The following is a 71710-nucleotide window of genomic DNA, read 5'->3' as shown; positions in this document are numbered from 1 at the left end:
AAAGAGCAACACAGGAATGCTTTAACGTCACATTTATGTTTTGTATCTCGTGTGATTTAGAAAAAGGTCGTCAGAGTAGAAAACAAACGCACCTTTCTCAGACGTGCAGCTGGAAGGTTTGTGTTGATATCTGAGGAGGAGAAAATCAATAAAGTCATTTATTAATAGAAACACACGAAGGAGCATCAAACACAGAAAACCTTTAACAAGCAGCCTCCTGAGTTTTAGTTCTTGTTTTTTTAATTTATATTTTTGGATGAAAGTAAGAAAGTGTCAAATATTAAAATGTAAAATAGATTTTTCAGAATGAAAACTCAAACAGGGATATAAATAATCCCACACTACCTCATATTTCTAATGCAGCAGCGCCTCCTTATGGACGACGTCCTGCATCACAGTTTTTCCTTCCCTGGAGACAATCAGCTGCTTTTTAATGTAGCTTTTAATGCACAGGAATATTTTGATATTCAAAGTGAGCATCCAGGAAAGAGCTGTGTAATTTGGCACCACTTATAAAAAAAAAGGTATTCATTTGGTTTCCTTTCACTTCATTCATTTCTAAATGTTTAAGTGTCTTAACGAGAAAACAACCGATTAAATAAACATGTGAAAATTTAAAATGTCTACAGATGAGCATTCAGATCAACTTATATACAATTACGTTTCTAATATTAAATAATAATCAATAAAAAGTCATTAAGGAAAAAAAAAATGTGTTGTACTTTTAAGGAATTTCAAACAAAAGACAGACTCTGAGAATTTATTCTTATAAAGAAAAACAAACCTGACAAAGAAATATGTACTTTATGTTTTCATATTTGTTTAGTTGTGATCAAATCCGATGTTTGCTGAATTGTACTGCACAAGTATATAAATGAAGCCAAAAAAAAAAAGAATTACGCCAGAAGAACATTTTATATTAATAACAGTTTCTTATTTATTCAGTCGTTCTTCAGGATTATAAAAAAAATATTTTGTTGCGTCTGTTTATTTTTTTTCCAATTTTTGTCTCAGACTGTTTAGGTTTTCAGATCAACAAAAAAAAATATGCTTCAAAATTGGGAAACTACTGACTGATTGACATGTTATTTACATGTTGTTGTTTACATGTTAGTCATGGCCTGGTGGACTTGACCCCTGTTGACCCCATCACACCTCTCCTCCTTTAAATGTGCTGAGCTGCAGTTCCTATGTCGGACAGCAGGGGGCAGTCTGAGCTCAGGATTGAGCAGAACTGACAGTTGAATAAATTCAATTCATTTAAAACTGCAAGAAGGAAATTGAAGGAAGTGCAGCCTCTAAAATGTTAAATTTAAACGTTTGTATTAAGAGTGCAGCTCAGACTTGTGAATTATTTTTGTGTTTTTAAGATTAAAGAACATGATTTGGTCTCGAGCTGCATGAAGTCACTTTTTTTTAAAGGTTTGTTCCCTCATGAATCCAATAAAAAAGAAATGTTGGCTCTTCAGTTTACTGTCTGTTCCTAAATGTGACTATTGAGAAAACTTTGAATACAATTTTTTAAAAACAAAAACTATAAAACAGAAATAAAGTTCTTGTTTTTTTCTTCAGTAAATCAGGTGAATCAGAGAGTTCAGGTTTGGTGGAAAATAACAGCAGAAAACAGGATTTTAAATCAAGTTAGCGGCTGTAGTTATGCACATCACGATTAAAATGTTTTTCTAGTTAGAAGTCGTGAACACGACAGAAGAGAAAGAAAAAGGAAATCTGATCCTCAATAAAGCTTTTTTGTTTCTTATTCCTATTCTGTTTGTATTTATATTCATATTATGTATTTTTCCCTTTAACTTAATATTTTCTTTATATAATGAATGACATTTTTGGTATAATTTATGCTTTTAAATTTTTACGAACTTCTTTGTTTTTTTCACATTTTATCAAATTGTTCTCAACTTTTTATTTGAGTAATATCTTTATTTCTTTTTATTTTATTTGTATTCAAAGTTTCTTGGTCATTTTTAATACAATATTTATGTTTTCATTCTGTTTTGTATTTTTTTTGTGTGTTTGTGTTTTTCACTGTATTTTATTGTGTTGGTAATTGTTAGTTTCACTTTTATGTATTCTATTCGTAAATTATTCAAATGTAATTTTTCACTTTATTTGAATGTATGTTCGAAATAAATTCCTTTATAATTATTTTCATTGTTGTTATATTTACCCAAAGTTTGGTTTCAAGTTTTACTGCAAAACACTGTAATTACTTTTTTTTAACAAATATTTTACTGCTTTAGGTTTAAATAAACTGAAGATAATTGTACATTCAGAGCTAAACTGCTGTGTGTGTGTGTGTGTGTGTGTGTGTGTGTGTGTGTGTGTGTGTGTGTGTGTGTGTGTGTGTGTGTGTGTGTGTGTGTGTGTGTGTGTGTGTGTGTGTGTGTGTCATGAATATAGAGGATGTTCTATTGAAGGCAGCAGGCTGAAAACCATGACAACTCCCAGCAGCCTCACATGTATTCCAAGTTGTGTGTGTGTGTGTGTGTGTGTGTGTGTGTGTGTGTGTGTGTGTGTGTGTGTGTGTGTGTGTGTGTGTGTGTGTGTGTGTGTCCATTATAAAGTGTTCAGGGGGAATAAATGGGATAAATGTGGAGGCTGTGCAGTCTTTGTGGCCGTCGTCTCGTCATGTGTTTGTTTGCAGAGTCCGACCACCCAGCAGGATCCAACACACACACACACACACACACACACACACACACACACACACACACACACACACACACACACACACACACACACACACACACACACACACACTTCTAAAAACAGGAATTATTCTCATGGAGTTTGGTTGGGAAGGCCCGTTTATAAACTTTTCGTTGTGGAACATTTAAAGACGTATCTCAGTTTGAAACAGGAATAATAAAACGTGTCATCTCTATTTAATGTTCCTCCGTTTTTAAATATTGACCAGGTCTTTCCTTATTCATATTTTTGCCCCCAAAAAAATGACATGCTCAACTTTGAGACGGTCGGACTCAGTTTTGAAAATTTATCAAAATCGATGCAGCAGAAACAGACATATTTGTTTTATTTGTTTAAACCTCTTGCTTACATTACCCATAATGCAACTCAACCACCAGACCCAATCTGACTGTTGTGAGATGAATGAAAAGCTGGTTATCATCACACATATGACCTAAATATATCTTGACCTGTCGGTTCTACTGAAGCTGCTAGCAGGTCAGACGGGGACAGTAAATGCGACCTCTAGTGGACGTAGTAATTATGACGGGATAAAAGGAGGAAGTTTGGTCACAATGTCCATATAAGGAAGGTCAGCTGGTGGTTGGACAGATCCCCTCTAAAAAAAACAATAACAAACTTTGATGTTTTATAAAGTTTCTTATGTGGCTTAAAGTAAAAATGTGAAGTCACGTAAAGTGGTCAGTGTTTTCTGATGTAGGTTCACAGATGGAACGTATGAATGGAACGTAAAAATGGAACGTAATAATGGAACGTCTTAATGGAACGTATTAATGGAACGTAATAATGGAACGTATGAATGGAACGTAAAAATGGAACGTATTAATGGAACGTAATAATGGAACGTATTAATGGAACGTAATAATGGAACGTAATAATGGAACGTCTTAATGGAACGTATTAATGGAACGTAATAATGGAACGTAATAATGGAACGTATGAATGGAACGTAATAATGGAACGTAATAATGGAACGTAATAATGGAACGTGGAACGTAATAATGGAACGTAATAATGGAACGTAATAATGGAACGTATTAATGGAACGTAATAATGGAACGTAATAATGGAACGTATGAATGGAACGTAAAAATGGAACGTAATAATGGAACGTCTTAATGGAACGTAATAATGGAACGTAATAATGGAACGTAATAATGGAACGTAATAATGGAATGGAACGTATAATGGAACGTAATAATGGAACGTCTTAATGGAATATTAATGGAACGTAATAATGGAACGTAATGGAACGTAAAAATGGAACGTAATAATGGAACGTAACGTAAATGGAACGTAATAATGGAACGTAATAATGGAACGTAATAATGGAACGTATTAATGGAACGTAATAATGGAACGTATTAATGGAACGTAATAATGGAACGTAATAATGGAACGTATTAATGGAACGTAATAATGGAACGTATTAATGGAACGTATTAATGGAACGTAATAATGGAACGTAATAATGGAACGTAATAATGGAACGTATTAATGGAACGTAATAATGGAACGTATTAATGGAACGTAATAATGGAACGTAATAATGGAACGTATTAATGGAACGTAATAATGGAACATATTAATGGAACGTATTAATGGAACGTAATAATGGAACGTAATAATGGAACGTATGAATGGAACGTATTCATGGAACGTATTAATAATGAACGTATTAATGGAACGTATTCATGGAACGTATTCATGGAACGTAATAATGGAACGTATGAATGGAACGTATTCATGGAACGTATTCATGGAACGTAATAATGGAACGTATTCATGGAACGTAATAATGGAACGTATGAATGGAACGTAATAATGGAACGTAATAATGGAACGTATTCATGGAACGTATGAATGGAACGTATGAATGGAACGTATGAATGGAACGTAATAATGGAACGTATTAATGGAACGTATGAATGGAACGTATGAATGGAACGTATTAATGGAACGTAATAATGGAAGGTAATAATGGAAGGTATTAATGGAACGTATTAATGGAACGTAATAATGGAACGTATTAATGGAACGTAATAATGGAACGTATGAATGGAACGTAATAATGGAACGTATTCATGGAACGTATGAATGGAACGTATGAATGGAACGTATTAATGGAACGTATGAATGGAACGTATGAATGGAACGTAATAATGGAACGTAATAATGGAACGTATTAATGGAACGTATGAATGGAACGTAATAATGGAACGTATGAATGGAACGTATGAATGGAACGTATGAATGGAACGTAATAATGGAACGTATGAATGGAACGTATGAATGGAACGTATGAATGGAACGTATGAATGGAACGTATGAATGGAACGTATGAATGGAACGTATTAATGGAACGTATGAATGGAACGTAATAATGGAACGTAATAATGGAACGTATTAATGGAACGTATGAATGGAACGTAATAATGGAACGTATTAATGGAACGTATGAATGGAACGTATTAATGGAACGTATGAATGGAACGTAATAATGGAACGTATTAATGGAACGTATGAATGGAACGTAATAATGGAACGTAATAATGGAACGTATTAATGGAACGTATGAATGGAACGTAATAATGGAACGTATTAATGGAACGTATGAATGGAACGTATGAATGGAACGTATGAATGGAACGTATTAATGGAACGTAATAATGGAACGTATTAATGGAACGTATGAATGGAACGTCTTAATGGAACGTATGAATGGAACGTATGAATGGAACGTATGAATGGAACGTATGAATGGAACGTATTAATGGAACGTATTAATGGAACGTATGAATGGAACGTATGAATGGAACGTATGAATGGAACGTCTTAATGGAACGTATTAATGGAACGTATTAATGGAACGTATTAATGGAACGTATGAATGGAACATATTAATGGAACGTATTAATGGAACGTATGAATGGAACGTATTAATGGAACGTATGAATGGAACGTATTAATGGAACGTATGAATGGAACGTATTAATGGAACGTATTCATGGAACGTATGAATGGAACATATTAATGGAACGTATTAATGGAACGTAATAATGGAACGTATGAATGGAACGTATTAATGGAACGTATGAATGGAACGTATTAATGGAACGTATGAATGGAACGTATTAATGGAACGTATTCATGGAACGTATGAATGGAACATATTAATGGAACGTATGAATGGAACGTATTAATGGAACGTATTAATGGAACGTATGAATGGAACATATTAATGGAACGTATGAATGGAACGTATGAATGGAACGTATTAATGGAACGTATGAATGGAACGTATGAATGGAACGTATTAATGGAATAACTGTCGAGCACAGAAACTAAAGGAAACCTGTGGAGATAAAAAGAGATTGTGACGTTAAATGAAGGATTACAAAGATTAAAACGATGTGATGAGTGTTTGTGTCCATCGGTTGATCAGCTGCTGAGTCAACACGGAAACTCTTCATCTGCTGCTGCTTCAACCACAAACACTGGAAACACACCTCCTCCTCCTCCTCCTCCTCCATTACCTTCTCCTCCTCCTCCACCTCCTCCTCCTAATAATTTGATCACTTTTACGACGACAACAAAAATAATAAATAAACGTTTCAGAACTTATTCTCCACAATTTTATTCCCGGTAAAAAAAATTGGGGACATTTTGCTAAAAAGTAAAATTTACAAAAAACATCAACTGAAATAAGGGAAATATTAAAATGAGAAATAACATAAAAAGAAAAACCTTAAAGACCCCATTTTTGTTTTGTTTCTGTGAATCTGCTGGAGTCACAATGAAAGTTATTTGAACTAAACTCTTGATAATCTATATAAATGTCACTAAATCTGAGAAATTGTTTATATTGAAAATTCATTTCGTTTTCATGTTAAATATATTTTTTAACTTTGAGTGAAACTTTTTGATTTACATTTTATAAAACTATATTAAAATGTGTTTCAGCTCTTATAATTTAACATAAATTTGTCTTGAATTTCATGTTTTAATGTCTGTGCTCCACAGAAAGATCTCGTCTTGTATTAAAACTTAAGAAATAGCATTAAAAGGACATTTATGGCTGCAGGCTTCACATGTTTGGAGCTCATGAGGTATTTTATTTCGGAAACACTGCAGGTTTTCTATCTTTAAACAGGAAGCTGTAATAAATGTAAATCTTTCTAATCCTGCACCATTAAACATTCATCTCCTCCCTGAAGCTCCGACGTCTCTCTTCATGCTCCGTGTTCCCGTTTGGGGTTTTCACACCCTCCACCACTTGACTCCCGGACCCGCCTCCGGTCTTTTCACCGCCTCACACCGGCCCGTTAAAAGGACGCAGGACTTCCTCTGGATGTCTTCCCTCGTGTTCTTCATGCCGGTGAACCGTCTCCGGTCGGCCCGTGCAGCTCCGGGCTCCCGCTCCCTTTTAACGGCTTTAATGGACCGGAATCCTGCTCGGTCTGCAGCTCAGTAACGACCCACCGGAACTTCCTCTTCCTCCGTCCCGGCTCTCATCATGTCATTCGGCACCAACGCAAAAACGGGGTTCTCCGTGCGGGACATCCTGGATCTCCCCGACCCCACCGGGAGATGCGGTTCCGGGACCGAGGAGACCGAGGAAGACGACGCCGAGGAGGCCTCCGTTGAGGTTTCAGGCGCGGAGAGCGCGCGGGATCTGACATTTGGTGGCCGGAGTGCGTGCGCGCGCGGCGGGGAGAGTTTGGGCAGGTGGAGCCGCGCGGCCGGAAACCTGCATTTCTCACGTGAGGACATGTTTTAAACGGGGAAATGAAATGTTGATGGATTTACCATCATGCATCGCTTCATGGTCATCTCATTTCTGACAATAACATGTTGAATCGGACTCGCGCGTAATCACCAAACCACAAATATATATTGGAATAATCTGCTAAAATATCAATATGTGCTTCAAATATTTCAGAAATACTGACTCAGTTTGAACAATAACCTCAATAACTTCGTGAAGCTGTTGTTCCACCGAAGCAACAAGTCGGACAGGCGCGTCAGTGGATTCAGGTTCAACTCATTTTATGGCCATAATTTACCCGGAAATCTGATTTCTTAACAATCAAATAATCCCTTTAATATGAATCTCATCTGATAAAACTCAGTCATGTCATCCACAGTGATGCTGGTGTTTGGTTCCTGTCTGTTTTAATGAGGACAGCAGAGAGATGTTCATCATTTAAAATGAGTTTAAAAATCGGATTTTGTTAATAGAGTTCAACGTGAGGAAATATATTCTAATATATATATATAAATATATATTATACAGAAATCTGAGCTGGAATGACTCCGACATTCAAAATGTGACATTATCTGATTTCTGCAGGAGAGAAAATGAATTCTTTGTCTTTTTGGAAGAACTTAGTTGTTGGTTAAATTTCTTCGAGCTCTCCTGTTGGTTTCAGAGTAATCCGAGTCCTGAGAGTAATCCGATTACTCTGTTTCCCCCTGCAGTACACGGTCTGTCCTTAGAGTCCCGTCTCGACCTGAAGTCCCCCGAGCTCTCCACGGATGAGTCCCGGGACGCGGAGCGCGAGCCGCCGCGCGTTGAGGCGCAGAAGAGCCGCAGCCGGAAGCGGCGCGTGCTCTTCTCCAAGGCGCAGACCTTCGAGCTGGAGCGCCGCTTCCGGCAGCAGCGCTACCTGTCCGCCCCGGAGAGGGAGCACCTGGCCGGGCTGGTCCGTCTCACCCCGAACCAGGTGAAGATCTGGTTCCAGAACCACCGGTACAAGATGAAGCGAGCCCGGGCCGAGCGCAGCCCGGAGGCGCTGCAGCTGCTGCCGGCCCGCCGGGTCGCCATCCCGGTCCTGGTGCGGGACGGGAAGTCCTGCAGCCGGATCACAGCGCAGGACCTGGAGGCAACCCTGCGGTCCGGGCTCGGCCTGCCTCTGTGTGCCTACTCCCCACTGCTGCAGCCCGCGCTCGGCCCGGAGCAGCCCGGCCTGCCGCAGCAGCTGGCACACGTGTACCACTGGAGCTGGTGAAGCCCAAAACTTTGACTCAGGGAGACACGTCACGTGATCTTACCATGATTGGTGTTCTGCTCAGAGTACAGAGGAGAAAATTCCATCTTTTTTGAATGGACTCTGGTCCATTCAGGACAGTGTTCTGCAGAGAGAGTGAGTCTGGACAGAATCAGAACAAAACCAGAAAGTTCAAGTTCACTTCACGCTCCTCATTGAAGACTCTGACTGACCGTTTCTGGGACATTTATTCCTGTAAAGGTGAAATTCTCTCAAACTCCAAGCAGCTTGGAAAATGTCTTGATTTTCATTTTCATCCTTTATCACAGAGAACAAAAGCCTTTTGTCCTCATTCAGACTCGCAACACCTCTAAAACTTCTCTGCTTCTGTTAAATAGAAAAACTTGAAGTTGAACTGATTTAAAAAAAAAAAAACCAAAATGTTTTTTGTTTTTTTGCCACTTTGTGAGATTCATTTTGTTGTGTTTGCTGCAGAAATGTCACTTTTACTGGCAGATTTCTCTCGTTGTGTTTTCTAGATCTATTTATAATGTTGGTGAGTTGATTTGTAATAAACTGGATATTTATGACGGTAAATAAAAGTTGGAGGAGAGGTTTCATTCCTGCGGTCGCTCTGAGAGGAACATGAGGATTTTCTTCTTCTTTATCAACTATTTTTAATTCCTGAGATGCACAACACGCATTTTATGAATAGTTTGCTGCATGTTAAGAGCGTGACTTACGCCTGATCTTGTAAATACATGAATGAGTCAAAATGAATTAAAGATTTGGACTGTTCGGTTCCTGAACTTTCTTGTTTGCTTTGATATTTGTGTCTAAAAGTTGTATTGAGCCATTTGGTGTCTTCTTCCTGAGGAGTTCTGCTGAAAGCTGAATAATTGTTTTAATATTTTGCTATGACGTGAATAAAACAGATCAAATCTCACTTTAAAGAGAAGTCAAGTCATCAGAAGGAACATGTTTGTTCGTTAGAGGTTTATTTATAATCTTCCTAAAAAAGTACAAATGTAAATTTCTTGAATGGAGTTTGGTGCGTTTGAGAAAAGATGCTGTGATGTGACCAACGTCTAACGTGTGTTAATTGGTGGTTTATAATGATCCGTGTTTCTGTCCTCCGGATCAGAAACATCAGAGCAGCTTGAGGATCATACGGTTCCCAAACTCAGGATTAGGACCCCCCGAGGAGCCGCGAGGAAAAATCTGATGGACCACATCATGATTAAAAGGAAGAGGAGAGTTTTATCTATTTTTAATGGGAAAAACGGATATTTATGTTTCTAACAATCTGCAAAGGAGAAAATATCGATCACGACAACATGAACTGCAACATGATGCTTTGGGGTTGTTAATGAGTGATTTAGTTGTTTTAGTCCTTTCAAATTAAAGCTATATTGACAGCTAGCTAACAATATAGCTAGGGAGAACATCTACATTTCCCCGGACGCTTTATTTAAATTACAAAGAAAAACTCTACACGACTAAAATCAGAATATATCAGCTTAACATCTAAGAACAAGCTTTCACGGTCTCTTCAAACGTCAGCAAAAACATCACAACCGGTGAACTGGAGGCTCCTTCAGAGGGCCGGCATGGTGAGTACCAGAAGAGGGCGCTGTTCAGACGGACTCTGCTCATAAACAGTGAACACGATCTCCTCTAGTGGACTGACGTGTGCATTACACGCGCTCGTGCAATACCGGGTTGCTGAAGTAGCTGGTTAGCTTAGCTTAGCATAACGACTGGAAACCAGGCGTCTCGGTCTAAAGGTGAGAAACTCAGTCGGACCAGCTACTCCACGCAAAACCACAAACGTCCAGGAATTTGATCAAAATTAAACAAGTACGATTCTGTTTCACGCCTTTATGCTAAGCTAACTAGCTCCGATGTCAAGTATGTAAAGTGGTGAGTTTCAGAGACAAATAATGTCCGTGATATTTTCAGGGGTTCGTGGGTCAAAGGTCACACTTCCTCTTTAGAGCTAAACTGAGTTTGTCAGGAGGAAAATGTCACAAAAAAAACAACCTCTTTTCTGGTTTTAGCCTCTTTCAGCGGAACATCTTTGTTTTGACCGGATTACTGAAACAGACGACTTCATTCAGGAGCTTTTTACTGAGTCTGACAAAGAAAAAAAGACCTCCCCCCCCCCACCCCCACATGTGTGTGTGTTTAGGGGGGGGGGGTCAGAGGTCAGCTCATCTCGGTGGGATGGGGGGGTTAAAGCTTTGAGACAAACATTATGTGTCACCTGCTGCCATACAAGGGAAGAAGAGACAGAGGAGGGGGAGGAGCCAACCTCGGAGTTTAAAGGACCAGTCTGGTGGTTTTTCTTGTTTTGAGCTCATTAAACATTTTTCTTCTTTTCACGATATTTACTGAAAAGATCAAAACCAACAATGAACATAAGAAGTCAGAGTTATGGATTTATCTGATTCCTCACAGACTTATTAAACTTCAACCAGATGTTGTTTAACATGTTAGTGACGTCACATTTGCAGCAACAAAGTGGATTATCTGTTATTTATTTCACATTTATGGATCATAATAATGACTGAAATCAAAGTGTGTTGTTTCAGTGTGAAACCAGTTCGTCTGCGTTCGGTTTGAACAGCTGATGATTGTTAAGGTGTTTATATGAGAACTAATCTAGAACTCGTAAAGCTGCTCCTTTCTGTCCGTTAACCATCTCAACATTTTATACTACATGAAGAGGACGAAGAGGAATTAAAAGAATATAAAAATATTGTGACTCATTCAGACACTTTTTTCATCTCATGTTTACATTTTTTATCAAAGGTTTATTGAATTTATTTTCAGTCATATTTTATTGATTCGTTATTCTGATCTCAGATTAGTGTTTTCTTCTTTTTCCTGTTTATTTCTTTTCCTCTCAGTGACTCCATTGAGTCTCATTTAATTTAGTCTATTTAAAAAATATATTCTATAATCTCTAATCCCAGGTCCAGTTCAATTTTTAAATGTTGCCACATGTTTGAGGTTCACCATAATCTATCGATGTCTGTTTATATTTCTTCTGATTAGAGTTCAAATTATTTGAACAAAATAAAAGAACTACAGCTGACATCAGCCTTGCTGTTCTCCGTGCAGCCAGCAGGTGGCAGCAGAAGCTTGATCAAATCACGCTTTTGCAGAGTTTTCTTCTTATCTCGAAGTGAAACCTCTGAACATCACAACAGATGATATCACGAGTCATAAATAACATTTCATGTTGTTTAAATCTTAAAAACTTAAATCATCAGCATTTTAAAAAAAATAACTGAAATTGTGCCAAATCAAACTTGTAAAAGTGATAACTTTAAATGTTTATCTGAAAGAAAACCAGATTTTAGTTTAATTTTTTCTTCGTTCTTTCTTTCTCATATTAATTTATATTTAATTATTCAACTGCCATTAAACAGTAGAACATAATACTGTAAGATGTAAAACACTCACCTGCATCTGTGTGGAGGACGTTCAGCGCTGCACACCTGATCTGAGGACACTTTTAGTTGCGTGAACCTCCTGCCATCAAAAAACACACTTAGGAGGATCTTATTAAGTAACAATCACGACAACTGCTCATCGCCCCCTGCTGGCCTGGAGTGTAGCTCACACTGGTTTGATTCTCCAAGTAATATTATAGACAGATAGATAGATGGATGGATAGTGACATTATCCTGTCTGCAGCGCCCCCTGGTGGTGGACTCAGGCATCAATCATTTATTTACATGTAAAACAAGTTGCTTTTTGAACAAATATAAGATGTAATATACAAATGCAGTTCTGAGAATGATCAGCAACTTACAGTTTATTTAATATCCAAAACCAGTATTGATCATGGTACTAATTTGTTAAAACACATTTGTTTATTAACACATCATTGTTGGAAGAATTACTCAAATATCAAATGTAAAAAAAAAACCGATTTATTTAGTGCAATATATACATACATATATATATACATATATACTGTATATATACATCATTGTTGGAAGAATTACTCAAATATCAAATATAAAAAACCCGATTTATTTAGGGCAATAAATATATACAGTATATATATATATATATACTGTATATATTTATATATATACATATATGATTTATAATTTTTTTAATCTCAACCTCATGGTGGCGCTCCAGAGTCTCAGAGAGCGACACACACGTAAGGGCCCCAGTAACATAATGCAGCCCCCCCTCAGCCCCTCCCCTCCAGCCCCTCTCTCCAACCTGAACCTCACTTCACCCTGACAGCAGCTCTTCAGAGATGAAATATGTCCCAGAATCTGATGTAAATGAAGCTCACTTCGATCATATTTAATCAACTTCTGGGAAGTATTTTTTTAAGTTATATTATTGTAAAGTACACATAAATATAGAGTATTTATACTCACAGTACACAGAGGTTCAGAGTCTCTGAACTTCCTGCGTACACGTATATTCTATATACAAATGTATAATCATTGAATTTGGTATATATGTTGATGATATGTGTAGTGTGATCATCCTGTTATGTTGTATTCATATAAATATTAAATTAAAGCAGCAGTCTGCAGGAGTTAGTGACGTCTAGTGGTGAGTTTACAGATTGCAACCAACTAAAGACTCCTCCCCTTCCTGTCGGGGAATCAACAATGGATGTGAAACTCATGAAACACATGACAGTCCGTCCTTATTATGTCTGGTGGTTCGGTTTGTCCCTTCTGGGCTCCTGTAGAAACACAACACGGCGGCTCTGAGGACGAAGTCCTGCTTCCTCAAGGACTTCTGAAACTTCCTGGATTTTACACTCACAACAACATCATTATGAATAACTTACATTTCTGTCAATAGATCCGATTAAATTCTACAAACTGGACCGTTAATGAAACTTGAAAGTATAAACACATACACACACACACACACACACATACACACACACACACACACACACACACACACACACACACACACACACACACACACACACACACACACACACACACACACACACACACACACACACACACACACACACACACACACACACACACACACACACACACACACACACACACACACACACACACACACACACACACACACACACACACACACACACACACACACACACACACACACACACACACACACACACACACACACACACACACACACACACACACACACACACACACACACACACACACACACACACACACACACACACACACACACACACACACACACACACACACACACACACACACACACACACACACACACACACACACACACACACACACACACACACACACACACACACACACACACACACACACACACACACACACACACACACACACACACACACACACACACACACACACACACACACACACACACACACACACACACACACACACACACACACACACACACACACACACACACACACACACACACACACACACACACACACACACACACACACACACACACACACACACACACACACACACACACACACACACACACACACACACACACACACACACACACACACACACACACACACACACACACACACACACACACACACACACACACACACACACACACACACACACACACACACACACACACACTCTTGACCTGCATCGACTTGCACACAGACACATACACATACACATACACACACACACACACACACACACACACACACACACACACACACACACACACACACACACACACACACACACACACACACACACACACACACACACACAGACACACACACACACACACACACACATACACACACACACACACACACACACACACACACACACACACACACACACACACACACACACACACACACACACACACACACACACACACACACACACACACACACACACACACACACACACACACACACACACACACACACACACACACACACACACACACTCTTGACCTGCATCGACTTGCACACAGACACACTGCATGATTTCTGAAGAGCCCTCCTGGATGCGTGACCTCTGACCTCCTGCGTCATCCCCCCCCCCCCACTATAACCAGGTCAAGAGGAAACCTTTTTTCTTCCTGAAACGTGAGTAACCTTTGATGAGGAAAAAGAAGAATACACAGAAAAACATTGCAGGTTTAAACTTTTGGATTTTGCTGCGACTTTTACCGAAACATTGAGTTTTCTGCTGTAAAATTGCAGAAATTAGCAAAAATTGCAAGTAAAATAAAAAATTTTTTTTAAATTTTTACCCCCCCGCTGCTGAGGAGTAATCTGTGCTGACTTCCTGTGAAAATAATCCTGCTGCACATCACAGAAATATTCTACCTGTAATGTGTTTGTCTTCCTGTGTTGAACTCAGAGAACCATCACGCGGCTCAAAGGGATGAAAAGAGTCTAAAGTGACGAATCTTTCCAGAACAGACCGTCTGGGACTGAAATATAGAAACAAAGAACACATCTGCCTTCAAAATAAGAGCTTTAGACTGAAATATAGAAACTAAGAACACATCTGCCTTCAAAATAAGAGCTTTAGACTGAAATATAGAAACAAAGAACACATCTGCCTTCAAAATAAGAGCTTTAGACTGAAATATAGAAACAAAGAACACATCTGCCTTCAAAATAAGAGCTTTGGACTGTAATATAGAAACAAAGAACACATCTGCCTTCAAAATAAGAGCTTTAGACTAATATAGAAACAAAGAACACATCTGCCTTCAAAATAAGAGCTTTAGACTGTAATATAGAAACAAAGAACACATCTGCCTTCAAAATAAGAGCTTTGGACTGTAATATAGAAACAAAGAACACATCTGCCTTCAAAATAAGAGCTTTAGACTAATATAGAAACAAAGAACACATCTGCCTTCAAAATAAGAGCTTTAGACTGTAATATAGAAACAAAGAACACATCTGCCTTCAAAATAAGAGCTTTGGACTGTAATATAGAAACAAAGAACACATCTGCCTTCAAAATAAGAGCTTTAGATGCTTTTTAATTCATGTTAATTCAACACTAAAACAAAGTTCAGTCTCTTCCATCTGGAAGTGGAGAAAACTCATTGAACATTTTCCGTGTTCATCATAAGACCACATTTCCCACAAACCCCGTCACTTCCTGTTGTTGCTGTTAGCTAGCAGCAGTTTGTTTTGATGGTGAGAGGAGAGGGGGCGGAGCCTCGCTGGTTGGAAATGAACAGTTATTTTTGGTAATATAGTCAGTTTTATATTGAAAGGAGACTTCATGATGTCATACTTTCAGCAGAGATTCTGCTCACGATGTTTTCTTGCAGAAAAAAAAAAAATCGCAAGAATTTAAAGAAATTGGAAGTTCCCACAAATTTTGTGGAGAATGTTTGAATTTGCATAAATTCTGCTGTTTCCTGAATAAAGTGAAGTTATTAATAAAAAAATTAAATAATGTGTTTTTTATTACATATTTATACAAAAAGACTTGAACACAACTATTACTGCCCCCTGAGGCACCAAATACTCAAGAAGACACATTCATCCGCCGCTGAAAATAGTCCCCAACCCTTTCACGTTTGTTTTGTTTCTGAGCTTCTAAAAAATGAAACCAGATTTACGTCTTCGGAGGATTTGAGCAACGACGAATATTAGATCTCGTTTTGTTCTCGTGAAGTTTATAATTCAGAAAACCGCCAGCCTTTTCCTTTAAGTCCGGACGTCGTGGTGTGGAGTTATTGGCCGGTGCATTTTTCAGTGTTTCAGGAGCCAGGTGGTCTGAGCCCCCCCCCCCCCCCACGGTTGGAGTGGGCTGCCTTTTCAAGAGGCGTTCAGGGGCCCCAGCTGCTTGGCCTAATGCTCCTCCGGAGAGCCGAAGATTAAACTGAGGGGCGACGGACAGAGAGGCCGGCGGAGAGCCGCGGTCTGCGGAGGGAAATGAAAGGAAACGATGAGGCAGGAGATGTAAAGGACGGATTCATACAAATAGAGGTTGTAGTTAAGTGCCCCCCCTCCCCCACCACCACCTCCTCCCCCCCCCCCCCGACCTTTAGCCTCGGTCGGAGACATGAGTCGACACCACAGGTGGGTTTGTTTCGGAGCGCCGAGGACCAGGTCTGGAGAAACAGAAAAGATACCTGGTCAAGTTTCAACAGGTCCAAAGAAAAATCTTTATCTTGATTTCATTTTAAGAAAAATGGTAATAAAAGATGCTAAAACAAGATTCTTCGCTCAATTATTCTGCTTTTGGTTCGTCTGGTTTTGTGCTCACAGAAACATTGAACAGAACTTTGTTGGCACCTTTAATGTCTCAGTCGCCCACCGAAGGCAGAGAGACGCAACAGGAACCCTTTGTTCAGTCTGAGAACCGAGAACACGGCTTGAAAAGTCAACGTGCTGCCGACGAAGACGCGGATCAACAGAAACTTCAATCACGTCGTCGATGGGGTCCACGTGAAGAAAATGTTGTCCTATGCTCACGTCCCCGAGGTTCTCCGTAGACATCCCCGAGGTTCTCCGTAGACATCTCCGAGGTTCTCCGTAGAGGTCCCCGAGGTTCTCCGTAGAGGTCCCCGAGGTTCTCCGTAGACGTCTCCGAGGTTCTCCGTCGATGTCCCCGAGGTTCTCCGTAGATGTCTCCGAGGTTCTCCGTCGATGTCCCCGAGGTTCTCCGTAGAGGTCCCCGATGTTCTCCGTAGAGGTCCCCGAGGTTCTCCGTAGAGGTCCCCGGTGTTCTCCGTAGACGTCTCCGAGGTTCTCCGTAGAGGTCCCTGATGTTCTCCGTAGACATCTCCGAGGTTCTCTGTAGAGGTCCCCGAGGTTCTCCGTAGACATCTCCGAGGTTCTCCGTAGAGGTCCCCGGTGTTCTCCGTAGACGTCTCCGAGGTTCTCCGTAGAGGTCCCCGATGTTCTCCGTAGACATCTCCGAGGTTCTCTGTAGAGGTCCCCGAGGTTCTCCGTAGACATCTCCGAGGTTCTCTGTAGAGGTCCCCGAGGTTCTCCGTAGACGTCTCCGAGGTTCTCCGTCGACGTCCCCGAGGTTCTCCGTAGACGTCCCCGAGGTTCTCCGTAGAGGTCCCCGAGGTTCTCCGTAGAGGTCTCCGAGGTTCTCCGTAGACATCCCCGAGGTTCTCCGTAGAGGTCCCCGAGGTTCTCCGTAGAGGTCTCCGAGGTTCTCCGTAGAGGTCCCCGAGGTTCTCCGTAGAGGTCTCCGAGGTTCTCCGTAGACGTCCCCGAGGTTCTCCGTAGAGGTCTCCGAGGTTCTCCGTAGAGGTCTCCGAGGTTCTCCGTAGACGTCCCCGAGGTTCTCCGTAGAGGTCTCAGAGGTTGTTCCGTGTCTACGTGTTGTGATGTTTTTTGTGGCCACTGGTACGTGAACATTTGTGATTTCACCATCGACCTGAAAGTAGAGCAGAGAAACATCAGATTTTTGGGAAAAAGAAAACATGTCCGCTCACAGCCGAGTGTTCCTGAGCCCATGCAGTGATTTCTACGACAGAATTGGAGATGTTTTTTTGTGTATCAAACTCTGTAAACGGTCAACAGAGACCCTTGAAATGTTCAGAAAGTCTACGGGTGTTCTGATGACATCACGTTTCAAGAGGGGCGGAGCTTCACTGTCCAAGACCGATGAAGGCGTCAGGTCAGGAGACACCAGGTGGGCTTTCTTGGTGTCACCGTCAATTGGTTTGATTGTTTTCTTGTTTTATGACTGCATGCTGAAATATTACAAGTAGCATATAAGAATGTGCTGCTGTCGTTAGCATGTTAGCAGTTTAGGTTTAAGTAACAGCACCCTCTAGTGGCCGCAATAATCATTACAGGAAGGAAAGAGGAAGTAAGGTGACGTAGTTGCAGAGCCACGGACAAAAGGGAGGAGGTCGGGGTTGACGGGTGGGCCAACAAAACATTGGACTTAAACTTTCTGGTGCTTAACAAAATGTTTCTCATTGTAACCATGACAACAAAGGTCTTCTATTTTAATTAAAAAATCCCGACCTTCTCTATAACCTGGTGAAGTTTTTGTGCCTAAAATGAACTAAATAGAGGCGAAAAATCTTTACGTCATCGTTGAAGGACTTGTTGTCATTTGTGCAGCTTTTTTTTTATACTATTGTATCATAAATGAATAATATCTTATTTTGAAAAGGCATCTTGAGGGCTGGAATATTGAAGCAAAATCATAAAATCTTGTCTGCAGGTGAGTCTTAAGTTAAAGAAGCAGCTGGAGGAAACATCCCAGCTCATATTAAACACTGACAAAACCTACTGAACTTTCTGTTTCTTCTTGCATCCTATTGAGAAGCCCGCCGGAGGAAAACACGCCAAGAAGAAGAAGCTTTTCTTCTCTGATTTGCAGGAAGATTGTTTTAAAGGAGTTCAACTCACCTTCAGATGGACGGAAATCAGAAGACGGAGACGCTGAAAGAGAAGAAAGACACGAGAAAGATTTCAGTCCTTTGTGAACAACCTGCTTCTTTCTATCTGGACATTTACATTTTGGAGAAAAACATGAATAGAACTTCTCATGAAGGATAAAGTTCAGATTTCACACAAGATTCAGAACTTTCTCCTCAAACACCCTCAGAAAACTGCAGTTTTAGTTTAATTTATACTGTCTTTGTTATTTTTATTCCCTGTAACGATGGTTTAAATAGTTTAAATGGTTTAAATGGTGATCTGTGATCTGTAAAGACACTTCAGGTGTTTAAATCAAGAAGTGCTGAAACTTTCTCTACAGAAAACTTCCTGTAAACTCAATTCATTATTTCCACTTTGTGCTTTTTTTACATTTCACCACATTTCAGAGGGAAAAACTGAAATTTCTGTTTCACTGACTTCATCATTTTTTAGCATCTAGTTACTTTAGTTTAATAAGTTTAACAAAAAAAACACGATACATTAAAAAATAAAATGTTAAATTTGACAACAAAATAAACAAGTTTTATTCACCCTCAGTCAGCTGGGATTAGCCCCGCCCCTCTGACTCCGCTCATCATAAAGACATCATAAATGGGTTAATTTTCTTACTGTATTAATCATCCGCTCACATTTCAAACCGAACAATAAAAAAAAGCCCTTTTACTTTTCTTAAATTATTTTTGATGATAAAACTTTTACATTCTTTTATTTTAGTGCAGAACTTTTACTTGAACTTATTTTGAAACTTTGGTACTGTTACTTTTAAAGAGAGTAAATATCTGAAGCGCTCTTAGAAAAGTCATAATTGGAATTAGTATTGTTATAGAATTTAATATATTGACATCTCATCTGATCTACATCAGACACATTAGAAGTCATTTTAGTAAATAATGAATAAAAAGTCTGTTCAGATGTAATTAATTCTCCATAAACTCGTTATGACAGGATCATTATTAGTACAAGTAAAAGTCTCACCAGAAACTTCAGAGCACCAGAGGCACCTTTACATCTGTTAGTGTATTTATTAAGAATTAAAAACAGCTTTCAGTGTATTTACGTGAAATATTTTGACCTTAAATCACCTCAGACACACTAAACGTTATACATGATATTATAATATTTTCTAAAAGCCTCTCTTAGGTCAACATAAAGTTAATAAACAGTAGAATAGATACATTATAGGTCAAAAACACCAAGTTTTACTGTATTTACCTTCAATATTTCGACCTTAAACGCGTCATAAAACACCTCAGACACTTCAGAAGTCTTTGTGGAAATATTGTGATATTAGAACATTTTCTAAAACCCTTTTTTAAAGTCAATAAAATGTAGAAAAAGTCATAAACCTGAGGAGCAAGGGCAACATGATGGCCTTGTATGTGTAGAGATGTTAATATTATTATCATGTTCACATATTATTAAGGGTTTAAAATGCCTTTCAATGTATTTAAATGCAATAAATTTACATTTAACTCGTCATAAACCTCTTAAAGTCAATAAACTTTAAAAAAAAAGATGTATGAGGATTAAAAACACATTAAAACTATTTCTGTGTTTTTAAACCAGACATGTCATGATATCATATTACACAACATTATGATATCCTAACATTTTAAAAGTCATAGTTTAAAATCCAACAAAGTGATTAAAGTCGAACAGAAACGCTAAAGGTAACTTTAGAGTACCAGATGAACCTTTAATTATGTTCATGTATATTTATTAAGAGTTAAAAATCGCCTTCCAGTGTTTTTACGTGAAATATTTTCACCTTGAACTCATCATAAACCTCCTCAGACACTTTAATCTTATGATATCATAACATTTACCAAAAGCCTCTTTTAGGTCAGTAATAGTAAAAATAAAAAGTAAAATAAAGACGTTATAAATCAGAAACTATTGAGCCCTGTGCAGAGGAAACATATTGTCGTTATGAATTTAACGTGACGTCAGAGAATATAATATTATAATTAATTCACCTTAAACTGATTATAAATAAACAAAGACCCATTATAAGTCCCTGTGGGATCATTAGAACAATACAGAGCCTTAAATAAGTTTCAATTAAATCTGTATAACAACGTATTGGAAGAATATCATAGCGATATAATCACATTAATAATTAATAATAAATAATAAAGTGACGATAAAGTGAACAGAAACATCTGTAAACACATCCGGTTACCTCTGACGACCCGCAGCAGCAGCAGCAGCAGCTCGGGGCCGGGATGAAGCTCCGGTCCGGTTGCCGGTGCCGGTCCCGGTCCCTCCTGCAGCGGTGCACCGGAGAGCAACACGCGCGTCCTGCCTCGCTTCTCAGGAAACTACAAAAAGGACGCGAAGTGACGTGACGCCGCAGGTCAGCAGGTGATTGGCTGCTCGGACTGAACGCGCACGTTTAAAGGTGGATTGTTGTTCGTTAAGGAGGAAACTGAAGAAGACGAGAGGCTGGAAATCTTTGAAACTCTGAGGAGGAAAAAGAGAGAAAAAGGCTGGAAATCTTTGAAACTCTGAGGAGGAAAAAGAGAGAAAAAGTCTGGAAATCTTTGAAACTCTGAGGAGGAAAAAGAGAGAAAGGCTGGAAATCTTTGAAACTCTGAGGAGGAAAAAGAGAGAAAAAGGCTGGAAATCTTTGAAACTCTGAGGAGGAAAAAGAGAGAAAAAGGCTGGAAATCTTTGAAACTCTGAGGAGGAAAAAGAGAGAAAAAGGCTGGAAATCTTCTGAAGTCTGAGTCAGAAAATCTGTAATTAAAGTCTGAACTCTGCAGCAAAAATACAACTAAATCCACAGATTGAGGTCAGAGTTCGCGTTATATAAAAGGTTCCGATTTTTAAAAGTTTGTGGTTTTTATTTTCATTAATACAATATAAAAAAAATTATTTAGTTTCTTCTGTGGCTCCAATTTTTATTTTGTCCAAATAGAAAATCAAGAAATTCACATTTAAAAAAAACGAAACCTTTTTCCACCAAATGATGAATTCAATTTAAATGAAATTAAACTTATCGACAAACACATTAAACAAAAGCTGCAACATTATCAAATTAATCATCATACATTAATAACAGAATTATTATTTATTTTTTATTATTATTAACGACTTTAAAGCACCAAAGAATGATTAAAATCTAAACACTATTACTAATAAATAGTCTTATTCTGAATATATTTTATGATTTAGGTCAGAGCTGTAATATTTTATAAAATGCAGAAAAACAGAATAAAAAAGTAGAATATAAAAACAAACTTCAGTATCTGCAGGTTTCAGGCAGCTGATGATTATTTTCTGAACTTTATAATCTGCAACAACAACAAAAAAACCAGCAGATTAGATTAATAACATTTAAATGAATAATAAAGTTAATTTACAGAATAAATAAGTTTGACAAGCAGACTTTAACGTGTAAAATAATCAAATCAGAGTTTATGAAGGCTGAAGAAGGAGTTCCTGTGAACAGTAAGATATGAAGCTGTGACTGCAGCTCAAACTGACATGAACTCATTTTATAGCTGAAGTGTTTCAAAGAGTCAAAAAGTCTCATCTGGAGGAAAATATCAGATTTGATCATCTTTTCAGTTCTTTATTAAATGAAAGGCTCTGAAGTATCTTTTTAATGAGATAAGAGACTTTATTCAAGTGAATCTTCAGAACCGGCGGCAGCACAAAGTAGGTCCAAACCATTCCCTCTGCTCACCTCTGCCATGCTGTCATTGTTGGCTGCTGTCCGCGTCGCTCCGCCCCCCCGCGCGGTCCGGCGGGATAAGGGCAACTGGTCTCCTCCTGCAGCCGATCAGCTGGACTTCTTCCCAGCGAGACACCAGAAGCAGGACGCCGGAGGGAGGGAGGGGGACACAGGCAGACAGCCCAGCACATCCAGCCAGAGGCAGCAGCGGACCGGACCGGACCGGACCGGAGGGCACGGTGGGGCCGAACCATGTCCTTGAGCCCAAGGCACTCCACCCCCTTCTCAGTGACTGACATTTTGAGCCCGATGGAGGACAGCTACCGCAGGTTCGGAGGGATGGAGCCCGCGGCGGGGTGCCTCGGAGCCCCGCTGGGGGCCTACCGGCAGCCGCAGGTCTCCCAGCCCGGTATGCATCACCAGCATCACCAGCATCACCAGCAGCAGCAGCCGCCGCCTCACCTCCACCACCATCACCACCACCACCATCATCACCACCTGTCCTCCTCCTCTTCATCCTCCTCCTCCTCCTCTTCCTCAGCCACCGCAGCAGCAGCAGCCCTGGGCCCCCCAGGCGGGTCCTACCACGTGCCCCACGGGGTGCCGCAGTTCTCCGGAGCCGTCGGCGGGTTCTGCAACGGCGGCATCGGGAACGTGGGAGACCTGCCGTCCTACCAGGAGACGGTGCGAGGCGGCGGGGCGGCGGCGTGGTACAGCAACCCGGAGCCCCGGTACCCGACAAGTAAGACCCGGTCCACAGTTTGTAGAGGAGAGAAGTTTGTGAACTCTTTTATTTTGGTAGATTTTTGCTTGAACTCAAATTTAGATCTAAATTTTCCGCTATAATGTTAATTATTGTCTTTTTAAAACAGGCCTTAAGATAGTTTAATTTCCTGAGTTTATATTTCTGTAGTTATTTTAAATGTTGGTTGAGTCAAAAATAAACTTTTTAATAACTGAATTCTAATTAGTTGCCATTTTATTTGCCCTATTTTGACTTCGGTGTTGGTGATGCTCCATAATGACATTGATTGATTAAATAAAAATGTATTGGGCTCCATTTATTTAAAAATGATCCAGTTTTCCTTTGATAAAATTAAATTAATTTACCCTGCAAGAAGCTGCACTTTTCGCCTCTTGTCAATTTCTAATTTAATAAAGTTTCTATTGTTTTTGAAGGACCCGATATTAATAGAGGACCGTGTAGTTTGTTTATTAGTAAATAAGAATGTGATTTATGATGTTGACGCAATTTAATTTGATTGTTTCATGCAGTCTTGATGATTTTTCCTCCAAGTTTCCAGATTCATGGGCCCGTCCGCCGGGATGAACATGCCCGGGATGGTGGGCGGCCTGGCCGGGATGGACTCCGGCGCCAAGTCCATGGTGACGCTGCACGCGGCGCCGCGGAGGAAGCGGCGCGTGCTCTTCTCCCAGGCGCAGGTGTACGAGCTGGAGCGGCGCTTTAAGCAGCAGAAGTACCTGTCCGCCCCGGAGAGGGAGCACCTGGCCGGGCTCATCCACCTCACACCGAACCAGGTGAAGATCTGGTTCCAGAACCACCGGTACAAGCTGAAGCGGCAGTCCAAGGACAAGAGCGTGCAGCAGCTGCAGCAGGACAGCGGTGGAGGAGGAGGACAGTGCACGACGACCCGCCGGTCCTCTTCCGTGTCCCCGGTCCTCTCCAAGAACGATAAGGGCTGCCGGACCGACTCCAGCGGCTCCACCCACACCGGGAACCGACAGAACGGCTCGGGTGAGGCCATGACGGCGACCCCGCAGCAGCAGCAGCAGCAGCAGGTGAACCAGCTGTCGTCCACGGAGGAGCTGGAGGATTTGTCCCCCAGTCCCCCGCTGGGACTGCACGCTCAGATCAACATGACGCAGACGGACGCGGCGCTCATCGAGTACACCAACAGCATGATCGGCTCCAACCTGCTGTACGGGAGGACTTGGTAGGATACCGAGAGCACCGGGCGCGGGAGCGGGCCTGCAGGGCGTCAGTCCCCGGATGGATTTCTGGTTTTGTCCCCGAGAACCGACTGCAGGACAAAAACAGGCACCAGATTGGTTTCTCTTTCCGTGCGTAAAGTTCTGCTTCCTTTAGGCACGCAGGGACTCAACGGACACGTCGTGTTTTTGAGCAATAAGCTGCAAAACGCAACGGAACATGTCGAGGCTCGAAGCTGGACTGAATGCCGATGATGAGTTATTTCCTCCCGCCTCCACATGAACTATTTGTTACGTCTTTTTTGTAAATGACAGATATGACTGCTGCTGAAACAAAACACAGAAATTGAATTTGAGGAGATCCAGGATGATGCACTCCCCCCGCGTGCCCCCCAAACCCTCTTCCACTTCCACGACTAAATTATTGCAGGTTTAACAAAGAGAAGCAATAGAAACCGGTCTGAAAAACACAAGCGACGCTGCGCAGCTCGGAACCAACGAACGGAGAAATATTTTCAAATCCTCAAACATCGTTTGTTACAACTGATTTTAATGTTTCCAGTATTGAATAAATGATCGTTTCATTTTGGACAGTCAACGTTTCTTTCTGTGAACACTGAAGCAAAATTCAAGCAAAAAATGAGAGCAGATTTCGGGTTTTTTTGGAACAAAGAGTGAATCTCAGACATTTTTAATTGTAGCTAAAAAAAAATAAAAAAAAAAATATCTAAATTAATCAAATATTCTTCAGGAATATTAACAACGTTTCATCTTGTAAGAAAAATTCAGTTTGGAGATTAAAAATAAGTGAATTTTGAATCGTTTTTTCCCCCCTTTTTAAATCTAAGTGGGATTCTAATTTATTTTGAAAACCCATTTCCTGTCTGATGAATATAACCCACACCATTGTTTTTCTTGCATTTCATTTACTACTTTTTTTTTTTTTCTTCTTTTTTTTTAAACATGAACCACTTCAGAGAGATTTCTCTGTTAGACCTGCTGCTTCTCATAAAAATCACAAATTACATCACAGTTTTCTCAAAATAAAACGAGAGAGAGAAAACAAATTGTACAAGACACTAAAATGAAGAAAATATGTCAGAAGATGACATTATGGTTCCCCTAAAAATAATCGCCCGTTCCATAAAATCCCAAAGTCCCACTTTGAGTTTAATTCCAGTTGTAGCGTCTGGATGGGGGAGGAGGAGGGTAACCTCGGCCGGCGCTGTAGGCCTGAGACACAAACAAACAAACAAACATGCTTTTAAATTAATATTTTAAACAATTATAATCATCGAACAGTAAAACAAAATATTTAAAAAACAAGCAAATCCAAGTTTTCTGAATGTATTTGCAGAATTCAATTTATTCTATTTGGATCAGAGATTTAAATTAGCTGCAAATATTTCACTAATTATTTGCAAGTCAAATTAATATCCAGACATTTTTTTTAAATTTTCTTAGAATTTATTGATTCTTGTCCTGTTTTCATCAAAAGGATTTGGTTTCAAAATAAAGTTTTGGTAAAAATAATATTGAGTTTCATGACCCTGAAGGCTTAAAAAAAAACCTCAACAACAATAATTTACATTTATTTTGAAAAGTCTTAATTTAGAAAACAACCGAACAATAAATAAATAAATAAATAAAGTAAAAAAAAAAAAAAAAAAAAAATCCCTTTATCTTTTTTGTACTGAAGAAATAATCCTGATTAAAACGATGGAGTTGTTTTTAAAGACCTGCTGCTGTTTGATTTTTAAACTGAATGAACTGAAGGTAAATGAGAAGATTTGTTTTTTGTGTGAACTGTCCCTTTAATAGGTCAGCAGGCTTCAGGCTGAGACTTTAAACAGTTTATCTCTGTTAAACACTCAACTTCTTCTCCGTCCAGTTTGAAGAGAACAGGAAGTGTTTTTATTTTAAACTCGCTGCTGTCTTTGTTTGATTTCAGAATAAAAGCCTGATTTTAGAGTCAGTGAGGCTCCTGTTTCCTCATCAGGCCTGTTTGAAACTCTTTTAAAGTTCCAGATAAGAACGAATTAATGTCGACTCAAAATGTTCAGAGTGAAGAGTTTTCATTTTCAGGACTTAAAAAAATAAAATCAAAGGAGAATTTTTCACATTTCCGATTAAGTATCTGAAAACTTTCGGAAAAAGAAAATCCTTTATTGCTTGTTTAAGTTGTTAATATTTGTTGGTTCCAGCTTCTTGGATGTGACGAGTTTTCTGTTTTCTTTTCATGTAAACTGTTTTAGATTTCACACATTTCTATGAAAGTGTTAAACCTTTTTTTTTGTTTTACAATTTCTCTTTTTAAAATATATTTGAAAATAAAAATATGTAAACTACGCAGCGTAAATGAAGTTAAAAGTACCAGACTTCTACTACAGAGTTTAAAAGAGCCATTCAACATTTTTAGAGAATAAAAAACTAATTAAGACTTAAATCAACATTTAGAATCAAACAAAAACACTTCCTGAAATTTTAACCAAGTGGGAGCATCATCAGCCGTTAACAGCCAATCAGAGGCCTCGGTCTGTTTTTGTTTCACAGATCTGCCCATGAACAAAAACCTGATTTTGCTCACGAAACTTCAGTTCAACTTTCAGGAATAAAAACAAACCCGAACCTCTGAGGAGGAAACTTGTAGCCCCGCCCACATGTTCCTCAGAATAAAGCCACGTCAGCTCGCCGGTTTAAACGTGTACCTGATGCTGCTGCCCACGGTTGTCCCGGCGATCGTCTCGCCGTTCTTGCCAGTCGTCGCGGCGGTTGTCGTAGCGCTGCTGGTAGCTGCCGGCCCCCGCCCCCGCCCCCGCGCCCGCCCCTCCTCGGTCGCGGCTGGCGTTCTGCTGGTAACTGGACTGCTGTGACTGCACGGCCCGGTCCCAGCCGTGACCGCCGCCGGCGCCGGCGCCCCGGTACGACGGCTGCTGCTGCTGCTGCCTGCAGACAAACCGACCTGTCAGAGTCTCGAACACTTCATCAGTCGGGAAACACCAAACATCACTTCATCATCTCAGACTTTAACATCTGGAAGTTACAGATGTTTTAAAACCGTTCATTCTCCATCAAAGTGTGACGGCGCTGCTTCTTCTAATTCAACTCAAAACAGCTTTTAAACAGAAAAGTTCTCTATTTTAAATAATCTGTACTCGCTTTATTAAAGACTTTTATTTATTATTGATCTGATGAACATCTGAGCTTCACTGTGGAAATATAAACACATCTCAAACTTCAGTATTTCATGTTTTAATACAAACACACACAAAAGGAAATGAATGAAATACTTAGGTAGCAAAAAATGATTTGCAACAGTTTTGATGATGATTATTTAAATAGTTCAAAATGTGTTTTTAAAAACTTCTCCAGAGAAACTTTGAACTGTTTTTGTGCTGTATTTGATTTCAAACTGGAAATCTTTTGCTTTTGGTTTGTTGGTCAAGCAAAACATTTGAAAACATTTTCTGACTATTTATATATTAAATTAGTAGCCGATTGTTTTTAAATTTCTTCCAATGAAACGTGAAAAGTTTTTTCAGCCTTTTCATTAAAATTAGAACAAGAAGTTGAGGCGGATGGACGTTGGAGGATTTGCAGCCGGTCCTGGTTTGAACTTTGACCTCTCGAAGACGCCCTCGACTGCGTTTACGAGGGATGTGCAGCAGCTTCTCCTGAGAGGTGAGGATGAAATCAACCAACCATATTCACACGCGGCTGAAATCATCCCTGAAATGAGGCGGCCGCACGGCGTCGGCGGGCCGAGCGGAGCGGCGTCGGTCCGGAGGAGATCTTAAAGTCTCCGGTGAGGAACAATGAGGAGGAGGAGAAGCTCCATCCCTCATTACTGAACCATGTCACGCTCCGGCCAGCGGCCGACTTAACCAGCGCTGGAATCCGTAATCCCTCCTCTCCAAGTTCCTCCCGGTCCCGTCCTGAGCCGCTAAAAGAAACTGTTTTCACTGGCGCTAATAACCAGTGACCTGCGCTGACACGGAGCCACAATGGGCCTGAAACACTGAACCGGGAACCTGATTAGGACTCTGAGAGGTCTGGAGCTGGAATCAATAGGCGCTCTGCATTAGTGATGCCTCATTAAGTTGCACAAACCTCCTCCAGAGAAATCTGTTTCAGACAAATCTGAATCCAGCCGTGATGAAGCCCCGCCGAGCACGCGGGCCCGGTCCACGCACACGTATGACCGAGGGCACACGGGAGGAAGTCGGAGGACTTTTTAGGAAGATTTCAGTGTTGGTGTTGAGGTGAACTCGGTGGGACTCACCTCGGGAAGGAGGGCTGGTGGAAGGAGGGCGGCGCTCCCATCAGACTGTTCTGCCTGGAATCTGCACACAACAAAAGATTGAGTGTGAAGTGGTTGTGCTGCGTTTGAGTGAGCAGAGACGTGAACAGCAACACGTCAGCTGCACGTTTCACTTCACTGTTTCTACGTGTGCTTCGATGTGAAGTCACGACTTCTGGGAAAACCAACAAAATGCACCAACACACCACTTTCATCGAGTTAAACTGCAACGAAACCCCAGAAAATCCTCCAGCTTGACTTTTTAAAAGCTGAACGCAGACGGATGTGACATTAAACATGGATGCTAATTAACCCAACACGTGCCGGCTTTAACCTCACGCATAAAAAAAAAAGAGAAACACAGCTTCGTTTCTGTTACGGACACAGAATGAATCCGTTGTTATGAGGAAATTACGATTTTTTTTTTTTTTTTCAAACGTCGAATCAAGCCGAGAGGAGGAGGAGGAAGAGGAGGAGGAGAGACGAAGGCGAGGAGAGAGCGGGAGCGCTGCATTTGCATTTTTTGTTCAGAAAATGAAATAAGCATTCAGCCGGCAGCATTGTGGAGGGCTGAAGTACCCCGGGTCCATCGCTGCGAGCCCTTCACAAAGACACACTTAAAAAAAAAGAAAGAGGACGGCTTCTTCCAGATTCACTGTTGCCAAGGCGATGACCAGCTGCAAGTCGTGGACTTGTTTGTTTATAGGGGCAGGCCTGCTGAGTGGCTGAGCCCGGGGCGGGTGAAAGGGGGGCCGTGAAAAGGACCCGGAGCCTCACGTTTACCAACCTGGAGGAGTCGCGGTGAAACCTGAGCGGCCGGTACGAGTCGAGTAGAACCGGAGACGATGTTCTGGATGAAGAGTGGACGTTCGATCTGAGCAGCGTGTCGATGTTTGTTTATGAACAGCTGCACCGTTTGATGTGTCATTTTACATATTTACACCCGAGTGATAAAAACACTCATCACATCACAGCAGCCTGAAACAGTCTGTTAGCAGGAGAGTGAAATTCAGTTTCAGATCTATGTCACGAAAATACATGGAAATATGAAATATCATGTGTTTGTGTTGGTCTGGTATGAACCACTGTTAAACATGAGTGTATTTGAACTCTTTATAAAGTTGTTTTTACGTGCGTGGCTCCAACAGCTGATTGTCTAAGCATGAGGAAATCACAGTTCAGATCTCCGTTAGCTTTGTTTGACTTGTTTTGTTCATACTATTTTGATGCTCTAAAGCTGCTGTACATTATGTGAATATGGAACGTTTCTTGTGAAATAACTGCCTGAACCCGACTGAAACCACAGCAGCAAAGTCCTCCAGAAACTTGGCTCACATTCATTCAAAATTCTATTAATTTAAGACTTTTAAACAAATAAAAAATGAATATCATTAAATAAACAGTAAATGTATGTGGAGGTCTTTTTGTTGCGTCATCTTTCCTTGAACATGACGACGTTCACTTTTGTAATCAGTTGTTTTTTTAATAATAAACCAAACCAATAAGGGACCAGTGGGCGTGGCTAAGTGCGATGACGTTGAATATACGCTGCTGATTGGTTAAAGGCTGCTCCAGTACTTTCAAACTGAACGCAGGTTTAGGAGATTTTAGCGCTTCTTGAAAGTTGCCTCAAAATCGATGCTCACAACAGCGACCGCTCGCAGAACCTCTGATCTTTGAGTCAACTTTAATTAAACTCACTTATCGGCGAGTTTCCTTCTTTTGTGGAAAAACCGGCGATTGCAATATTGTAATATTAGTTTCCTGGAGGGGCCGACGTGCGTACGAAGTTACGTGAACACAAGAAGTGATTTGCAGATCCACAACAAATAAGTACCAATACCGCACCTCGGAATAACAAAGACACACACGCATATAACGCAAAGAGGTCTCTGCTGTAGTCCGCATACAGAAACAAGAGGCAAATGTTAGCATGCTGACATGCTAAACTGAGGTGGTGATCGTTAGCTGTGATAGCGAGCAGATTAGCATTTGAACTTTTGAGTCTCCAAATCGTTGGAACCGACAAACGTCTGTAAATTCTCATTTAACTAAACAGGGAAAGAGACTTTAAAAAGATGCTGATGAGACGTTAACGAACTAAAGAATAAAAAACTGAAATAATCTGCGTCACCTGATAAACTAGAAGAAACTAAAACTAAAGTCCAGATTTCTCCGGTTCTCCGCTGACCACAGCAGAAAGCAGTAAAAACCCACATTTAGCCTCCAGCAGGCCGACTGCTGTTCACATCATCATTTAGTTTTCATGTTTGATTATCTCCTCCACCAACAAACTTTAAGTGGACCACCCAGTCGGGCTCCAATTATAACGGCGGTTTTCTTTTTCTCATCACCGCGACGACTCAAAGGAGAGAATTACAAGTGGACACCTGTCAATCTCCTTAATTAACAATGATCTGAAAGTGTATAGACCTCCAGTCTGCGCCGCACAAAAGCCAACAAAGGATTAGGCTTTAAATCCTTAAAACACGCTGCGTCCGCTGTATTAACGGCGGATTACAACCGAGCTGAACAACTAAACGCCTCCTTTCAATCAGCGCAGCGACTCTTGGACTCAGATCGTCCAGCTCGTCCAGCTCGTCCAGCTCGTCCAACTCGCCCAGCAGCAGGACACTAACTTCTCTGTGGACAAAGACGCTGCAGCCGCCGCTGCTGCTGATCCACAAACCGGGAATTCATCTCAGAAAAGAGCTGGAAACAAAAGACGTGAGGGCCCGAATCACAAGAGGAGTTTTCCTCTATTAAAAATATATAAATATGTATATTAATGACATATCACAGGGACTCGCTGCTTTTCTATAGAAAATGACTTCAATAGTTTTCAGAACATAAACACAAGCGTTTGTGCAAGAACTCGCGTTGATCTGATTTAATTCAGAAACGGTTCAATAAACCTACAAAAATAAGTATGAATGTGTCAAAAACTAAAAACCGCAGGCACATTTTGTCCAAACTGAAAAAGCTGCTCTGCTCTTTTACTTCAGGCCTGAAAAAACATGTAAAACTCAAACTTTTATCCTCCTGCGGTTTGTTGTGACGTGAACAACACTCGGCTGCTCTGCAGCAAACAGCGTGAATGAAAATGAATAAATCTGTTAGAAGCGTCTGATGTTTCATTTTAAAGCTGCATCTCTAACATCAAACTGTGGCTTCAGATTTCAACTTTTAAGATGATCCAATGTTTTTTCTTTGCACATAATGAAGCTTTTTATGACGATCCGGAGAACAAACCACATGAACGTGGTGAGTTCAGGTTCCTCTGAAGTGTTGGAGGAGTTCGGCTGCAGGATCAAACCGTGACTCCGCCGCCCCGGTTAAAACTCGGTGTCACGACAATAATGGCCTCCAGCAGCGCGCCGCCGGCTGCAGAGGCAGCGTGTTGACACATCACCGCAGGAGGTAGCGGCGCCGTCAAAGGGGAAGTTAACTTTGGTTTCAACCCTCTTCACACACCCAATCAAACGGGATCCCCCCGGATGCTTTTATCACAGGGGGCCACTGTGTCCAGCGGAGCCACTCCACAGTCTCATTACCGGCCCGGGGCTCCCGCAACACTAATCATCAGCCAACAACAACAACAAAAAAACCATCACAAAAGCGGTGATTACTGGCCGAGCCGACGACGGCCCTGAGAACCTGTGATGTGGACAAAAGCCAGCCTCCGGCCTCCTCGTCCGGATAATCACATCCTGAGTTAAAGCCGCTCCACATTCAGCCCACTTTACACCTTCAACGTTAAACACAATCACAAACGTTCAAATCTGTGCCGTCGGATTTCAGACCAGAACTCAGCATCCAGAAAAAGAGTCAAAGGTTCAGAGCTTCAGCAGAACATCTGCACAAATCTGATTTCATAGAAACACAGATCTGCTTCAGATGATGTCATAACCATCATCCTGAGGCTGCAGGTTCACAACCCTTCCCTTTTATTCAAATAATAACTTCTCCATCAAACACACAGATTTAAAAACAGAACGTCCTAATTGTGAAATTTATCAGTGAGAAGGAGCGTCAGAGATCAGGGAGGCGCCGCCGCAATCCGGAGGAGCCAGAAGCTCCATTTGCATCAAGTGGCACCAGAATATCCGCGACTCCCCCGCACGCCATCAGCGGCCAGATGAGATTATTCATCTACTTGCAAATTGGCACATCAAAGTCCAACTGGAGGAGCGCTGGCGGAGGAGCGCGGGGCCGAGGCCGAGGCCGTGATTAGCAGCCAGTCGCTGCCTCCACGTGTGACGAGTCGCTCAAGCGTCCCTCGTGTCACCGACAAAAGGGAACTATTTAATCATATAAGACAATTATTGGTGCCTCGCTGTCAGCTGGGCGGCGGTGTCCAATTTCCTCTCAGAGAAACAATGACAATGTCTGATTTACATGGAAAGTAATTAGTTAATGAATAAATTAAAGGATGTCGAATGTTCACAGCTGCTTTTCTGTTCGTCTTCAGGGCTGAAGATCGACTTCGTTTTGGTTTCTGAGAAAGTTTTGGACATTTTGTACAATTAATCCATAAATTCAGAATATAAATGATCCTGCTCTGTTTCTGTTTACTTCTGTGTTCCATTTTACAGGTTTACATAACAGATTTAGTGCTCTGACCATCAGTGATGTCATCATCCATCAGTGATGTCATCAACCATCAGTGATGTCATCATCCAGCAGTGATGTCATCAACCATCAGTGATGTCATCGTTGGTTTGTGAACGTTATGAATCCTCCAGTTCAGATTCTGTCCGTCACCATCTTTGCTAGTTCGGAGCGGTTCGGAGCAGGAAGTGACCATATTTGGACGAGCTGGGGGAGGAGCCAGCGGTGGATCTGACCGATCTGATTGGAAACCTGACGATACTCAAGAGTAGAGCTTCTTCCTTCATAAATGACCTCTGACCTTTGCAGCGACCACTTCATTAACCAGGTTTACTGTTAATGAAGCTGTCCAGAGGTTATCGTGGAGTAGAAAAGATAGTAAAAGGACCAGCAGTGAAATATTGATTGAAATAATTAAAATATACAAAGGACTGTGGGGTGTCATTTCAGTTATCCATCAGACTTTACGTAACAAAATAAAGTGGAGACCATGTGGACAGCGAGCTCAGCAACACGAGCATCAAACGGTCTAATATTTGACTATTTCTTACTCTCTGCCTCAGGAACCAAAAATGCTGAGAATAATAATTCTCATGTTCATGAAAGCAGCGCAGCGACCTCGGCTTTCATGACGGAGCGTGAAAAGCGAGGCCGCTGTAAAGTGCAGAGAAAGAGATGAACATTACAAGGAGGAAGTTTGGAGTCATAGCACATTTTAAGCTGCATTGAATGGAGCTGCTGTTGTAGTGGGTGGAAGTGTAATAATATTGATAAAACGCAATATGATGCTGCTATTGTTGGATTCAAAGCTGCAGAAGTGAATCTGACAATCGAGCCAGTTTCAAAGTTCCTCGGTGACCTTGGAGACGGCGGCTCCATCGGGTCCTCCTCCTTCAGCAGAACTTACATCTCAAACATTACACCTCTATAAAGTTAGACTTGATTCAGTTATGGCTGATTATCATCTATATTATTCATGACAGCAGCGATACAGACAGGAAACAGGAAGACTATAACTCAGTGAGAGTCTTAAACTCCCTTAAAGTCCACTTTAAATGCAACTGAAGGTGTGTGTGTGTGTGTGTGTGTGTGTGTGTGTGTGCGTGTGTGTGTGTGTGTGTGTGTGTGTGTGTGTGTGTGTGTGTGTGTGTGTGTGTGTGTGTGTGTGTGTGACTGACGTTGGAAAGGCTGGTGGCTGCTGTGAGGTGCCCGGTAGCTTCCTTGGCTGTAGTTGCCCGGTGGAGGAGTGCTGCTGTACTGTCCTCCACTGTGTTGGTTCCTGTTCACACTGTGACTGAAGGAAAAGGAAAAAACAAAAAAACAAACAAACATGTAAATTCATCTACAAACTGTACAAATACCTTCAATTTGTACTTAATGAGACTAATGGTTGTACTTAAGATCAAACTCCTTGACTGTCCATGTCTGGAATAGACTTTTTATAATTCCAGGATATTCCAGGACCAATGGGAACCCAGACTGAAGTAAATATACTGAACTACATTCCCCCACTGATAGTTAGACAGACTTTATTGTCCCAGGACGTGGACATTGAAGGTTTGATGATTCAGTGAAGACGTCTGTTTTCTGTTTTCACATCAGAGCTGGAAAACACCGACTGGATGAAGTTGGATTTTGGCCTCTTGCCACAGACAGTCACTGATTTAAAACCAAAGCAACAGTAAATTATTTTTGTTAATGATTTGCTGCAGGTTTTCCTGCCCACCATCCCACCCCCCCCCCCCTGAGTGCACCTGCTCGCTCGCCCCATCGAGGAACGTAACTGCCTGAATTACTGAATCAACGACTGAGTTTAGTCAGAAAAGAGAAGAAAAAAAACCGTGTGCATGATTAATTCCCAAACACGCCAGTCGGACCGAGCCAGATGTTCAATTATTCACATTTCCTTAATGATAATATCAACGTGTGGAGAAGAGAGCTGAGATCATAATCAAGGACGGCTGGTTAATGGGGAGCGTCACAAACATTTCAAATCTAAAACCCTGTCGTGATCACAGCGGTAAGACGACGCCGTCGCTTCACTTCCTGTTCATTGAGCCTTTGAGCAAAAGACTTCACAAACTACTCGCGTGCTATCGGTAGATGTCGGCTAGCGAGAAGCCTCCAGTTACTGCGGCTCAACTCAAATACGAGGCCAAAAAGTGAGTTAGAAGAGAGTGAAATAAAACGTAAAGAGATTTATTTAGGTTGAAGTGATTTTTAGACGACCAATTGGAGCTTTTATACGTTAAACGATGCAGCTAACGGTTGAGATTAAAACAAAAACGTTTTACTATGGACGAAGCCTCGGTATTGAAATTTGGACAGTAGATCCATGTTAACTTCTCATACTGAAGGAAAAAGCTTGTCAGACAGCAGGTGTGACTCCTCCCATGTTTGTTGTAGATGAAACATTTATATATATTTATATATATATATAAACTCACCCCAGAGCCCTGAAGCCGGACTGATCCAGGTGAGCCTGCTGCCTGTTGGGGTTGAAGCCCAGCTGAGGTCTCCATGACTCCCGGTTCCCTTTCTCCCAGTCGCCCGGCTTCAACACCTTATTGGGAATCCTGAAAATAAACCAGCAGAGTGAAAGCTGCAGCGACTGAAGAACTTTCAGGAAAACATTTCTCTTTTATTGACATTTATAAAACAAAGAGATGAGAACTGTTATGAACACTTGAAGCGCTGCACTCTTGTTTGGTTAAAAAAAAAAAAAAAAAAAACTGCAGAGGGGAAGTTTTGTCTCCCCCTTCTGCCCAAACAAAAACACCGTTGACGCGTCATGTTTAACTGGAGCCGACTCGGGAAGTCTGAAGGAGCCGACGTATTATATAATAATAAGAAAACTACGTCTGCACCACATAAACCAAAGAGATGGGGAACTTTCTTTTTTCTGCCAAATTAAAATAAAGACTTTGTGTTAAAAAAAAATTCCTTTTGTTCTGCAATTTTAATGCAAAAAACCCACTAAAAACTGCAAAATATCATCGCAATTTTTAAGAAAAGCAGCTGAAAAATTCCTTTCTGAGTAGCGATTGATGAAAAACTACAAAAACCAGGAGCTTCAGGAAACTTCAAAGCATCGTTTCAGAACAAAAGTACTCGTAAAGTGTCGTAAAGTTTGAACGATTTCAGACTTCAGTCGGAAAGAATGAGCGCTGAGAGGCGGCTGGTTCGGGTCTTTTCATGGGATTGTTACCGGCTGCATCCTTTAAAAAGTGTCTCCACACCTGAGATGAAGGTTCAGCAGAGAACTTATGAGAGAAGTTGGTGTAAAAGCAGAAAGCGTCTCACTTGGCTGCCGGCAGGAGGACGGCCTTGAACACGAAGCCGTCTCCAAACGCAGGATCCTGGAACTTCACCCTGAAACACACCAACACATTCACACTTTTTATCTTTACAGGAACATTTGTAAAGAGAAACAGAGATCCTGAGTTTGTGATGGTTCGTGAAGTGTTGAAAGAACGATAGTTGCATATACTAATAAATTTTTCTATATTTTAACGACTATTAGAATATTTGAAAACTGTGTCGTCCTGTCCAAACTGCAAACTAACGAAGAAATAACGTCAGACTCGGGCTTGTTTGTCAAGATAAGATATTTTTTCCCGATAGAAATATTAATTGGACTCATTTTGAGAGTCCACAAAATGTCTGTTGTTGTGTTTATGACATAAATATGCAGCGTGACCATTTCTACACGTTTAACGTGATGTTCTGCTCGGTGTTCCTGTTTTCAGACGGTAGAAGTTGCAACTCACCCGATCGCGCTGCTCTCCGAAATGTCTCGCAGCAGAGGAATCGGCGACTTCACCGGCCTGAAGGGGAAATTAAAGAAAGGAATAAATGAGGAGACGGTCATTGAAACATGAGACGAGGCGTATGAGCGCGAGTTCCTTACTGATCTGGGAGAATCGGGTTGTCGTCCAGGTTTAATGTTCCTTGGATTCCGTGGCAGAACTCGGCCGGGATCTCGGTGGCCTGACGGAGACACAGCGGCTCTTTATTTCTGACCTGGACCACATCCACACAACCCTAACACTTCCTAAAACTTATAAGATCACTATCATGTCACATGTTTTCCAAATGAAAACTTGTATGTATGACATGTTGCAACATATGAAAACCTGAGGGAAATATGTGGGAAGGTTTTCAGAGGAATCTACATGAATTTCACATTAAACCATGAAAATGTTAGAAAACCTCGTTTCCCATGTGAACAATCACACGTGTGACATTAAAGCGTCTTTGAATTTTTTTCAATTCCCAAATTATAAAATCCATTTAAAAAAAGAAAAGAAAATGATTTTCGGGTACAAATCTTCAGTTTTCATGCGGTTTTGATGAGTTTAACTCACTTTAAAATGTTTTGTGTAGCTACAATTAACAGATGCTCCCTAAACACCTCACTGCAGCACAACTCGCACATACAAAGCTGGAAATATATTCAAAATAAAACCAACTTTTTATCCCTCAGCTTTTTTTTAATTTTCTACACACGTTCACGACCCTCTCAAAGTGACCCACTTTAGGGTCACGAACCACGAGTTGAGATCCTAAACAGAGCTTCAGATTTTAAATGAAGTATGTTGTGATTTATGTGCATTTTGCTTGGCAGCTCTGACGTGGTCATTAAGAAGTTTTCACCCAGTGGGAACAAAACGAGTCTGAACAACGGTTGTCTAGAAACGCACAATCAGCAAGACTGAACAGAAAGCAGGCGACAGCTGCAGAGCTCCACGACACATCTGCAGCGCCATGACACAGCAAAACACCAGAAGAAGAAGACTGTTATTACACAGCAGCTGACTCTGTGTGTGTGTGTGTGTGTGTGTGTGTGTGTGTGTGTGTGTGTGTGTGTGTGTGTGTGTGTGCACATTAGTTAAGATACTTTGAAAAAAATCAATTATAGACAATGAGAAACTTGTTTTGTCAACTTTTCAGATGCTGCCTGTCGCCTCACATTGAGAAACAAAAGCTGACGTGTTGAATTGTGTCTGAATTAAAGCGAAGTTGAAGCGCGTGCGTCTCCGGTTCTGTTACCTCGTGAGATTCTGCTCGGTAGAGTTCATGGATGAAGTCGAAGAGAAGGTGAGACCTCCCCAGAAACAACACGTCGCTGCCCAAGCTGTTTCTTCTCACTGCAACAGACGGCACAGTTCACAGTTCGGAGCAGGAAGTGACCATATTTGGACGAGCTGGGGGAGGAGCCAGCGGTGGATCTGACCGATCTGATCGGAAACCTGACGATACTACGTCCCGCCCACCGATAGCTGTAACCTGACTGCACCACAGGCCTGTCAATCAAACAGACACGCCCCCAAAACAGGTGTTCTTGAATCTTCTTTTCTAATGAATGAGGGATTATTTTCAGATGGACCTCCAGAAAACTAATAAGAAGGAGTGACTTTAGCTAACAACACCGAGATAACTGATGGACACATTTTATTCACTTTGGATTTGATGAGAGAAGTTGAATGGGAGTCTATGGAGCCGGAGGCTTTTTGGAGCCGACCTCTAGTGGCACTCGCTGGTATTGCAGCTGAAGACACTTCTGGATCAGAACCATTTTACAGACCTGAAGCTACGAACACTTTTAGAAACAGTCTGTAGTTTTATATCTTCTTTTCTAATGAATGAGGGATTATTTTCAGATGGATCTCCAGAAAACTAATAAGAAAATGTAAAGCTCTCACCATTCCTCTAAAACGTGTCAACACAAACAAACAGAAGCACGTTTTATTACAGCAGGAAGTGAAGTTCAGCTCACCTTCCTCAGTTGTGAGGTCGGGGTAGACGTCAGCCAGACCCGCCCTCAACCGACGCTCATCCACAAACGGCAGCAAGGCAACGCCTTCGAGAAGAAGCACAAGCTCGGAGTCAATCATGGGATTATTGATGATGTTTATTGTAGAACTTTTACTTTCTTCACATCCAGCACTCAGAGGAATATTTTGACTTTTTTAAAATTTCTCAGGCAACAAACGATTAAATCTCTTTCAGAAAGTTTGAAGAAATAATTTCTTTTGTTGATTCCTGGCGATGATAAAGAACTGCTGGAACGTCACTGAGTAAAAATAAAGTGTAAAGAGACGCTCACCTTGCCAGGCGTATTTCTTGCCGTTGAGATCGATAGCGAAGTCGTCGGGGTAAAAGTCGATGATGGAGGAGTCCTGCATGGAAGGAAAAGTTTGTTAAAAAAACAAATAGCTTTTTTAAAATTATTCTGGTACAAATAAAACCCGATGTGCTCCCAGAAAGTCGTCCCTCTGAAACGTACCGGACTGCTCATGAGGTTCCTCCATGTCGGGGGCAGGAAGTTACCGCTGGCGGCAGGAAACACGGACATCAGCTGCTCCAGGGGCTTGAACTGCACACAAACAAGGTGTTTACACACTCACTCAGCAGGTATTATATTATGTACGTTATCTTATATAATACTTTAAATAAGCTGAGAATAATATGTGTAACAGGAGAAAAATCTAAATCACCAATAGTGAATTTCTGTTATTTGTTTGGTGCGACATATTTAACAAAACTTTATTGAAAAGCATCACGGAGACCAACAAAGAAGAGAAAGAAGTTCTCACTGGTTTGGTGTCCTTCTCGAAGTCGGTGAACATCTCTTTGATGTCTTTGAAGTCAGAGGCAAACGGGGCGTAGTGGAACGGGAAGTACCACTTCCAGGAGGCGCAGCCCTGCAGAGCGACAGGCGTCAGTTACACTTCACATGACGAATGACACAACCTTTAACATGTTGGTTTGTTCATCTGGGAAAATAGTGTAAACATCTTTTTAAACAGGAGTTTGAGCTGCTTTTTTATCAGGTGTTTAAGATTTAAAGACACAGAAACAAGGAAATATCAACTGAAATGAAGTAAAAAGTGATAATTTAATAAGAAAGAAGATAAAACAAGGGGAAAAAAAAGACTAGAAAAACAATGAAGGAACGAGTCTCCTGTGATTGAATAAAATAAGTTTACTGAATGCTGCAGAGGAAGCAGCTTTTAATCTACATTTCAAAATAGGGGAAGTGAGATCATTCGTATGATGGTTGGTGCAGTTTTTCTTTAGTTGTGATTGGAGGTGTTAAAAGCTGAGTGCTTCTTAAAAGATCTCAACAAGACGAACTGGCTTTTGTTCTTCTGGCAGATCAGAAACAGATTTGAGCTGCAGATTCATGAACCAGCAGCACTTCAACAAGAGTGTAAATATCTAAAACCATAAGTAATGAAGAATGAATTAATTTTTGGTGCAAAGACCAAACAAAAATAAATTACTTTCTTTAAGTTTTGTCTGAATATTAGATCTCATATTCGTGCTTTCAATCGAGATGGTTAAAAAACGCTCGTCAAAATTCATCGGAGCAAAAAAATGATCTCTTAAAATTGTTGGAACAACAAAACTAAATACATTTTCAGTGATAAAAACCCAAATCGGAGGAAGTTTTGATAAATCAGAATTAAGTAATTAATTTAATTGGTGTTTGCTGCTGATTTCTTGCTCTTTCCAGCTTCCCTGTTCTGCATCAGTGTTCGATCGGACATAAAATCATGACCGACAAACTAACAGGACAAAATGAAAAGAAGTGAAAGTTTAAAAAAAAACAAAAAAAAACCAACAGAAAAGACTTACAAAGAAAATGGAAAGAAAAAAGCTTTTCTTTGCCCTTTTTCCACTAAAGTTCTGCTGCAGCTCAAAGCTTAAAATCCAATCTGACCAGACTAAGATGTCTGCGCTGACATTTAAAACCCTCCACGAGTCTGAATCCCGATCAGACGCCGAGCGCTTCGTTCCCCTGAATCACTCTGATTTAAATTTCCATCCGTTCGCTGCACTTTCAAACTTCGATGGTGACTTTTCTGTTTCTCGGACTACAGTTGAGTAAAAGCTCTTCCAGCTGTTGCGAAGATGAACGGCTCTGTGGGGATAAACTATAGAAATAATTCCCTCTTTCACCTCAGTGTGTTGGAAATGTTTATGCACAAAGAAGTAAAAAGAAAATGTAAGCGTGCAGATGGAGTGTTCGGACCACTTGTCCTCCGAGCAAACACGCCTCGCACCAAAGAACGACCTTCACTTCCCACAATCCACCTCTGAGAAAACGAGGTCCTCCGACAAACCCACCAATCCTCACATCTCCGCCAAGCCCACCACTCTATTATTAAAGATGGTCATTCAAATGATAATATGGCCCTTTACCATAATAAAAGATAGAGAAGGCTCCCATCTCCACATTCAAATAATCGCACAGATCATTTATGGTAATATGACAAAATGTTTTGTCTGGAGAAGAAATTCATTTGTGTCTGAGGCCGGCGGGTCAAAGACCACAAACCACGATAATAAAAAAAATAATACATTTACTGTCCTATCTCACAGCGGCGGACAAAAGGGAAGAAAAGTTTGTTATTGTTAGCGTAAATAAAAAAGTACAACAGAAGAGTAGTTCTTATCCGTCAGTGTGAATATATTTTAGTCTGATTTACTAAATTCTGTCCAAATTAGGCCTCAAACTAATCAATATTTTCATTAACTAATAAATCAACTACTTTTATAATTAATAAAATTTACAAACCCCAATTATATTACAATTATAACTAAATAAAAACAGCAATTCTACAGACTTCTTTTAGTCGTAACTGAATTGATTAGCTATTAAATTTTGTTCATTTAATTTCTGTCACAAATACCAGTTTGTGCTTAGTTTCTAAATCATAAATAACTTATTCTTTAAATTAAACTATGTGATGTAATGCAGAAAAGTTTATTTCACTGAAAGACAGTTTAAGTATTTTATAAACTGCTCTGCTGACATTTTGTCAAACAATAAAAACAATGTAAAAAATGTGATTAATAACCTGATTTTGGCTTTGGATGTTTTGGTCTCTACTTGAATACAGAAAAGAAAATTCAATTTAAAGAACGTCACTTTAAAAAAAAATTATAATATGAAATGAACAGGCTTTACAAACCAAATATCCCAAAATAAATGAAATAAAAAAAATTATTCACTTATTGTACATTATTATTGAGGCTGCTGGTTTAAGTAGACCAAAGATTTAAAACTTGAAAATGTCACTTGTTCATTTTCGATTCAAAAGGTCCTGATTAGATTCAACTAAAAGAAACTTGTTTGAATTTCTTAAGATTCAAGGAAATCAGTTGAAAACTACAGAAATGTAAAATCGTTGGTGAAGACCTTCAGTTATCGTTTTTATTCATCTTTAAATTCCCTCTGTGAGAAACACCACGTCAACAACAGCCACAAAACAAATCCAGTACGGAGATGTTTCTGATATTTAGTCCGACCCATTAACATCCCTGAGGGTCGACTAAACATGACGTCAGAGTGAAACATCACAGCCAAGCAGCAACGGAAACTAACCTCCAAAATAACCGGCAAGAAATCAACACCTCGGAAAAGTGTTCCAACAAAACCTGAATGTTAAAAACCTGACGTTACTCGTATGTTAAAAACCTGACGTTACTCGTACGTTAAAACCCGAACGTTGAAACTCGAACATGAGAACTCGTACGTTTAAAGCCATTCATTAGAACCTTAACGTCAAAACCCAAACGTGAACGTTATGACATTAAAACGCGAACAATGACATTTGAACGTTAAAATCCGAACATTTGGACTTGTATCAGGGCTGCTCGGGTAAATTAGTTTTTGCTAGGTGTACCTAATAAACTGGCAGCTGAGTTTATAAACACATTTCAGTGTTTCATGAAATTGTTGACAAAAACAGGCAAAAATGTAAATAAAACCATTTCTGTTTCTAGTTCCAACAAAACGTACGAATTCTGACTGATGACGTGATTCTATAAAAATCAGCTTCGGATGATTTTAGTAAAACGTGTGAGGAAACTCTTCCTTTGTGGTGAAGCTGTTGAGGAGGATTTAATTCCCGAGTCAGAGGACGTTAACGAACCTCGGTGAGCTCCGAACCTGAAACATAAAGGGAGGGAAACAAAGTGGAGTCCTTTGTGTTGTGGATAAACCGTCTCCGTGGATGATCCGCCGAGGTGTGAGCGATCATAACTCTGCGGCGGCGGACCGAACCGTGAATGTGCGGCGGCGGAGAGGAGACACGTCTCCGTCCGCCGAGGGCCCGCTAATGAATTCATGGAGAACGGCCCCCTGAGACGGGCTTTGGATCGGAGTCAACACCGTCTGCACACACACAATCAGCCCGGACAAATCCCCACGGATCAGCCCGCCGCCCGGCTCTCCTGGAGACCGCCCGCCGCTCATTACTTCATTCACACATAAAGATCAATATTTTACAACAGGAACATGATTTAGTGTTTAATCACACTGCAAACAACAGCTGGAGGTTTCACTCCCCTCTGAGAGCTGTTGGGCTGAAACACTCAACACTTCTTGACTTTCAAACAAAGAACAATACCGGAACCACCGCCTCAACGTCGTACCTCTCCTCGTTCAAATCCACGTCCTGACAGACTGATGTCTTCACAGGAGTCCTCATATGAGTTTCCACGCCTTGACAATAAAGATGACTGACAGCAAACGATGCTGCAAATTGTAAAACGTGGATGATTCCAACACGTTCAACCCGACAACACGGTGACCTCTGACCACCAACATCTAATCAGTTCATCCTCATGTCCAAGTGGACATTTGTGCCAAATCTGAAGAAATTCCCTCGAGCTGTTGTGGAGATATCACATTCACGAAAAGAGAATGAGCGGAAGGAAAATCAGAAAACGTGATGCATTCAGGTACCACCAGCGCAGAGGCAGAAATAAACCTGCTGTTAATAACGTGGAGATTAAATATCTTTTATCTCTGATAATCTCATTAAACTACGTTGACAACGCTGCAGTTTGAGATCTTCCACCTCATCGTGAAGTAAAAAGCATAATTTGAAGTTCTTCAGCAGAGCAACACGTGACAGATGAAGTCATGTGGGCTCAGGTTGCCATGGAGATGCGTGTTACCTGGTAATAGTAGCGCAGCACCCAGCAGAGACCCTCCACGTACGACTGGACCACCTTCCGCCTGAAGTCCTCGTCTGTCACGTCAACATCGAACTTGGTCTTGTAGTATCTCTGCTTCCAGCCGTCCTCCCACAGCCTGCAGCACAATCACAGTTCATATTCACCATCACACAGTTCATATTCACCATCACACAGTTCATATTCACCATCACACAGTTCATATTCACCATCACAGTTCATATTCACCATCACACAGTTCATATTCACCATCACACAGTTCATATTCACCATCACACAGTTCATATTCACCATCACACAGTTCATATTCACCATCACAGTTCATATTCACCATCACACAGTTCATATTCACCATCACACAGTTCATATTCACCATCACAGTTCATATTCACCATCACATATTCACCATCACACAGTTCATATTCACCATCACACAGTTCATATTCACCATCACACAGTTCATATTCACCATCACAGTTCATATTCACCATCACACAGTTCATATTCACCATCACAGTTCATATTCACCATCACACAGTTCATATTCACCATCACAGTTCATATTTACCATTACACAGTTCATATTCACCATCACAGTTCATATTCACCATCACACAGTTCATATTCACCATCACACAGTTCATATTCACCATCACACAGTTCATATTCACCATCACAGTTCATATTCACCATCACACAGTTCATATTCACCATCACAGTTCATATTCACCATCACACAGTTCATATTCACCATCACACAGTTCATATTCACCATCACACAGTTCATATTCACCATCACACAGTTCATATTCACCATCACAGTTCATATTCACCATCACACAGTTCATATTCACCATCACACAGTTCATATTCACCATCACAGTTCATATTTACAAACAAGTCAACATCCAGGAAGGAAGACAGTGAAAGCTGAGCAGACTCAGTGACAGCAGTGATCTCTTTATTATTTAAAACAAATTCAAATAGGAAGTTGAAATTTCTCCGCATTAAAGTTAAACAATAGAAACTTAAAGTTAAGTTAAACAAAACTCGCTCTCTAAACACAAACACCTCAGAAACCTTTAGTCAGCGAGGCTCTTCATCCAAACAAACCGCATGTAAAACCAGAAGGTCAAATGAAATGACTTTTCAGAACATTACTGTGTTTTTGTACATACAGGATGTGTTGGATTGGTATTATTAAAAAAACAAACATTTAAAGTACTTTTGTAAAACTGTCACTTTAGTGCCTCAGGAATTTTTTTTGCAATTTTGAGCCTCGTGGTTCTTTAAGTTAAAGAAAAAAAATAAAGAAATACAATTTGAACTAAAGTATTTCCAGATGTTTCTGTGACATACAGTTTGCTGCTTATTTGCAGTGGGTTTCAGTGGCGTCTGTCTGTCTGTCTATATTCTTCCTCAACAAGTTTTGTCAAATTTCCTCATGTGACCACAACACCATAACCTGGTGCTTTACCTCCACCTCAGTAACTGGTGTGTGAATCTCAGCTCCCCCTACGAACACACCTCAGTTATTAATGTGTAATTATATAAACTCCATGTACAGTGCTGGTGAGGTAGAAGAGTGAATCCACTGCTGCAGTAACTCTAAACGACACGTTAAAGCTGTTCATCTACAGCCTCAAAACGCTGCAACGCTAACGGCTTAGACTTCCTGGTAGGTTTCAGGGCGGCGATGCCGTTCTGCACACATAATGAAGGGAGTCCAGCATCTGCGCGGCGGATCCTCGGAGCGGACCGCCGGGAGCGCCGGCTCCGGAGAGGAAAGCCTCCATGAATACCAATTCAGCCCGACGGATTTAGCAGCTCTGACGAGAGCGTCACAGAGGAGTTTACCCCGATGTTCCTGCTTTCCATATTAATCAGGTGCAGGAGGAAGTGGGAGCTGTTCAGCAGAGGTGTGTGTGTGTGTGTGTGTGTGTGTGTGTGTGTGCGTGTGTGTGTGTGTGCGTGTGTGTGTGTGTGCGTGCGTGTGTGTGTGTGTGTGTGTGTGTGTGCATGTGTGTGTGTGTGTGTGTGTGTGTGTGCGTGTGTGTGTGTGTGTGTGTGCGTGTGTGTGTGTGTGTGTGTGTGTGTGTGTGTGTGTGTGCGTGCGGAAGAGTTAAGCAGCTTGTGCTGCAGCTCGGTTCATTAATGAGCGCATCTCTCTGCTTCTGTTCGTTAACACGCCGAGTTCAGATTTATTCTAAAGATATTTCATCAGTTGTCGGCTGGACACTTTATTTACAGGTCAGTTTGTACGAAGGTAAATTGAGGTACATTTTTAAAAAGAGAACTTTAGATGTTTTTCAGAAATCTTGACGGGTTTGTTTTATTGATCCAAAGCCGGATCGTTCTGAGGTGAATCATGCAGTCACGTTGCCGCTGTGTGCCGAGCAGGCAGCCAATCAGGGGCCTGTTTGGTTCATGGTGGTCAGTATACAGAAGGTTGGAGGAGATTTAAACACCGAATCCTTCCATGCAAATCTGGTGTTTTCTTCTGCATGACAAAAAAACTAAAGTTTTTTTTACCAACTCGTCCAATATATGAAAATCCTCTTTTGTCCCTCATCCTCCGTTAAACTATAAAAAGTGGATGTGGATGCGACCTGAAAGCACTTTAGATGATTAGACTACAGCCCAGGCCCCCGCCCTCCGCTGTGACTCCGCCCACCCGGCCTGTGAAGGTGTACCTGACGTTGTCTTCGGGCTCCGGCTCGCTGTCACTGTCGTCGGCCTTCCTCTTCATTCCCTTGCTGTCCAAGCTGTCGCTGGGGCCTGCAGACGACTGCGCGGGGCGGAGAAAACCCACAGGAGAAAAACATGAAGAAAATATTCAGATCAGAAGAAAAACATAAATATTAACAGAATTTACACGTTTTTAATCAGTGCTGCGTCTGCTCTAATAAACAGATTAATTGTTGTTTAGATGTAGGAGGACTAAACGGGTGTTTATAGGACCCGACAGGCTCAACTCCTGAACAGCAGCAGCGACGCTGTGAAAAGCTTTCAGCGTTTTGTCTGCGAGGACAAAACGGTTTCAAACTCACTCAACACACGGCTGGAGGTTTTTAAACGCCACAGAAATCTGTTTAAAACCTCCACAACAAACTACACAAACACTCTGAGATGAGATTCGTCCTCCAAACAAGAAAAACCTGAAATAGAGCTGAAGTACGAAGAAGTCACGGATCAGCAAAACGACAGAAGCTGCAGTTTCTCATTAAACAGATTATAAATTGTTTTTATTGTTGTTTTTGTCCTGTTTTCACTCAGAAACTCAACAGTGTCATCAATTCATATTCTTTGTCAATTCTTTACTATTTTAACTTAAACTACATAAATTTGTTGTTTTTGTTGGTGAATGTCTCAGCTGTCAGTTTGGATTGAATTTTAAAAATGCACTTGTTATTTGGCTTCTTTTCTGTCTACAATCTGTTAAATTGTCTTTAAAATCTTAATATTTGTTTTTCAAAAATAAAATAAAATTCTAGAGAATATTTTCAGGACGAAACAAATTAAATCTGATGGATCAGGTCTCGCATAACGCAAAAATAAAAATAAACTACAGCACGAGTTCAGAGAATATTTTTAGAGCTGTGGTTAACAAGAGTTTTCATTATGGTCATTTTTATTAATGTTTAAATATTAAATAGTCTAAAATATGTCAGGATACAGTTTTCTACAGTCTAAAATGAAGTCTTTAAATATCTTAATTTATTGTTTACCATAATTAGAAAAGCAGCAAAGCCTCAAGACTCTGAAGCTAAAATTATTCATTTATTATCAAAATGTAGGCTATTTAGACTAAAGTGTGTTTATTTGGTTACTAGTAAATAAAAAAATCCAAATAAATACAACACAATATGTTGCTATAAAGATAAACGATGGTTATTAAGATGGCTACATTTACATTAATATTGATTCATCACAGATAAAACATTTAGAGGGTAAAACTGCATTAATTATAACAAATATTTAATGTATTAAAGCCTTTTTACTGCTAATGAAACATGGCTGTGTGCAGCGGCGTCAGATGAAGCTGATGTACAGATCTACGTGGATTTTATGTTTGAAGGACGCTGATGCAGAGGAATAAAAATAAACTACCTGAGCTACTTCACTGTCCCTTTCTTTTCCTGCTGGAGGCCTTTGTGCTCGGTTCATTCATGTGCTAATGTATAGCCGGCTATTGTCGGTCGATAAATGTTAACGCCGCACAAGAGAGGGCAGGAAACATCTCGAGAGACACTTTAAACAGACGCATGACCGTGAACCGACCCAAACACAGCAGCATCGCTCAGAGCTGCTCGCAAACACCGAGGGAGGAACCGCCCAGCGCCGCAAACATCTTATACTTATTATTATAGTTCTGCTGATGGAAACGTTCACTGCAGGACGTTTTAAATGTTGAGTATTAAGCACGCCGTGAAAACGACACGGCGACTGAACCTTTTTAAAAAGGAAAAAAAACAACTCAATAATTTCTCCGATAATCGTGTCCTAAAACTGATGTGTCCGTCCTGTAGTCGTCCTCCTTCAGGGGAGCCGAAACTTCAGAGGACGGCTGAACAATGTGAAGTGAAACAGTGAGATGATGAAGGAGGAAAGAAAAAAGGAGAAAACCGAGCGCAGGACAGAAACGCTGCTGCTTGTCGGTTATTGATTACTTCTTAAATCAGAGGTGCACAAATGATTTCCTATTAAGGGCATTTCATAAAAAAAATGTAAGAATAATTTATAGAACATTAACATTCAGATTTTCTTGACATCCTGATTTGGTCATTTTTCTTTATTTTTTGCTTCTAGCAGGGAAACTTAGTGAAATAGTTTCTTTTATTGTCCATAGCAACCTGCAGACCAAGTTAATACAGCCTGCTGGGTTTTACCAGTTCAAACTAAATATTGAGCTTCATAATTAACTATATTCTACATTCAGCCTGTTAGCAGGAGAAGCTTTTCTTCTACTTTAAAGACGGAAGGTGAAGTTTAGTCGACACAGGGCGTTTTATTTTGAAATCTGACCCGATTGTCAACACGCTGCAGCTGATAGACAACAGTTTCTCTCCAAGAGGCGTCGACATAAACAGACTTCAAGACGTCAGTGAAAGATCACAGGAGTCTCACACCGAACCGATTCATGTTTTGTATTATATTTAAGTAGATGCATCAAAAGAAAGGTTCGTATTTTACTCCTTATCCACTCAACTTGTAAACTATACTCACTCTCTGGTTCATTATTTAAAGGCAGTTACTGTACGAGTAAGAAAACACAGATCTGACTTACGTTGCCTCCGTTTTTAATCATGGCTTTCAGGGACTGAGCAGCATCCTGCAGAAACGAACACCAGACTACAGGTCAAAACTAAAGTACTGGATGGTGAATGAAGCGCTTTTAATTTGAAACGAGGGCTTTTAATTTGAAACGGAAGCAGGAAGTCGCAGCAATCAGCCAACCAACGGCGTAAGTTTATGACTCGGGTACCTTGTTGTGCTGCATCCTCATGTCGAAGGCCTGGTGCCGGGCGTTCTGGACGGCCTCGGGGCGGTCGCGTCTCCCCAGGGCGTGAGGGGTGAACTGGCCCGTGGTCAGGTAGGCGGGGCCCTGCCGCTCCGCCTGCACACGCACCGCCACAAAAACAAAAGTCAGTGTTCAGGACACGACTGGTTCACCAGCAAACAATCAGAAATACATAAACAGAAAGGAGAATTCAGGTTTCTGTCGAGTCTCTTTTCTCCGGCGAGACGTTTGAGGTCAAAAGTTTTTCTTGTTTCAGCTTTGTTTTGGTAGATTGAGACTGAATCATTCAGGTGGATTTAGTTCATTATCTTATTTAAATGTCCCTTTAAAAGGAGCAGTGTGGAGAATTTTAGTGGCATCAGGTTGCAACCAACTGAACACACCTTGTTTAATTTGAATAAACTGTGAGCGATAAAAGCTTTGAGGGTCGTCCATGTTCCTGCTTCGTTCAGTGGGCGAAGTGTGCTCATATCAGCTGATCGGGCAATAAATGTCAAATGTGGCCACCTCAATTATTAAGAAACAGTAGCATCTTGCTTTCCTCACCTTCATCCTCTTTTTCTTCTCTTTATTCCTCCTCTTGAAGTTTTCCTATGAGAAAACAAACGAGACATTTAGGACTGTTTGTCGACGAGCCGCTGTGCACTTATAAATGTTGAATTAAAATGTGAATGAAAGCAGCGAAGTCTCACATCGTCGTCTTTGCGTTTCTTGAAGATGTTGTCCTCAGCCACGCCCACAGCCTGCATGATCAGCTCCACACGCTCCAGGTTCACGTAGCCGTTCTGCGTCAGGTAGCCCTGCAGAGGAAACACAGTTAAACTTATCCACGACAGGATTTCAACTTTTCAACCCAGAATTAATTTCTTCTGATAAGTGACGAAACTCACCCCAGTTCTGTGGACGACGTCTTTGTAGATGTTGACCAGTCGGTCGATGGCTCCCTCTCTGAAGGGAAACGGACACAAACACAAGTGTAAAACACTTCATGAGTAAAGTTCACTTTGAAAGGTGTTCGATAACTGGCAGCTGCTTTAGAGTTTTTAAAGGACTCTGCAGACACATCTGCTGGCTCCTCCTCTCAAACCTAAACCAGCTTCCTGCAGCTTTCTGGGGACCAACTGAAGCTTACCTGATTTCTAAGGACGGAAGATGTGGCAGGAAGTCGTTTCCAACAAAGAAGCACATGAAGACCCAGTCGTCGACACTCCTCTCGAAGTCGAAGGGAAACGGCAGGCTGGCCATCGTCAGCTCTCGGGCCAGGTACTGAAGAAGGAATGATTTATCATGGAGCTTCATACCGCCAGCCTCAGCAGGCTCATACAGAAATACAACGTACAGCGTGGCCCTTATTGAATCATTTGTATTTTTAGATCAAACAGATAAAATACATTTCTCTACACAATAAAAGCAGTTGAATTTAGAGCATATTGAAACACTCTAATGCAAAACCATCATATCAGCCAGCACATTCAAACGGGAGGGCCAAATGTTGCCGTCTCAAAAACAACCAAACTCTCTTCAGTCAATCCAATTGTATTATATCCTGAATGTAAACATCCAAACTACTTGTACGTAAAATCTGTAAACTTCTACTTCTAGAAATGTCTTTTCTAATTGAATGGTTTAAAGTTAAACAAATGCAGGACGAACCTCCCGCAGGACGCAGAGTCTGATGAAGATGAACTCCTGCTCGGCCGCCGGCATCGTGTCGGCAAACTCATCGTGCTGGAAGTGAAGAAGAAAACAGTCACTGAGTCCATACTATCAGATATATTCTTAAAATACACATCTTCAATGAAATATGACTAAATATGGTTTCTAAATGAATCGCAGTAAAAGTCTTTGCAGCTGTCGCTTGATGTCTCGTCAAATGTTGGACTGATTTTAAGACTTTACCAATCACATGAATCACTTCATTCAGTTTACAGGCCTGTAATGTTTTAATCCTGGTAAGACATTTGTGAAGCACTTAATATCTTTGTTTTGAAAAGTGCTGTTTAATAAAGCTTATTAATTGAATCATTATTATCTTGGTGGCCCTCAGATCGATTGGTATCGCTGTTCTCCGTTAGGAACACTTTTTTTGTTTAAACAGAAAATAATGCAGATAAAAAGGCTCAGAGTAAGTTTTTTTTATAATTCATAAATTCCCAATAAGGTTTACTTTTCATCATTTCAGACAATAAAACTGTAAAATATTGTTGTCATCCTGACAATCAGCCTGAAAACTCCAGCAGTTGTGTGGAAACTGATCACAGTAGTGTTTAAATATGAAACTAAAATAGAATAAAACCATGTTGGAGATGTGGTCTGGAGGTTTGGAGACGTGATATGAATGATGTAGGACAGGATTGACAGGATGTCCCGGTCTCACCTGTCCCTGCTTCTCGCGGGCCGTCCCCTGACACTCTTTGATGTCGTGGCCCATCTGGCCGCAGAGCGCGCACGGCCGCGGCTTGTTGGGCTTGAACTCCTCCCGGATGATGGTGAAGTTGGGTTCGTGCGTGGCCAGGCCCAACATGATCAGGTCAGCTGACACGGGGAGAGAAAACACACGGCACTTCAGCGAGGACGTAAAGACGACGAGGGCGGGACACGTCGGGTTGGAGAGAGTTCTTACCGTCGGCTCCACACAGGCAGTGATGTGTGTTGGGGTCATGGTGGGGTTGAGCTGGTACAGGGAACAAGAGGACAGGCAACACACTGATGAAGGTTCACACTTGACTTCAGAGGCCACACATCATCATCATCATCATCACCACTCTAAGATGAAGATTAAAGAGTCATCATGAGTCTGAATTGTAATAAAAGTGAGTCTGGAGGACTTCACGTCCGTTGTGTTCGTGATTCAGATTCTTCTCATATTCACTTGTTATGAAATCATTTGTTGTTACGTTGTGAGCTGCAGGTTAAACTCAGTCTCACTTCTTTAAACAGTTTGAAACTAAAGATAAATACAGCTTTTAAAACACAAAACGTGACTGATTTAACGTCTGTAACAGTTTTTGTTCCGTTTGAATGAACTGAATCTGTGCTGCATCGGGCCACAGTGTGAATGTCGGTACCTCTCTGTCTCCGGATGAAGTCCATGATCTTGTGTTCACCTTCACCTGGGACGCTGGCGTCGGACAGAAACACCTGAACAAAAAGAAGGAAATAAAGTTTTAAAATCACTTCAGTGTCTCGCCGTCAGATTTGGAAAAGATTCAATGATCACTTTTAACGCTCGTCTTACGAGACTCAGCGCAGGGGCATAAAAAGATGATCATCACATCTGATTACGTTTCAGTTGAACTTGAACCAGTTTGAATAATCAGCAGCAGTAGGAAGTGTCTGTATTAGAAAGGGTGAGACACTCACCACGACATTCTTCCATCCCGGATCGTTGCTGAGCCGGTCGGCCACGTAGTAGCGCAGACACTGAGCCAGGTTGTCCATGAACTCTGTTCCCTGCAGACCACAAGGCATCGACTTAATAGAAATAAAAAGGACATAAAAGTACAGCTGGAACTCTGGACTTCACCGAGACTTACTGGAGTGATGCAGTTGCTGTCAAACCTCTCTTTAATCTCCTCGGGGGGGAGATAACCTCCTGCAGAGGGCAGAGAAACAAGGAAGGTGACATGGAGTATGAATACTGGGAAAGTGTCAAAACATTAAGTCCACCGAAAAATACACAGCCTGTATTCAGCAACTCTGCCGTTTGGACTTCTGTAAGTTTGTGATGTCACAAACTGACGGTGATGTCACATGTCTGCCCTCAGCACGACCCGCATTTAATGTGGAACAAAAACACTGAGGTTCTGTTGTGGTGCTACAAGCTACAAGACTGAGGAAGACCTATGACTGGTCTGGATATGTGTCACTCAAAAGACAGTCAGCCAATCAGAAGAGAGGGTTGTCCTTAAAGACACAAAAACATCTTGCTGCTGGTAAAGCTGCAGAAAGAAGCTGCAAAAACTATACAGAGATGATTTTTGGTCCTTAAAATCACAAGAATATTTTCTTTTGGAGAAGAAGTTTGCAAATAAAACATTGGATTCATGAATAAATATTGAAATATGAACTCCCTGTAAGTACAAACTACAACTACCGTCTATAATGTTGTGAAGGCCGTGAGTGTGAATAAAGGAGTAGAACATCACACACCTCTCTGGATGATCTCCTCCCTCATGCGATGCTTCTCCTCCGACAGCTCAACTCCTTCTTTGGAGGCACGAAAGCGTCGAGAGCGCTGCTGGTTCATTTTGGCTCGAGGAGCCTGCAAGAGTTCAACAGGTCGACTTTCAGAGTCTGAACAGAAGCTGCGGTCACGTCTCTGATGACCCGGGAAACACGGCGCTGCTCTGAAGTCAGCTGCAACACTCAGACAGGTGAAGTCCTTTATTTTTCCTCATGACTGGCAGACGTTCATGTTTAAACCCATTGAAAGCATGAAGAAACTTTACAAACCAGCAATTAATCAATAAAGAGAGAAAATCAGCAGCTTAATCTCGAATGAAAATAATCATTAGATGCTTTTATTTTACTGCACTTCAGTTATTTTCAACAAGGATTTTTTTTTTACACTTCAAATTAAATAAAACATGTTTCAAATTTCAGCTCTAATAAAACAGTCAACCAAAATAAAACTGTTTTCATACCTTTAAGGATCATTACAACCCATAATAATTAATTATATTTTCTCAGACAGTTATACTACTATAAAAAAAAGATTTTATGATCAAATTATGATTTTTAAATAATCAGAAATACCAAATATCACGTGTCTATAAATCAGGAACTTTTGCTTCCAGCTGGTCGTTGGAGGATGTGAATCTTTTCTTTGTCACATGACATATGAAGACGTCAACTTTACCCTCGAACCAATCGGACGAAGCGACTCACCACGCCGTCGATGGCCATGTACAGAACCCGTCTGGGCCGCACGATGTTGAACAGGCGGTCGATGTACTCGAAGATGGAGACCATCATCTCGTCTTCATTTTTGGGCGGTGGTCTGTGCAGGAGGAGGAAGAGGAGAAGGAGGAAGAGGAGTGAGGACTGACTGTGGTTTCACTATTTATATCAACCCTCCTTCTGAAGTGAGTCTGAAACATGAAACAGGAAACAGGAAGTGGCTCCTACTTGTCCTCTGGATGTGTGCAGGGGTGGATGATGCCGTTCATGTCCAGGTACAGGTTGTCGAACTCGACCTCGTTGGGGTTCGGTTTGGTCGTATCGACGGGAATACGAACTCCATTACACTGTTTCCCCTGTGAAGGTAAAACAACACAAACCACTCAGTTGGACTTCAAAATAAAAAACCTGTTCGGCATTAAAGCTGCAAAAAGTATCTGCTGTTCTTTGTCCCATGTGACAACAGCGTGAATATTTTGGGTTTTCTGGGATCAATGGACATCGATATTATTAAGTAAATTATTATTATTATTATACACGAGAGCCCTGAAAGAATACAAAATACATTATTAGATATTAGGAAAGAAAAATGTACAAAACCTTCACGAGCTTTTTGGAGAAAAAAAAAACCAACATTAAAAACTGCAGTAATTTTTTATAGAAAAGTTAATAAAAAAATGTTGTTGTTTTTTAAAAAACCATAACATTATAAAATGATTAAAACCACTGAGAAACCTTTTAAATCCGCGTGGTGCATTTCCTCCTGAATTTAATATTCTCCTCCGCTCGATGTCTCTGGATTAAATTAAATTAAATTAAATTAAATTAATTAAATTCTGCGGTGAAGCAGCAGCTGTGAATCCTGATGTTTAAAACACCTTTATGCAGGTTAAAGTTCTGCCGTCCTTAAAAATGCTCCGTTTTGTTGTTGTTGTTGTTGCAGGTAAGTCGCGCCGTTTTGTTGTTGTCTCGTGTGAAGTAAACAAACTCCGGTTTGTTTTTAAACGGTACACAAATAAAGAGCACGACGAGACTTAACGGTGAAGCGGGACAGTTGGCGGTGAACAGGTGAACTTAGAGCCGTTAACCGATCAATTAACCGATCAAATAACCGATCAAATAACCGATCAATTAACCGATCAAATAACCGATCAATTAACCGATCAAATAACCGATCAAGCTGTTAACCGATCAAATAACCGATCAAATAACCGATCAAGCGGTTAACCGATCAAGCTGTTAACCGATCAATTAACCGATCAAGCCGTTACCCGATCTAGCCGTTACCCGATCAATTAACCGATCAAGCTATTACCCGATCAATTAACCGATCAAGCTGTTACCCGATCAATTAACCGATCAAGCCGTTTACCGATCAAATAACCGATCAAGCCGTTTACCGATCAAATAACCGATCAAGCTGTTACCCGATCAATTAACCGATCAAACCGTTACCCGATCAATTAACCGATCAAGCCGTTACCCGATCAATTAACCGATCAAGCCGTTACCCGATCAATTAACCGATCAAACCGTTACCCGATCAATTAACCGATCAAGCTATTACCCGATCAATTAACCGATCAAGCCGTTACCCGATCAATTAACCGATCAAGCCGTTACCCGCGGTTCGCGGGCTGCTAGCCGCCATGCTACCTGCTTACCTTCTCCTCAACACAATGCACAATGATTGACGGATATTTCCGGCTCAGCCAACGGAAAAACGCCGGGACTCCCATCTCCGGTGAACAGTCGTTAATCTGTCAGTTTATAAAAACAGAAACTCGCACGAAACGGTTAAAACAGCTCAATTAAAACACGAGTTTTGATTTGGATGAGTCCAACACTTCGGCTACATGCTGTTGGCCATCGCCATTGTATATTTTCTCCGGGTCGTGTTGACTGTTTCCGGGACGTTTCGGAGGGCCGCCGGCCCACAGCGACGCCGGTGGTCAGAAGCGGTACTGCAGGCATTCAGGGTTCTACGCAGGGATCATCTATTTTCTACACCTACTGCGGCCTGTTTGTAGTAAATTAATGAAATAATGAAGCCTCTATTCAAACAGAAGAACACCCACATCATATCTTATTTGATCAAATTATTATAGCCTATAAAATAGACATCAAATATGTACAGAAAAGTTTTATCATAAATCATAAATTCTCCATACATTTTTATTATCCTCAGTTATTTAAATGTCCGTGCATTTTAGTATTTTACTATTTCAAAGCCCAAGTACTATGCATGAATTATCCTTTATTAAGCAATTTTAAGTTCCATTAAATAATTTATTTTCAATATTAGCCATTTTTTGGAACTTCTAAAACAGACGACTGCTAAATAGAAAAGTAATACTCGTTTATTTCGTGGTCTAGTTTTTTTTTAAATGTATATAGTTTGGTTCAGCCTGTTATCCTTTTAAAAATATGGTTTTATCTCAAGACTGTGTCACAAAGTATGTAAACAATCCTTTTTCCTTTCATTTAAGTATATTTTACAGTAAGTTTTTCTTTTATTTCAGCACAAATAGCTGAAATAAGATGTAAGATGTGCTATTTCTACTTCATACTCTTCTTAGAGCTTACAATTGTCAGTAATTTGCATTTCAGAATAATAATTGATCATTTGCACGTCAACAAGCATAAAAACAGGCCAAAAGTGATTTAAAAAAAACATGCGTTAGTTGAAATTAATTTAAGTAAAATAACACAAAATCAACAAAGCAGTTCAATATTGATTAGTAGACACTAATCTGATTAATTAGTTACAATTAAAATGATCACGCGTTCTTAATAATTCCTTTAATTATCTTTATTGTTGAGTTTTGAGCCAGAGATCGAGATTTAAACGTTGCATTGAACACCAAACCGAAAGCCAACAAGTGTGTGAAAGGTGTTCGCCCTGCAGACTCTCACTCGGCTCCATATTCCCTGTAATTGTACTGTGGTTGATCTTACATGATGCTCCTTTAATGGGGACTCTCTGAACAGATGCCCTCTCGCTTCCCAACCCTGCAGCACCACATTTAAGGTGAATTAGATTTTTTTTTTTTCCCCCCTCCTCTCCTCACTGGTTCATGCAGGGGCGGGGGAGAGGGGGGGTGCCATTAGCCTCCCCTCTTCAGGCAGGGTGGGTCTGACATCAACGCTGCAGTATTATTACTGCAAAGAGCCGCTGATGGAAAACACTTGGCCTGCTCCGATGAGCCATTTCCATAAACATTTACACTGGAGTTGCAGGTAATAGGATGAAGCCATCATTTGGGTGTTTGTGGAGAGAAATAGAGGAGATGAAGGGAAATCTGATGCAAATAGCAGATGTGGAAGCAGACAGAGGTGCTACAGCTCAGGAATGTGACATGGAAATGCATTTCACCAGCTGCAGATGATACCTTCACTGAAATCATGGGAAAATACTTGCTGACTCTGGGCTGAAGGGAGGTTCATTTACATAAAGACCTTGTTGGGAAAAAGTGGAACATTTATTTTATCCAAAAGAAAAAACAACATCAACATTGAAGCAGGATTTTCTTGTGAAGTCTCAGTTTGACCTTTTCAGGAGTTAAAGATTTAATTTTTTTATACAAACATGCGCAAATGAAACCCAACAAAAACATCCAGATTCAGTCTTTATCAGTCAGTCTGAGCTGATTCTTCAGAGATTCTCTCACTTGAATCTCTCAAAGCGTGTGGCAGACTGAAAGAGGGAGAGCGCCCTCACCTGGTGGATCCCTGCAGGTTTCAGACCTGCGTCGGCGTGAGTGCGTCCACATGCTTTAGTGTCTCTGTTTCAGAAGTGAAGCTGCTGAAACATAAAAGCTGCGGATCTCAGGGTGTTTAACGGCAACTCGGGACATGAAAACATAAAAACATTTAGTCCTTCAAGCTGCTTCTTCTGCACTGCAGCATTTACATCATACTGGAAACACATTCAGACTCACCTGCAGGCAGATAAATACATGAAAACATATTTATTAAGATATGCATCTGTTGGTGCACATACAATCACACAAAACATGCTCTCATCATACATACAAATTCTGTATTTAAATCCAAATGCATGTAATCATTTCATTTTTGGTTGCCAGATATGAAATAGATATTATTTATTTTTTTTATCTTCGTCACACAAAATAGTTGGATAAACACACAAAAAGACCACAAAGAGATGCAAAAGATCTGCAACATTATTATAAAAAAAAGCAGACCAGCAACTTAATACAATGCCAAAGAGACAGGAAGCAACAAAAAACGACCACAAAACAACACAAAATGACCAAGAGACACAAGACGAACACAAATAAATGCAAAACACAGAAAAAATAACTGCAAAGATCCACAAAAGAACCGGGACTAGATTCACGATAACCAAAAACAAAAGATGAAAATCGACCACAAAGAGATGCAGAAAACTAGAAAGAGACTCAAAAAAACAGATTTCCACAGGGTGAAAAACAGAGTTTGGAAGCTGTGTTTATCCAATAAGCAGTTCGTCTCTGCTGAGACGATCACTAGAAGGAATAAACACAACTTCTCTGCTCGTAAAGGTTCATTCAAAGTGTTTCATGGATATATTCTCCAGATAAAGTGTTGATAATAGAGCCGACCGTTTCATAATGCCACACGAGCTCTCCGCTCGATGAGACTGAAAATACCCATCGACACTCACTCGCTCGGTTAAAGTGCTTCATCTCACAATCAGGATGGATTTCACTGGAAGACGTGCAGCTCTCGATTAAATATTCAAACAAGCTTTTATCTCATTTCATCTTTGCTTTCAGAATCAGTCTTCATGTGTTGAATTGACGCAGCAGGAGCACGGACATCATTTCACACATTATGTGATTAATAGAAGTTTGATAATGGAGGGAGTCCAGGAAAAAGTCTCCAATTCAAAGTCTACTGTCCAGGTTGTGCTGGCAGACATTGGCTCCTTCCTTCCTTTGATGAGCGGATCTTTAGCCTGCACATGAAAAGCTCAGCAGGAATTCACATAGTATAATGGAGCAATTTGTGTCTCCAAGGTTGTGATGCGTCCTCGGTGGCTGCTGAATGTCTTCACATCTCAGCCTCTTTGAGTCTTTCTGCTCATTGTGTATATGTATTGAATAAAGACCCCGTCGCATTTCACATTTTTGTCCGTTACGAAACGCTGGCTTTCTTAATCTCATTTGTTCATCTTTTATCAGAATTTGACCAAACACGTGACGGCTCTTTGAGAAACGCTTCCAGGTGTCTCGGGAGAACAGCGTGATCGGTGCCATTTCATCTGTTTGTTTGTCCAGCGGAGGAAACATTTTTAAATCTCCTGTAATCAGTACGAAGGTGTGTGATTCATAACAGGAACATTGGCCGGACAAAATGCTCTCAAACTGTGCAGCTGGATGGAGATTTACAGGCTGATATTTCCCTCCGGAGCTGGTGGAGACCAAAACGGAGATAAAAACACAGAGAATACTGGAATTAAATTCATCGTGTTACCAGACAAATAAAAGTGTTTCTAATGTGTACAGTAAATCAGAAACTGCTTGCTAGCATGTTAGCCATATCACGTTCAGGAGAAGGAGACGTACACAAACCCCAAAACATAACTCCTCCGGCTGCAGCTGTCTATAAACGATTAGTAACCGAGTAGAGTTTGGCTTTAATGCACAAAAAGTTTGGACGGAAACTACCGACAGACCAACGCTGCTCTGTTTATTTCTTTCTCTGTATTTCTGTTTGTTTACTCCTGTTATGAAATGAGTCAAAATGTCCTCGACCTCCATTACGGGGTCAGAGGTCACGTTGGCAGAGCAGCAGAAGCAGGTCGGTGACTTTCACAAAACCAAACAGCGGCGGATCAGCGGTGAATCTGCTGGCGGCGGCTAATTGAAAACGGCGCCGGGCAGCACTGCTGCTCTGAAACGCTCTCGGCGGAGGTAAAGCGCTTTAATTGAGCTAAATTCATCTCAATTAAGGCGCTCACTTAAAAGCGAGAGGCGGCCCTGGCAGCGGGCCGGGCGAGATGCAGCGGTGAGGGGTCCTTACCTGCACATTAGAGGAGAAGGCATTTTAATAACAACACACACAGCCTCCCCCTCCTCCCCCCTGTTAGCGGCTCGCTGGAGTGGGACTCAATTATTGTTAATGGAGGTTCGCCACACAATTTCAAAAGGGAGCCCTCATCTGCTTTTTTTTTTTTTTTTTTTTTTTTTTTTTTTTTTTTTTTTTTTTTTTTTTTTTTTTTTTTTTTTTTTTTTTTTTTTTTTTTTTTTTTTTTTTTTTTTTTTTTTTTTTTTTTTTGCAGATGGGCTGATCTGTACGCCGAGTTTCAGTTACACAAACTTCAGCTGGATGATCCAAACAAAAACCCGCTGCTGTTGTCATCAGGGGACATAAGAGGAGACGGGGGACAAACCTGGAGACAATGAGTCTGGACAAACTACACCTGAACATGGTTTTCACCAGCTTGTGCAGATTTTAGCCAACAATCAGGAAGAAGTAAACACGCCAGACAAGACAAAAAACACGGGAATTTCAGACTGTAGATGACCACAAAACCGAACAGAAAATCTTGAACACGCCCGCTCACAGCTGACTGTTCCTGAGCCCATGCAGTGATTTCCACTGCAGAATCAGGGCTGTTTTTAAAGCAGTGCTGCCTGAAGGCCTGAAGATCACATTCATCCAATATTGGTTTCCAGCTTTGTCCCTTGCATCAGATTTTGGGTCAAAATTTTGGGGAACAAAATCTTCAACACACCTGCTCACAGCACCTTGTCATGTTGGAGGAGCCTGTTGCCATGGCGACACAGTTCAGGTGGTCCACAGCGAATGTTCCCCTCACAAGGTCCCAGTGGAACTCGGTGTTGACAGTCTGACTCTGGGGGACGAATTCACGGTGACACAAAGAAAACCCACCTGGTGTCTCCTGACCTGACGATCCTTCTTCGGTCTTGAACGGTGAAGCTCTGCCCCTCTTCAAACGTGATGTCATCAGAACACCTCGCCGGCTCGTCGCTTCGTCGCCGTAGACTTTCTGAAGACTTTCAAGGGTCTCTGTTGACCGTTTAGAGTTTGACACAAAAAAAACAAAAAAAAACAGCCTAGATTCTGCAGTGGAAATCACTGCATGGGCTCAGGAACAGTCAGCTGTAAGTGGACGTGTTGAAGATTTTCTGTTCCCCAAAAGTTCTCTGCTCCAGTTTCAGTTTTCCATGGTGACATCACTAATGTTCACGTACCAGCGGTCACGTTAACGTGTTGAACTCAGTGATGATGATGAACTCTGAATACGTCCTGATGAAGGTCGCTGCTTCCTGCTGCTCCGTGCATCACCGCGCTGCGTTCAGGAACTCTATCGTAGAGCCTCATGGTACAGTGACGGCATGACTGTAACATTTCTCTGAGTATTATGAAATAAAAAGCCTTTGAGCGTTTCCAACCCAGCCTTGTTTGCAGTGCGATGAACTGAATCTATGTCCTGACCCGAGCGGAGTACGTTTCACATCCTTTCAGTTTTCCAGAGCTCATTTCATTTCTTGCCCTTGAGGACAGCGCAGTCAGTGGCCTCTGATGTCCTTTTCTCCTCTTTATCTATCGCCATTGTTCAATATAAATGGGACAAAATGACGAACAAGGTTTTTTTTTGGAGCCGGCCGCCATTTAAACGGCGTCCCAACAAACGGAGCTGCTCAGGCCTTGGAGACACAATGCAGCCGAGCCGGAGAGAGCAAAGGACCCTCGAATGGAGCGCTCCTATAAAATACATTAAATGATGAGATTCTTTGTTTATAAGTTTGTTTGGCCTCATTCTGTTTCGGATGATCATGATGGTTGATCCAGAGTGGTTTATCCTTTTCCTCCTCTCAGTGTTATTGACCTGTGCTGCCCCCTGGTGGTGAGCAGCTGCAGCAGCACCAGAGACCCGAGGAAGTAGGGACTCGCTGGATGGGTCCTAACAGGTCTTCTTCATCAGTGTTTCCATCAATGAGGCGCCTGGACGTGATGATGTTTGATCAGAACTTAAACATTTTGCGAACTGCATTCACTGCAGATCCAGGATACATATTTAGTCATGATTTGTGTTTTTTGTATGTTTGGCATTTCATTAGAGCCCGAGCACCAAAGCCCTATTGTTATTCATAAAGTTATTATTTTTTTCCTGAAAGTTTAAATGTATTTTTGGAGGCCTCATCATATTCAAAAACTCATGAAAGTTGGTACACACATCTCTCCTGGCAAAATTTTGTATTCTAGCGGAGTCGCGAGTGGGCGTGGCCAAATGGCTCGCTAGCGCCCCCTAAGGAGATGCCCCGGCGGCTACATTTACCTACATGCACGAAATCTGGTGGACACGTGTATCACATCTAGACGTACAAAAAAGTTACATTGCACTGTTACGTCAACTCGACAGGAAGTCCACCATTTAGAATTTAGTCACCATTTTGGGCGATTCACACGTTGTACTTTAACGAACTCCTCCTAGGGATTTTGTCGGACCGACTTGAAATTGAGTCAGTTCACCTCTAACATGTTTGGGATTAAAAGTTATCAAAAGAATTTGTTTTTGTCGATGCGTGTGCCAGTGACGTGGCGGCCATTTTGAGCGTCTCGCCGTGAAACTACAAGTGACTAACTTTTATGTAATTATTCCGATCTTCCTTAAACATTACATCTTTGATAACAGTCAACGCCCTGATGACACCTGTATGGTAATATTAGCTCATAGTCGTAGCACCCCCTGCTGGAGACAGGAAACGAAACAAAAATTGCAACTTTAAGCAGGGAAATGCGGTCCCTCGCGCGCTGCACGTCAGGGAGCCGGCGCTCAGCGTGCCAGGGCTCGATATCACTGCGTGCAGTTTTATTTGTTCAGCTGCAGCCGAGTTCACATCATCTTTTCATCAGGTTGGCTTTCATTGAGGAATTTAACTGCATTGATGGTAAATAATCTCAACCTGATAAATAATGTGATGTCAGTTTCTCATGAACTGGATTTTAACTTTAACTTTCAGATATTATACAAATAATTTAATAGCGTTTTATCAACCTGTACAAGTCTTTCCATCTTCATCTTCTTCCTTTTTTATGAAATTTCTTTTCTTTCCTTTTACCTGATGAAATCGCATCCGATATAAGATCTAAACCGTGAAGCTCTTCATCCAGAGCTCACTTTATTACCGATGAATGTAGATGAGTGTTTGTGCTGACAGTTTTACTTTTTGAGGGTTCCTGTTGGTCTGCATTGTTGTTGGAAAGACAAACTGAATTGTGTGGAAATCTGCTGTGTGTCTCCGAGCTGTGAAATATAAAAAATAGCACAACGCTCGTACAAAAACTTACAAAAACTTGTGACAACTTCCCTCCGGACTGCCAGCAGCAGCCCGGCGGTTTTGATCTGTGAGATTGGTCCGGTCCTCCGCCTCATGCTGCGACATTCAAACAGAGCTACGTGTCATTAGCCTGGAAGATCTTTGGCTGCCACATGAAAGCCCGACGCCGGCTGATCAGCGGCTCCCCGGGAGGGGGGCGGCTGCTGGTCGCGTAGGCCCGCCGCCGCTTCTCTTGTTTCCCCCAAACAGGAGTCTGTTTTGCAGCCGACTTACAAATGACCTGGGTTGGCTCGTTAGAAGTGAGGCGGAGAGGGGGCGGCTTCATTGGGCTCATTACTCAGACAGATGACGCTGGCAGAGGGACGAAGGGCGGCAGGGAGAAGAAGCACTAATGAGAAAAAGAGCAGATACTAACCAGAGAAATGACCTCCTCACCACCTTTCCTGCTGCTCGTCTGTCACTCAGAGCTGCTGCTGGAGGGGAATCACCTGAGCAGAGCAGGAAGACTCTTCTCCACCGACGGTACCGACGCGGCTCGGATCGACCCGGTCAGCTGAACCGATACCAACGGGCGGCTTAAAAACACCGCAAAAACACATCGGTTTCATATAAAACATAAAATAACGCAGACTATTACGAATGTGTTTTCTTGGTTTGTGATGAAAAATCTCCCCAGCTGAACTCATTAAGACGATATTTGTAGGCCTTTGAGTGTGTTTGTTACAAGAAAAACAAAAGACCTTGCAGAGTTTACTGGTATTTGTGCATCCACAGAGGTTTTTCTGTCAATAATTCAAAAAACAAATCAGATCTATGTCATGATACCAAATCACGAGGAGATCTGCTTCATACCTGCTAGTTTTTCTCCTTTTCCAGTCAGATCGGGGACACGAACACAGCTGTCTCCAACACGATGCAGAGATTAAAGTCAACTCTTTGTCAAGTCTCACAGTAAAATGTAATTGGTGCCTCACAGCAGGACGCCGGCTGCAAATGCTGCCGCGAAACATTAATAAACAAACATGACTTCTACACTCGCTGACATTTCAAAGAAGGGCGACACATTTTGTTTCCGTGGAAATGCAGCAAGTGTAAGAAAACATAGGAAAGAAACAACCCTGGGGAAGTTTAATCAGCTCGGCCACATTAAGATGCCATTTCAAGAAAAGAAAGAGTGGTCTTTAGATCAAAAGCTATATTTCAAATCCACAACATCCGCTTTGCGCTGCTGCCTCGCCGTCTAATTTGTCGGGGAAGGAGAAGTGAGCTGCTTTAGTTGGCTGCGTTGAACGGCCTCCCAGGGGGCGGCGGGGCAGACCACCAACGCTCGGCGGCCACCATGCTGCGCCAACACGGCAAAACAAAAGCACAAAGCTGCAGCGGGGACGCTTTGGAGCTCGGCTTTAATGTGGCGGCCGGCCGGCTGCCCCGCTGACGTCCGGCCTCGTCATCTTCGAAGAGACACAAATACCGTAAAGACCCACGAAGCATCGCTGAGCTGGGGCGGAAACATCCCTCCCTCCGGCCCGACTGGGAGCAAACTGCTTTTTACACTTTTTATCACCTGACAATGAAACTCCTTCAGTTTCACCGACGATCCCTTCAGTCCGGTCTGATGTCTCTTCAACTAGCCACAGTTTATTTCCATCAACATCAAGCTGCAAAAACTCGGATTAATCACACGTTAACCTTTAGGAAGTTGTTTTGAAGTATCGCAGAAGTTTTTACTTTTGGCTGATGTGAAAAACGTTGGCGAATCAATAAAAGCAAAATGCGACAAAGTGGAAACAGACTCAGGTGAATGAATGAAGACAAACATGAAGCATGTGAGCTCTGCTGGGGAGAAACAGCATCAAGTCAACCCGTCGGAGTCAGAACCGCCATCAAGTTAATACGCAAAGCAAAAGAAGAAATGTCATGTATCCTCACCTTCCCCTGTCCCACCCAGATATTTGTAGAAAGTGCAGTAGATAGGAGGCACAACATTTTTGTAAACAGGCTTCTGGCTCTTGTTCAGTTTGTATGAATTAAACAATCCTGAAAAACCAGAGTGATAATATCTCTAAAATTGTACGAGTTCTTTAACACCGTGAAGTCTTCAGCAGGTTTGACTATTTTTAGGTTTTAGGAATATTTCAGTTGCGGAAGGTTTACGACTTTATATTAGGTGATAATAAAATGAAGGTTTCAGACAGAAAGAGGATTTATAATAAGTGTCATTCGTTCGTTTTGTATTCAACTGAAAATGCAACATTAGAACAGTAAAATCTACAAAATGAGAAAATTGGCAGCGGACCGAACTTGATGTTCATATTTAATCCATCTTCGACAGATTTCTGTGTTGCTCTTTATAAATATGCAGCAAATACACACCGTGTGAAGGAAAGGGATCGTAAATCAGTGCGTCGGTATGTTTGAAGTAGACGACTTTGGTTTGACACCACAGCCGCGCTCAAACCAAAACTCAAATGACTTTAATTAAAGACGTGACCAGTTACGTGTTCGCTCCTCTTAACTCTCCGTGAGTGATTGTCAAGGGAAGCAAAACTAAACCAAACTAACGAGTCAGTCACTTTCAGGTCAGACAAATCTGACACATTTAATGATAAAAATCAAGTTCAGTCTTTTTTAAAAGTTGAGCATAAAAACTAAAAGTCCGAAAAACAAACCATTTTCTAATTTTGGATTCGAATACGAAAAGAATGAACGATACACAAATTATTTGTGCTTCCATCTCACAGCGGATAAAGCTTCTGTTATTCTCCTCTTAAAGAAGGAATTCATTTAAATAAATACACCAAAACTAACTATCAAACATTTCATTTCCTTTTTTATATGCTCAGTAATTTCTTACAACAGCTCAACATTTGTTGGGGACTATTTGCTGTGGCGGATTAATACACGCTTAATAAACCGCAGCGTGTGTGATGAAGAAACACGAATCAGGTCCAATTAAAGTCCGTCAACTGGATTCCATCAAAAGGCTGAAGACTCCCGCCCGTCCGTCCGTCCGTCCGTCCGTCCCGCGACGGAGGCCTTCCTTTCTTTACGCCGCCGGCAACCACCGAGCCAAGGTCACAACTAATCCGTCGGGGTGGTGGAGGAGGAGGGTGGAGGGGGTGGAGGGGGGTTCTTCCTTTGTCTCTTCACAACTGGGGGAGGGGTGGGGGCGGGGGTCAGAGGCTCTGATAGGCCGCGGCTCAGTTTAACATCTATTAGAGAGATGTGACCCCCACAGAGCTGATCTGATTGGCTGCTGAGACTCAGGACAACTGGAGGGGAATGTTTGGAGGCTGCGTCGTCCCCTGAAGACGACGTCCCCTGAAGACGACGCACCCTTGTGTTTTGGACCTTTTAAAGATAAAGCTGTAAATGTGCAATCTCTCGCTACGTTGGTTGAATTTGCGTCAATTACTGCAAGATGGAGATCGTTTTTGTTTTCATCAATAAATCACGAAGGAAACAGAAGAAAACAAACGTTCCAGCTCCACGACGAACCAGCGAGCACGCCAACTGTTCGCTAAAAGCACGATTACTGGAACACAAGTTTAAAGTGAACAAAGCGTGAGAACGACATGGGTTAGAAACTCCGACCCTCTCGTGCCGACTCGTCCGTCCGCGGTCGAACCTCCAGCTCGGGGAAACCCGTCCGCTCGTCCGTCCGTCTGGCGAACTGCAGGTCGACCGCCTCGCCGACGACCACCTCGGCCGTGGTGAACACCTCCAGATCCCCGAGCACGTGACCGCCGACCGTCCCGCCCGCGCCGTCCGACAGGCTGACGTGGAGGTGGGCGTCCGGGTTGAGCGTGCCGACCAGGGAGACGATCTCGAACCGCCCGCTGAGGCGCAGCACCTGGCGGGGAGTCGGGACGGTGACCAGCTGATTTATAATCACATCGGGCCGTAATGTCCTGGAACACTTTCAGGAAACTTCTTCAGATTTGGCACAAACATTCACTTGGACTCCAGGATGAACTGGTTTGATTTTGGTGCTGAAGGGTCAAAGGTCACTGTCACCGCATAAAAAATGATTGTGGCCATAATTGAAGAATTCAGTCAATAATCCCGGTGTGTGAAGCTTCCACGTTTGAAGCGTCTGTCGTGGATGATTTTCTGGTCCAATCAGAATCACATTTAAAGGCCAAATTCCTTCAAAGTTAGACGATATTTTATGCAACCTCAAACTCATCTATAATATTTTTTGTACAACTTTACAGGTAATTTTGTCAATTTTCTTTGCTTTAAACTGGTACGTTGACAAATGAAGTGCCAGCAGAGTTCATACTGAAAGAAGCTCCAGTGCTCATGTCAGTTGAGAAGAGCTTCAGAGGGTTATTCAGAATAAAAACTTATTTTCACCTACTTCATCAAACGCCCCTCAGGCCTTCAGCGCTGATGCCAAATACCTCGTTTGTGTTTGTTGCCGTGGCGTTGGCCAGCCGCAGCGTCGCCTTGGTGACGCTGCCCACGCAGGTGATGATGAACGGCGCTCGGAGTCGCCGCTCCTCCACGAAAGCCTGCAGAGATCCCAGCAGCTCCTCACCCGGGCCGAACCGGACCGCGTGGACCCGCACGGACGACCCTGCTCCGGCTGAACTCTGGAAAACAATACAAATAAATTCAAATTACATGTATTTGTATTTTTGCTTTTTTTAATTTATTTTTTTATACATTCAATTTATCTTGTAAAATAAAATCATTTATATATAAATACAATTACACACAAAAAAAATTATGAAGGCGATTGTTATGTTTGTATTTTTTGTGCTTATTAAATAAATGCAAAAAAAAGACTCTTTCTAAATTCCAATCAATAATTTCAAAATCATTTTTTTTTAAATCAAATCTAGCCACTCCTAAAACAAAAAATCAAACCTTAACTATAGTTTTTCTTTTGTAATTTGTGTTTATTTAATGTCCAGACTTGTCCAGAAAAATATATTGAATACGTCAGAAAGACAAATAGAGCAGTTACCTTGAAACAACCTCAACAACACAGTACATTTGGTGCATCACATGATTATTTATCTTTGAAAAGACAAAAGAAGTTGAGTCATTTTAAATAAAGGGAACTCATGGCGGCGTCCTCTTTCTGGGACATTTGCAGTGCAACGCAGCCTTGTAATCAAACATCATTTACATTTATATTTATTCAAATACCAGAAATGTTTTACCAAACAGCTGTTTAGAGTTCTCTAATTACAACTTTCCTTACAACCTCAAAAATAGGATGATAGAATTTAGTAGTTTTATTTTAGGCACTTTTATTAATATATATTAATATAGCACCATTTTTGCACCACAAGGAAATTCAAAGTGCTTTATGGAGGCAAAGAAATACATTAAAAGTACATTAAAATTGCTTTTAAAATATTATAAAAATGAGTTACTTTTTAATTTCCTGGAAAGCTGCAGAAAAAAATGATGTTAAGTGTTTGATGTAAGTTTTCTGACAGTTAAGCAGACCTCAGGTATTCATGGAGGTTTGTTCCACAGGTGGAAAGCAGCGAAAATAAAAGCTAAAATCCACCTCAAAGATCATTTTTCCAGGTTCCCACTGATCAAGGATATCATGGAATGATTAAAAGTCTATTCAAAGGGCCAAATCATATCATGTAGTTTGTTTGTAGCATGTTTAAATTTGATCAAACTATAATATTCAAATTTAATTCTAATATTTGTTTCCTGGGTGGTTTCATCTCCTTCTCGCTCGTCAACAGTCACTTCGGTAAAGATGTGCTTCTTCCTGCAGCCGCTGAAGAAGGAAAACATGCTGGAAAAACAACATTTCAAGAGCTTCGGCTCCAAAACCACGACTTGAAGGAAGAGCCAGAAGTAAAGTTTGTAAAAGTTTGATAGATGTCTGGAGGGAGGGGCCACGCTGAAGCATCACCTTCCACCAACGAGCCCCTCAGGGCCTCCCATCAGTTTGCTTAGTTTGTTGTTTAAGAAGAAATCTTAGTTTTGTACGAAAATCGCCTGCGAACTCTCAAATTGATGAGAATATCAGCACAAAGACTGTTTTTCCTTTCATGGAAATTCAACTTTTAAGTCTGTGAAGGTCGGGCAAGGCACAAGTTCAGAACTTAAACTTCAAATCTAGAATATCCCTCGAGTTCAGGAGTTTGTTTTCAGCGGTGTGAGGACAGTTTAAGAAATTGACCAGATTCTTTGAACTTTTATCAAGTCCGAGATTTGTTTTTTAATCTGCTGGAAAGCAACACAGATGTGTTTTCCAGGTTGGACAGAAATCTAGTTTTTGTTTTGTTCAGTCAGTGTGTGTGTGTGTGTGTGTGTGTGTGTGTGTGTGTGTGTGTGTGTGTGTGTGTGTGTGTGTGTGTGTGTGAGTGTGTGTGTGTGTGTGTGTGTGTGTGTGTGTGTGTGTGTGTGTGTGTGTGTGTGTGTGTGTGTGTGTGTGTGTGTGTGTGTGTGTGTGTGTGTGTGTGTGTGTGTGTGTGTGTGTGTGTGTGTGTGTGTGTGTGTGTGTGTGTGTGTGTGTGTGTGTGTGTGTGTGTGTGTGTGTGTGTGTGTGTGTGTGTGTGTGTGTGTGTGTGAGTGTGTGTGAGTGTGTGTGTGTGTGTGTGTGTGTGTGTGTGTGTGTGTGTGTGTGTGTGTGTGTGTGTGTGTGTGTGTGTGTGTGTGTGTGTGTGTGTGTGTGTGTGTGTGTGTGTGTGTGTGTGTGTGTGTGTGTGTGTGTGTGTGTGTGTGTGTGTGTGTGTGTGTGTGTGTGTGTGTGTGTGTGTGTGTGTGTGTGTGTGTGGGGTCCATTCAGATCTTTAACAGGATCACGGGGCTTAACCAAACAGCAGCCTGACCTCTGACCCTGCGGGGGGGGGGGGGGGTCACGTGCTCCTGACATAAACGGAGCTCACGTTGATCCACAAAGAGTTTTCAGAATAAAACAGTCGGAGGGGAGGAGCACACATCTCTTCACTTGTTTACCTCACGCTCATGAGCCAGGGATTGAACCAGCAACCCTCTTCAGCTCCAATAATGACCGCCATGTTTGGTTGTTCTAAGGACTTATTGGATTTAACTTTCAAGAACCAGATTTCCTTTAAAAACTTCTACAACTTCCTGACAATTCACTGCAGAGAGGTCTGTGCCTTGAAATGCAATCCCAGCGAGTGCCACTAGAGGTCGGCTCCAAAAAGCCTCCGGCTCCATAGACTCCCATTCAACTTCTCTCATCAAATCCAAAGTGAATAAAATGTGTCCATCAGTTCTCTCGGTGTTGTTAGCTAAAGTCACTCCTTCTTCTTAGTTTTCTGGAGGTCCATCTGAAAATAATCGTCGTT

At 41.4% G+C, this 71710-nt stretch overlaps 4 protein-coding genes and 1 long non-coding RNA gene across 7 annotated transcripts in view; 2 read left to right on the top strand and 3 right to left on the bottom strand.

The window, feature by feature from the left end:
- Positions 1 to 7107: 7107 nt before the first annotated feature.
- On the top strand, positions 7108 to 9149 carry nkx2.2b (NK2 homeobox 2b). The gene is made up of 2 exons (XM_069723691.1): positions 7108 to 7487; positions 8206 to 9149. Exons 1-2 carry the CDS (start codon positions 7241 to 7243, stop codon positions 8733 to 8735), a joined length of 777 nt encoding a protein of 258 aa, XP_069579792.1. The 5' UTR covers positions 7108 to 7240; the 3' UTR covers positions 8736 to 9149.
- A 6577-nt stretch (positions 9150 to 15726) lies between these two features.
- On the bottom strand, positions 15727 to 17360 carry LOC138635958 (uncharacterized). Its single transcript, XR_011312194.1, has 3 exons — positions 17017 to 17360; positions 16764 to 16832; positions 15727 to 16641 (listed from the first exon to the last, which is right to left on the bottom strand). It is a non-coding gene; the product is annotated as an uncharacterized lncRNA (long non-coding RNA).
- A 5601-nt stretch (positions 17361 to 22961) lies between these two features.
- nkx2.4b (NK2 homeobox 4b) lies at positions 22962 to 25231 on the top strand. Of its 2 annotated transcripts, XM_069723698.1 has the most exons (3): positions 22967 to 23225; positions 23358 to 23558; positions 24114 to 25231. In XM_069723698.1, exons 1-3 carry the CDS (start codon positions 23069 to 23071, stop codon positions 24773 to 24775), a joined length of 1020 nt encoding a protein of 339 aa, XP_069579799.1. In that variant the 5' UTR covers positions 22967 to 23068; the 3' UTR covers positions 24776 to 25231. The 2 variants fall into 2 exon arrangements, with proteins under 2 accessions (XP_069579798.1, XP_069579799.1); XM_069723697.1 differs by having other exon boundaries at positions 22962 to 23558.
- A 65-nt stretch (positions 25232 to 25296) lies between these two features.
- xrn2 (5'-3' exoribonuclease 2) lies at positions 25297 to 56964 on the bottom strand. Of its 2 annotated transcripts, XM_069723694.1 has the most exons (31): positions 56760 to 56964; positions 55324 to 55451; positions 55084 to 55195; positions 54346 to 54457; positions 53730 to 53788; positions 53557 to 53646; positions 53262 to 53334; positions 52817 to 52867; positions 52571 to 52728; positions 51847 to 51921; positions 51326 to 51459; positions 51084 to 51141; positions 50886 to 50993; positions 50740 to 50784; positions 50158 to 50289; positions 49960 to 50004; positions 47366 to 47460; positions 44655 to 44790; positions 40277 to 40384; positions 39967 to 40056; positions 39787 to 39859; positions 39457 to 39540; positions 38730 to 38827; positions 37588 to 37667; positions 37448 to 37504; positions 36981 to 37049; positions 36125 to 36253; positions 34856 to 34971; positions 29049 to 29109; positions 27475 to 27712; positions 25297 to 25999 (listed from the first exon to the last, which is right to left on the bottom strand). In XM_069723694.1, exons 1-31 carry the CDS (start codon positions 56832 to 56834, stop codon positions 25937 to 25939), a joined length of 2952 nt encoding a protein of 983 aa, XP_069579795.1. In that variant the 5' UTR covers positions 56835 to 56964; the 3' UTR covers positions 25297 to 25936. The 2 variants fall into 2 exon arrangements, with proteins under 2 accessions (XP_069579795.1, XP_069579796.1); XM_069723695.1 differs by lacking the exon at positions 49960 to 50004.
- A 9682-nt stretch (positions 56965 to 66646) lies between these two features.
- Positions 66647 to 71710, bottom strand: part of LOC138635948 (bifunctional protein GlmU-like) — a 5695-nt gene continuing 631 nt past the window's right edge. The window contains exons 2-3 of the mRNA XM_069723687.1: positions 68819 to 69010; positions 66647 to 68265 (exon numbers count right to left, since the gene is read on the bottom strand). Coding sequence (XP_069579788.1) covers positions 67993 to 68265; positions 68819 to 69010 — 465 coding nt within the window. The 3' untranslated portion in view covers positions 66647 to 67992. The remainder of the gene's footprint in view (positions 68266 to 68818; positions 69011 to 71710) is intronic.

The sequence above is a fragment of the Brachyistius frenatus genome, unplaced genomic scaffold (genome assembly GCF_029030835.1).
Source record: "Brachyistius frenatus isolate BFR_SWC_R1_liver_20210118 unplaced genomic scaffold, ASM2903083v1 Contig_341, whole genome shotgun sequence".
Lineage (NCBI taxonomy): Eukaryota > Metazoa > Chordata > Actinopteri > Embiotocidae > Brachyistius > Brachyistius frenatus.
This window is presented reverse-complemented; position numbering and strand designations above follow the sequence as displayed.

Coding starts and splice junctions, on each gene's coding strand:
- xrn2 (XM_069723694.1), bottom strand. CDS start 56,834: ATGGGAGTCCCGGCGTTTTTCCGTTGGCTGAGCCGGAAATATCCGTCA. Junction 50,290..50,739: donor AGAAGAAAAAGAGGATGAAG/GTGAGGAAAGCA, acceptor GTGCGTGTGCAG/GCGGAGCGGCAGGGCCCCGC. Junction 37,050..37,447: donor TCGGAGAGCAGCGCGATCGG/GTGAGTTGCAAC, acceptor GGTGTGTTTCAG/GGTGAAGTTCCAGGATCCTG.
- nkx2.4b (XM_069723697.1), top strand. CDS start 23,069: ATGTCCTTGAGCCCAAGGCACTCCACCCCCTTCTCAGTGACTGACATT. Junction 23,559..24,113: donor GGAGCCCCGGTACCCGACAA/GTAAGACCCGGT, acceptor TTTTCCTCCAAG/TTTCCAGATTCATGGGCCCG.
- nkx2.2b (XM_069723691.1), top strand. CDS start 7,241: ATGTCATTCGGCACCAACGCAAAAACGGGGTTCTCCGTGCGGGACATC. Junction 7,488..8,205: donor CGGAAACCTGCATTTCTCAC/GTGAGGACATGT, acceptor TTCCCCCTGCAG/TACACGGTCTGTCCTTAGAG.